This window comes from Poromitra crassiceps, assembly GCF_964638095.1.
Source record: "Poromitra crassiceps genome assembly, chromosome: 11".
Taxonomy (NCBI): Eukaryota; Metazoa; Chordata; class Actinopteri; order Beryciformes; family Melamphaidae; genus Poromitra; species Poromitra crassiceps.
In genome coordinates this window covers 41,609,142-41,681,230 of record NC_139643.1, presented here as the reverse complement: position 1 = coordinate 41,681,230, position 72,089 = coordinate 41,609,142, and the positions used below count along the sequence as shown (strand labels likewise).

Below are 72,089 nucleotides of genomic sequence, written 5' to 3'. Positions count from 1 at the left end.
CATGAGGCACGTTGCTTTCATACATGAGGAGCACCTCCTGCCTGTTGTTTGATGAGGGAGAGAAGTCTCCCCTCAGGAAACCTGGGTTACATCATAACCATCCGTTCATCTCTATGCAATCTAAATCCCATAGAGATAGGCACAGTGCTTATCTCTATACCGTCTATATCGCATAGAGATAAACACAGTGTTATTCTATAAGGTGTGGCCCACTGACTTAAATATGGATGCAGTCTGATTATTTAAACAATCTTTGAGCAACAGTTGTACCAAAACTTTGTCAGTTTGTGTTTGTGTATTGTTGTGGAGGAATCTTACACATTGGACCTTGATGGTATGCAAACACGTGGAAAAATGGCCATGGATTCTCTTACCATTCGCCTACATGAAACAATGTAAGATAAATCAAGGTCCAAATGATTGCAGTAGCTTTGAATTTAGAAACTGAGAATCATGCAGTCTTATTGAGATTGTTTTAGACTAGGGTTAGTCTCCCCCCTGATATCCACAGACATATGATCAGGGGATTATGAGAAGATATCCACAGACATATGATCAGGGGATTATGAGAGAGGAAACCACAGACTGCTGAACTTTTTTATCGACATTGAAAGAGTAAATTCATTTTAGTTGCACAGGCTTTGGCATCTGATTTTAAAGCGTAAAGAGTGAGACAGGTGGGATTTGAACCAGTGAACATACACTCCAGTCTCCTTCATCAGCTTATTTCTATCAGTGTTCAAACTACTGATGAGAAGCATCACTGCTAGCATCTTACAGAACATCACCCCTGTACGGAACCTCCACTGTCCTACCCTCTGTTGCCCTGATGGAGGAGGAGGGCACAGAGGATGGAAGGAAGAAGCAAAGAAAGAAAGAAAATGTGTTTACCAGGGTAATGCTGTAGAGGCAGACTATCCAAATGACAAAATCAAATCTCCCATCGATACTGTATGTGATCTGCTCTATGATTGTCTATGGTTTTTATCGTTTATTTTATTTTCACCTATTTCTATTAAAGTTTTGTGCTTATATTGTATGTCCTTTTCCCCTCTGAATCATCTTACTTAAAATTGCTGTGTAACAATCTAATTTCTCCATGGATGATGCTTATCTTATCCAAATTGTCTGATCTGGATCTGTCCATGTTGCATGCGATTGGCTATTTGTTACAAACCTATCCTCTTCCATGTGCTCATAGCTGGATAGGTAAATCCTGGGCTGACAGAGCCAGTTGATAACCAGCTATGTAGGACCAGTTATCTCTGGATTGCTAATGTTAAGTTTAGTGAAGTGGATTACTCAAAGATACCCTGATATATATATATATATACCCCCCCCCCCATTTTATCAAAATTGTATCCCCCATTAGTGCTCATTTTAATTTATTTATCCTGGTTGCTGCTCCACCCTCTGCCGATATGGGGAGAGCCGAAACTGGCTCCATGCTTCCTCCGAGACATGGGCAGTAGCCACCCTAGAGATACCCTGAATTTAGCTTGCTTTGTAATACATTGTTTCCATTTTGACTAAAACTGTTACCACAAATAGCAATTTTTTTAATCATTTTTTTATTGTGTTTTTCTGTGTGATACATAAACGCAGAACACACACACACAACACACAGAGATGTAACGGTATGAAAATTTCACATCACGATTATCGTGACCAAATTGATCACGGTTATCGTATTATCACGATATTCGTAAGAAATTGCTGTAAATGTTCAAAAAGTACTGAGAGACTCACTGAAATCATTTTACAACCTTTTATATTGAAAACTCAGACCCAAAAAGGATTGACACACTCACTGAAATCATTTCTCCAAGGCTGCACGTTTGCATCTGGGAGACTATTGCCAACTTTGGTTGATGATGGACAGTATTTACCATGTTTTTCTAAGAACTGTAATCACGCTACCACGGTTTTAATGCTAATGAAAATTTGAAATGGTACGGTTATCGTAAGGAATTTTATCAGGGTTATCATTAAAACCGGTTATCGTTACATTCCTATTAACACAGTACATACTCACATAAACACTCAAATCCCCCCTCCACCACAGGAGGCGGGGTAAATGTGTGAGTAGATTATCATGTGTCTGTTCAAGTTTCCTTTACGACCAAAACCTTTACCACAGACTGAGCAATTAAATTGTTTATCACCTGTGTGGATCATCATGTGTGTCTTCACGGATTGTTTATGACTAAAACTTTTACCACAGTCTGAGCATTTAAATTGTTTCTCACTTGTGTGGACTATCATGTGTGTTTTCAAGTGTCCTTTAAGACTAAAACTTTTATCACAGACTGAGCATTTAAATGGCTTATCTCCTGTGTGAACTATCAAGTGTCTCTTCATGTTTTCTTTCAGACCAAAACCTTTACCACAGATTGAGCAATTAAATTGTTTCTCTCCTGTGTGGGTTATCATGTGTCTCATCATGTCTGAATTATGACCAAAAACTTTACCACAGACTGAACAATTAAATGGTTCATAATCTATGTGGTTTATCATCATGTGTCTCTTCATGTCTGCTTTACGACCAAAACTTTGACCACAAATTGAGCAAATGAAGTCTTTCTTCCTAAGAACTTTGCTGTTTTTCAGTGAATCTAAACATGAGTGAGGTTCACCAGTTTCCATTCTATCATCATTATCACTGTTTTCAGTCACAGGTTCAGAAGAGTCTTTAGTCTTGCCATCACTATTTGGTTGTAAATGACGAGCTGGATATAAGTTCCTGGCTGGTTCTGATGTTCCACAGTCCTCTCCATCAGCTTCTGTTTTAATCTGTTCAGTTGAGCTGCTGGCGAGAGACTCTGCCTCTCTGTTCTCCTCAGTTTGGCTTTGATGAAGCTGTGAAGACTGAGGTTTCTCCTCATCATCTTTACTCTTCACAGGGACAGCAGTGATTGGGGACTCTGTCATATTGGTCTCCTGCTCCAGCCCTTGAAGATGCTCTGCCTTCTGACTGATGCAGAGTTCCTCCTGTTCCTCTTTAATGTGCGCGGGCTCTGGGTCCTCCTGGTCGAAACTGGAGCTCCACTCCTGCTGTTCAGCGTCAGTGGAACCTCTTTAATGACCAACAGCTGCTGGAGGCCAGGCTTTTCTGTAACCACACAGCAGTTAGGCGTTGCTTCACCACAGCATTCAGCTTCTGGACTTTATAAATTTTTATTTTCACACAATGACAGCAACTTCTCCTCTTCAACTATTTACTGACAAACTTTATCCGTCAAAGCGCCAATAGCTTAACAGCTAACGTTAGCTTCACAGCTAACGGTATGGTTTAGCTTCACAGCTAAACCATCTAAGTCCATAAAAGATGAGCTGCTTCTTCCTCCCAGAGTTAAACAGAGTCCAAGTTTATATTCGTGATAATATTATCCACACATACGAGTCTTCTGTTTGTAAACCAAACTTCTGAAAGGATATAACCGGGAAATAATACGCTAGTAGGCCTACGCTACTGCTACTGCTACTGCTACTGCTACTACTCCTTTCGAACGCTTTCTTCTTCTTCTTTAAGGTTTATTGGCGGTTGGCAAACAACGAATTGGTGCATTACCGCCACCAACTGGTATGGAGTGTGGATCAGAATCTAGTACTGTCTAGTAGGCTATTTACAAAATGAAAGAAGAAGAAAAAGAACATTGTGGGAGTTAAGAAACAGTGAGACAGCAGACGTAGGTTGGTCGAGGTAGTTTACTTCTCTCCACATAAAATGTTTTACATTCACCGCGGTTAGCAACCAGACATAACAAACTTAACCCGGAACCGGAAGTACGGTAACATTAACCCCCCGCTCTTAAAGGCACAAGCCTCCTTTGGTGAATGTCTCTCATAGTGTCTCGATGTGGGTCACCACAACATCATCATATCCATATCCTCTCAAACAAATTAATAGGAATCGATAACATTATCTCCTGAGTTATTTTGTAAAATATCCACCCAAAGTTTACTTTTACCTCTCTAAGGGCTTGAACCAGCTGCCTTCTTTCTGCCTCGTAGCCTATTACTTCTGACAGTGTTGTTCTGTTTCTTCTTGCCCACAATCACACCTGCCTGTTTGCCTATAATGAATAGTGAACTGTTTAATCCAGTGTGTCCAAACCTGAGTCGATCACTTTCAGTCACATTGACTCCTCAAACTATTTTAATACACTGTTGGAAATAAGATAATTTAAGTTTTCTAGTGATATCAAAATGATCTGTGTGCTCCAAATATTGAATAAAATACACCTTTTGTTACCAAACTATGTTTCTGACACAAAACACATTTAGACTGTCGGCTTTGGCATCTGATTTGAAAATGTAAAGAGTGAGATAATGGGTTTTGAACCAGTGAACAAGTACACACACCAAGCAGCTATTTATCTCACTGAGCTCAAGGCAGGGACTGTCCAGTCACCTTCATCAGCTTATTTCTATCAGTGTTCAAACTACTGATCATAAAGAAGGATCACTGCTGGCATCTTACAGCCAGCAGCTTATGATGTGAACATTTCTGAAGCCATGAGCTTGACGCAGGGACTGAACCAACAACCTTCTGCACCACATCCATATGTGTATCTGGATGAGCTACAGCCCACTTATGGACAATATTATGGACGAATAATCATCTCGGTATTTTTAGGCTCAACGGTGAGACAATACTGTATTACAGTATGTCTGTATTTTCTAAGAGTGGGCTAAATATTCAGTTGTAAGTCAAAGCCGCATATGAGTTAAGGGCTGGGCGATATGGACAATTTGCTTTTCATCATAAATTTAGACATCAGAAATGTGTCATGATATTAAAATATCTTCATATGATCACAATATGATTCCACTTAAAGATTATAAATGATAATTTTGAATTATTGCCCAGCCCTAGGTTTAGGTATGGTAAGTAAAACAACCGTTAGGTTTAGGCAAGGCAACAAAGCAACTTGGTTGGGGTCAGGATTCGAACCAGGTCACCGCACAGCGACCTCCAGACGGTCCTTCAGCATGAAATCGGTGTATTTTGACTCCCTGGGAGTGAGACCGGGTTGGGTATACAGCTAGATGTTTATTATGCAACTAATGGTTTTAAAATCCAACTGTTAACATGTATGTTACATTATGGTGCTATGATAAAACATTTGTTTGTATTATCAATTTACTTTGTCTAAATTCAGAATTTTATTATTTAGAAAAATGAATAGTCAGATAGTCACAAGAGACAATAGTCTGGAAACAAATGTTTTTCCATACTCTTTTCCCATTTCCATACTTTTCCAGACCTGGAAAATACTAATGTTACACCCACCATATAGGTCCCTAGCATAAGAATGACAATCAAGGATGTACTTTTAAACAGCAAATTATTTTATTACAAAAGTTCAGCTTGACAATCCCAGTAGGCCCACATTGACCTTTTTCCATAGAACCTCTCAGTTATTGTTAACAGGGCAGGGGTTATGTTCACTGCACACCAGTAGGCTACACACTGTAGGATAAATCAGTTTGTTCACTGCACACACCCATAGGCTACACACTGTAGGATAAATCAGTTTGTTCACTGCACACACCCATAGGGTAAAGAACTCTGGCACTCTGGGTGAAACAAAGTTTACACACGTGATTCAATTCACTGCAACCATTTATAAGCACGGCACACTTTAAGCCTGCCCTGACAGTCAAACTGGGATTACCAGGTGAAGTGGCAATGGTGGGGAAGAAGCAGATTAAATAAGCAAACAAACAAACAAACAAACAGAAAAAAAAGAAAACTAGTCCGCCCTGAGGGCAAAGCCCATTCTTCTTTGCCCGCTACCAGCACACTTGCCAGGGCGAACTAGACAAGAGAATAAACCCCAAAATAACAAACAAAATGTATCACGGCAAGAGCAGCGACTGGACCCGCTGATGCTCTGCAGGGAACAAAAATTAACAATCTTAAAACACTTTATTTCCAAAATATTAAAATACATAATGATTAAATGTTAAAACTACACAACTGCTTTAAAATACCTGGTACGTCGATGGTAACTGTCCTATCGACTACCCGCCGCCTTCAACCCAGCAGGGAAGCAGATGATCTACAATACATGATTAAACAATAAATGTCACACACATTCACAGCAAACAATCTAAAACGCTACACACAGAAAATAGCCATAGGCAGCGGCCTACCTCTTTGTTCCTGCTCTGTAGCCTTCCCTGCATGCCAGCATGGACTGAGGTGTGCACCTGCCTCAATCATCTGGCCTGAATCAGCTGTGCTCTAGTGTTCCTCCTCCTACAGGTAACCCTATATGAAGTAATTTGGGCACCTCCCCTTTTCTCGTTGGCACCACCCACCACACTAATATCTAATTCCATACTTGTGTAGGAACCCTGTTTATGCTAATTTAACAATTTGGTGATATCCTGACAGACTGCCCTGATGAGCACCTCTAGGTCTCAGTGGAAGTGTCAGTGTTGCTGCTCCCATCAGAAACACTTGGGAGAAAAGGTCAAAGTCCTGCTTGGAATGTTTTGAGTTAAATGGTCATTTGTGCAGCATGGAATCATAGATGTCTTGGTTTGCAAAAGACACTTGTGCCATTCAAATCTCAAAGGAACATACGTTTAGGAGGAAAACCTTCAATGCAAACAATATAGTTTCTAGTAAATAAAGAGTAAACACACACTCTCTGATCATTTGGTTTTATGACCTTGCCTTGGAGTAATCATTGCAGTAACAATGGAATTCAGTATTTTTAGGGTTCAGTGAAGAGGATTACTCCAAGATACCCTGACTTTGTTTAACTTGCTTGTAGTACATTGTTCCCATTTTGACTAAAACATCGACCACAAATAGCATTTTTTTTTAGAAGCAATTGTGTTTTTATGTGTGTGATACATAAACACAGGACAAAACACACACACACACAAATACACAGTACTCGCATAAACACTCAAATCCCCCTCCACCACAGCTATCTGTACACAATTAAGTGTGCGTGTGGGTTATCATGTGTCTGTTCAAGTTTCCTTTACGAAGAAAACCGTTACCACAGACTGAGCAATAAAATTGCTTCTCTCCTGTGTGGATTATCATGTGTTTCTTCATGTCTGCTTTTTGACCAAAAGCTTTACCACAGACTGAGCAATTAAATTCTTTCTCTCCTGTGTGGACTCTCAAGTGTCTCTTCATGCTTTCTTTAAGACCAAAACCTTTACCACAGAATGCACAATTAAATTGTTTCTCGCCTGTGTGGATTATCATGTGTGACTTCAAGTATTCTTTACGACCAAAACCTTTACCACAGATTGAGCAATTAAATGGTTTATCACCTGTGTGGATCATCATGTGTGTCTTCACGGATTGTTTATGACTAAAACTTTTACCACAGTCTGAGCATTTAAATTGTTTCTCACTTGTGTGGACTATCATGTGTGTTTTCAAGTGTCCTTTAAGACTAAAACTTTGATCACAGACTGAGCATTTAAATGGCTTATCTCCTGTGTGAACTATCAGGTGTCTCTTCATGTTTTCTTTCAGACCAAAACCTTTACCACAGATTGAGCAATTAAATTGTTTCTCTCCTGTGTGGGTTATCATGTGTCTCATCATGTCTGAATTATGACCAAAAACTTTACCACAGACTGAACAATTAAATGGTTCATAATCTATGTGGTTTATCATCATGTGTCTCTTCATGTCTGCTTTACGACCAAAACTTTGACCACAAATTGAGCAAATTAAGTCTTTCTTCCTAAGAACTTTGCTGTTTTTCAGTGAATCTAAACATGACTGAGGTTCACCAGTTTCCATTCTATCATCATTATCACTGTTTTCAGTCACAGGTTCAGAAGAGTCTTTAGTCTTGCCATCACTATTTGGTTGTAAATGACGAGCTGGATATAAGTTCCTGGCTGGTTCTGATGTTCCACAGTCCTCTCCATCAGCTTCTGTTTTAATCTGTATAGTTGAGCTGCTGGCGAGAGACTCTGCCTCTCTGTTCTCCTCAGTTTGGCTTTGATGAAGCTGTGAAGACTGAGGTTTCTCCTCATCATCTTTACTCTTCACAGGGACAGCAGTGATTGGGGACTCTGTCATATTGGTCTCCTGCTCCAGCCCTTGAAGATGCTCTGCCTTCTGACTGATGCAGAGTTCCTCCTGTTCCTCTTTAATGTGCGCGGGCTCTGGGTCCTCCTGCATGGTCGAAACTGGAGCTCCACTCGTGCTGTTCAGCGTTAGTGGAACCTCTTTAATGACCAACAGCTGCTGGAGGCCAGGCTTTTCTGTAACCACACAGCAGTTAGGCGTTGCTTCACCACAGCATTCAGCTTCTGGACTTTATATTTTTTTTATTTCCACACAGTGACAGCAACTTTTCCTCTTCAACTATTTACTGACAAACTTTATCCGTCAAAGCGCCAATAGCTTAACAGCTAACGTTAGCTTCACAGCTAACGGTATGGTTTAGCTTCACAGCTAAGCTAAACCATCTAAGTCCATAAAAGATGAGCTGCTTCTTCCTCCCAGAGTTAAACAGAGTCCAAGTTTATATTCGTGATATTATTATCCACACATACGAGTCTTCTGTTTGTAAACTAAACTTCTGAAAGGATATAACCGGGGAATAATACGCTAGTAGGCCTACGCTACTGCTACTGCTACTGCTACTGCTATTGCTACCAAAGAACTTTTATGGAAAGAAATGACAGCTCCATATTGCCCCATTGCAACATCAGCGCCCAGCAGCCTCCGCCATTTTTTATTTTTGGAAGCGTGACAGCGCCAAAAGAACCTCGCACAGGCTCGCAGTGGTCAGCTGCGGTAGCGCTGACCACACAAATCTTGATTGAAGTGGTGTAGTGCAGGGATGTAAAACAACAACCATATTGTGGAAACTAAGCAAAATTTTTCGTTTTCTTTGTTTAGTTTTTTCAAGATAAATACCTAATGAAAAGGACCCGAGGTTCAACTCCCGTTGAGTTACTGTTTAGAGAGGCTGATTATAGGGGGCAGCGCTACCGCAGTTGACCACTGCGAGGCGCATTCTGTTTCCAAAAATGGCCGGAGTGTCGTCTCTTTCCTTCCATGCTCTTTGCTACTACTCCTTTCGAACGCGTTCTTCTTCTTCTTTAAGGTTTATTGGCGGTTGACAAACAACGAATTGGTGCATTACCGCCACCAACTGGTATGGAGTGTGGATCAGAATCTAGTACTGTCTAGTAGGCTATTTACAAAATGAAAGAAGAAGAAAAAGAACATCAACATATCCATATCCTCTCAAACAAATTAATAGGAATCGATAACATTATCTCTTGAGTTATTTTGTAAAATATCCACCCAAAGTTTACTTTTACCTCTCTAAGGGCTTGAACCAGCTGCCTTCTTTCTGCCTCGTATTACTTCTGACAGTGTTGTTCTACTGTTTCTTCTTGCCCACAATCACACCTGCCTGTTTGCCTATAATGAATAGTGAACTGTTTAATCCAGTGTGTCCAAACCTGAGTCTATCACTTTCAGTCACATTGACTCCTCAAACTATTTTAATACACTGTTGGAAATAAGATAATTTAAGTTTTCTAGTGATATCAAAATGATCTGTGTGCTCCAAATATTGAATAAAATACACCTTTTATGTTACCAAACTACGTTTCTGACACAAAACACATTTAGACTGTCCGCTTTGGCATCTGATTTGAAAATGTAAAGAGTGAGATAATGGGTTTTGAACCAGTGAACAAGTACACACACCAAGCAGCTATTTATCTCACTGAGCTCAAGCCAGGGACTGCCCAGTCACCTTCATCAGCTTATTTCTATCAGTGTTCAAACTACTGATCATAAAGAAGGATCACTGCTGGCATCTTACAGCCAGCAGCTTATGATGTGAACATTTCTGAAGCCATGAGCTTGACGCAGGGACTGAACCAACAACCTTCTGCACCACATCCATATGTGTATCTGGATGAGCTACAGCCCACTTATGGACAATATTATGGACGAATAATCATATCTCGGTATTTTTAGGCTCAACGGTGACACAATACTGTATTACAGTATGTCTGTATTTTCTAAGAGTGGGCTAAATATTCAGTTGTAAGTCAAAGCCGCATATGAGTTAAGGGCTGGGCGATATGGACAATTTGCTTTTCATCATAAATTTAGACATCAGAAATGTGTCATGATATTAAAATATCTTCATATGATCACAATATGATTCCACTTAAAGATTATAAATGATAATATTGAATTATTGCCCAGCCCTAGGTTTAGGTATGGTAAGTAAAACAACGGTTAGGTTTAGGCAAGGCAACAAAGCAACTTGGTTGGGGTCAGGATTCGAACCAGGTCTCGAACGGGTCCGCCACTCCCACCTTCTCCCTAGTGCAACTTTGACCTACCTAAACCTCAGACTGTTAGGTCAAGACCACTGGGGGTCACCGCACAGCGACCTCCAGACGGTCCTTCAGCATGAAATTGGTGTATTTTGACTCCCTGGGAGTGAGACCGGGTTGGGAATACAGCTAGATGTTTATTATGCAACTAATTTTAATGGTTTTAAAATCCAAATGTTAACATGTATGTTACATTCTGGTGCTATGATAAAACATTTGTTTGTATTATCAATTTACTTTGTCTAAATTCAGAATTTTATTATTTAGAAAAATGAATAGTCAGATAGTCACAAGAGACAATAGTCTGGAAACAAATGTTTTTCCATACTCTTTTCCCATTTCCATACTTTTCCAGACCTGGAAAATACTAATATCTAACTCCATACTTGTGTAGGAACCCTGTTTATGCTAATTTAACAATTTGGTGATATCCTGACAGACTGCCCTGATGAGCACCTCTAGGTCTCAGTGGAAGTGTCAGTGTTGCTGCTCCCATCAGAAACACTTGGGAGAAAAGGTCAAAGTCCTGCTTGGAATGTTTTGAGTTAAATGGTCATTTGTGCAGCATGGAATCGTAGATGTCTTGGTTTGCAAAAGACACTTGTGCCATTCAAATCTCAAAGGAACATACGTTTAGGAGGAAAACCTTCAATGCAAACAATATAGTTTCTAGTACATAAAGAGTAAACACACACTCTCTGATCATTTGGTTTTATTACCTTGCCTTGGAGTAATCATTGCAGTAACAATGGAATTCAGTATTTTTAGGGTTCAGTGAAGAGGATTACTCCAAGATACCCTGACTTTGTTTAACTTCCTTGTAGTACATTGTTCCCATTTTGACTAAAACATCGACCACAAATAGCATTTTTTTTAGAAGCAATTGTGTTTTTATGTGTGTGATACATAAACACAGGACAAAACACACACACACACACACACACAAATACACAGTACTCACATAAACACTCAAATCCCCCTCCACCACAGCTATCTGTACACAATTAAATGTGCGTGTGGGTTATCATGTGTCTGTTCAAGTTTCCTTTACGAAAAAAACCGTTACCACAGACTGAGCAATAAAATTGCTTCTCTCCTGTGTGGATTATCATGTGTTTCTTCATGTCTCCTTTTTGACCAAAAGCTTTACCACAGACTGAGCAATTAAATTCTTTCTCTCCTGTGTGGACTATCAAGTGTCTCTTCATGTTTTCTTTAAGACCAAAACCTTTACCACAGAATGCACAATTAAATTGTTTCTCGCCTGTGTGGATTATCATGTGTGACTTCAAGTATTCTTTACGACCAAAACCTTTACCACAGATTGAGCAATTAAATGGTTTCTCACCTGTGTGGACTATCATGTGTCTCTTCAAGAGTCCTTTATGAACAAAACCTTTACCACAGACTGAGCAATTACATTGTTTCTGACCTGTGTGGATTATCATGTGTCTCTGCAGTCCCCTCTGATCAAATATTTTACCACAAATTGAGCAAATGAAGTGTTTCTTCCCAAGAACTTCACTGTTTTTCAATAAGTCTAAACCTGACTGAGGTTCACCAGTTTCCGTCCTATCATCATCATCATCGTCATTATCATCATCATTGTCTTCAGTCACAGGTTCAGAAGAGTCTGACGTCTGGCCAGCACTAGCTGGTTGTAAATGACTAGCTGGGTATAAGTTTCTGGCTGGTTCTGATGCTCCACCGTCCTCTCCATCAGCTTCTGTTTTCATCTGTGCATTTGAGCTGCTGGCTAGAGGCTCTGCCTCTCTGTTCTCAGTTTGGCTTTGATGAAGCTGTGAGGACTGAGGTTTCTCTTCCTCATTTTCACTCTTCACAGGAACAGCAGTGAATGGGAACTCTGTCATATGGGCCTCCTCCAGCCCTTGAAAAGGCCCTCTCTTCTGACTGATGCAGACTTCTTCCTGTTCCTCTTTCGTGTGTGGGGGCTCTGGGTCCTCCTGGTCCAGACTGGAGCTCCACTCCTGCTGCTCAGCGGCAACCTTTTCTTTAATGACCAACAGCTGCTGGAGTTCTAGAGGCAAGGTTTCTCTGTGTAACCGGACAGCGTCCAGCAGTTTTCGTTGTCTGTCGATCGCGGCTTTTGAACGATATGCTTCCTCCTCGTACTCTGCTATCGTTCTTTCAAACAGCCCAAATATCTCTTCAACAGCCGCAGTTAGGCGCTGCTTCACCGCCGCTCTCAGCTTCTGGACTTTAGACATTTTCATTTTCACACACTGACAGGAACTTTTCCTCCTGAACTATTTGTTGACAAACGTCATCCTTCAAAGCTCCAATAGCTTCACAGCTAACGTTAGCATCACAGCTGAATCATTCATCTAAAGTCCATAAAAGAGGAGCCTCTTCTTCCTCTCAGAGTTAAACAGAGTCCCGGTTTATATTCGTGATAATATTATCCGCACATACGAGTCTTCTGTTTGTAAACTAAACTTCTGAAAGGATATAACCGGGAAATAATACGCTAGTTAGGCCTACGCTACTGCTACTACTCCTTTCAAGGACGCGTTATTACGGAACCCACCGCGGTTTTGGGCAGGCCACGCCCTGCACCCGTCTACGCAGCAGTCAAATGGCAGGTGTCATGCCGAGAATTGCACCCCCACCATATTTTGGGGCTGTTTTAACTTAAAAACAGGGATGCAAATCTCGGCAGGTACAAACCGCCGAGATTTGCACCCCCCTCCATAAAGCCAGTAGAGATCCCCAGGTCATCTGTACCCGGATTTTAAGCACCAAAGTCGGCTTCCATGAGCCAGAAGAGAGCCCCAAGCATGGAAGTCACCTCCACGCGGATCTAATGCATTAAAGTCGGTCTCCATGAACCAGGACAGACCCCCTGGCTTGGAGATCACGTCTACCCAGACAATTATATCATTTTTAAACAGTTAAGTGTCCGTATAAATCATTACAATATGTTCCCGGAAGGTGGGGATGCAATTCTCGGCGGGGGTGCAAAATTCGGCATGACACATGTCTTGACCAGAGTTCCCTTTTGACAGCTCGAATCTCCCACACCAAACACTCTGCGCCCAGCCCAGTGATTAATAGGCTATATGAACGCTAATGTGGCTTCATTGGATCAATATACCGCTCGACCATGCAACCAATATTGTTAGTCTTATTTATTTTAGTAGCCTAATTATGCTACCCAACTTGTACCCAACAGTCGGATTTGTACAGTGATCCCAACACCTATTCGAACATGAGGGGAATTATCGCCATAAAGGGGGCCATTCCATATATATATATATATATATATATATATATATATATATATATATATATATATATATACACACACACACACACACACACACACACACACACACGGTATATCCTGTTGCGGTACTAGTCTATAAGAACGAATAATCTAAATGTGTTAGATTTGCCAAGAAGTTTGATGGAACAAAAATAGTTAAAACATTGTTAATTTGCGTTTTTCTTTTCAGGTACTCTTGTTAAACTTTGGCAGCACAGAGTTCTTCATCCAGGCTGCTGAGGCCGTTGTCAGCGCAGCCAGAGCTTGTCAAAATACACGTGTCATTGGCTCATTGGCTCACGGAGTATGGAAGCCCGGCGCTTGACTGCTGCGGGCACAGGGCGTGGTCTGCCCAAAACCACGGTGGGAATTTGCGGTAGGCAAACAACGAATTGGTGCATTACCGCCACCAACTGGTAGGGAGTGTGGATCAGAATCTAGTAAATGAAAGGGAAAAAACAACATCCTCATAACCATATCCTCTCAAACAAATTACTTGTTCTAAGATACTCAAATAGGAATCGATAACATTAGGCTCTCTCCTGAGTTATTTTGTCAAATGTCTTTTAAAAGTTTACTTTTACCTCTCTAAGGGCTTGAACCAGCTGCCTTCTTTCTGCCTCCTATTTCTGACAGTGTTGTATTACATGTTCTACTGTTTCTTCTTGCCCACAATCACATCTGCCTGTATTATGTTTGCCTATAATGAATAGTGAAATGTTTAATCCAGTGTGTCCAAACCTGTGACTTTTTCAGTCACATTTACTCCTCAAACTATTTTAATACACTGTTGGAAAGATAATTTAAGTTTTCTAGTGATATCAAAATGATCTGTGTGCTCCAAATATTGAATGAAATACACCTTTTATACCAAACTACATTTCTGACACAAGACACATTTAGACTGTTGGCTTTGGCATCTGATTTGAAAACGTAAAGAGTGAGACAGGTGGGTTTTGAACCAGTGAACAAGTGCACACCAAGCAGCTGTTCATCTCACTGAGCTCAAGCCAGGGACTGTCCAGTCACCTTCATCAGCTCATTTCTATTTCTAAGGACCAACGTACTCGTTTTATCCACCCAGACCCTGGTTCGCTACAATATGATTCCACTTAAAGATGCTAAATGATCATATTGAATTATTGCCCAGCCCTAGGTTTAGGTAGGCTAAGCTAAGGAAAACAACAGTTAGGTTTAGGCAAGGCAACAAAGCAACTTGGTTGGGGTTGGGGTTGGGATTCGAACCAGGTCTCGAACAGGTCCGCCACTCCCACCCCTTCTCCCTAGTGCAACTTTGACCTATCTAAACCTCAGACTGTTAGGTCAAGACCACTGGGGGTCACCGCACAGCGACCTCCAGACGGTCCTTCAGCATGACAAATTGGTGTATTTTGACTCCCTGGGAGTGAGACCGGGTTGGGAATACAGCTAGATGTTTATTATGCAACTAATTTAAATGGTTTTAAAATCCAACTGTTAACATGTATGATACATTCTGGTGCTATGATAAAACACTTGCTTGTATTATCAATTTACTTTGTCTAAATTCAGAATTTTATTATTTAGAAAAAATAATAGTCAGACAGTCACAATAGACAATCTGGAAACAAATATTTTTCCATAATCTTTTCCTATTTCCATACTTTTCCAGACCTGGAAAATACTAAAATCTAATTCCATACTTGTGTAGGAACCCTGTTTATGCTAATTTAACAATTTGGTGATATCCTGACAGACTGCCCTGATGAGCACCTCTAGGTCTCAGTGGAAGTGTCAGTGTTGCTGCTCCCATCAGAAACACTTGGGAGAAAAGGTCAAAGTCCTGCTTGGAATGTTTTGAGTTAAATGGTCATTTGTGCAGCATGGAATCATAGATGTCTTGGTTTGCAAAAGACACTTGTGCCATTCAAATCTCAAAGGAACATACCGTCGGTGTCGGGCCAGGACCTCGAATGTCACTTTTTTCACTTTCTTACTTTTTGTCATGAATCAATGCCATTGGTCACCCTTCACGTCTCTGTGTGGTTTTTAACAAATGCAACCAATGGAAAAGCATTAAAACGAGCTTGGGAGTAAATCTCGTAACGCCATTCGCCCTCAATCTGTCAGTCAAACCTCGAAATTCCCCCCCTACCTCCGTGTGTACCCCCCCACGCAGGACACTAAACCCGGAAAAGACACACGGCAGACGCGCTGTGTATTTCTCATATCGTTTTGACTCATCCTGGCTTCCTCTGACGTTAATATATCAATCAAATGTTTTCCAGTTATTCCTAGGCTGCAAACTTGTTTTAACATGCAAATCGGAGTGCTTTCTGACGAGAATAAAGTAACGTTTACGTTACGTTATGTCAGACTATTTCTCACCCCATGCGAAAGCCCCAAATCGGCCATGAGAGGCGAGGGGCAATCCTGCTGCTCCTACGCGCGCGCCCGCGGCCTGGAGCTTGGGGGCTCGTGCATGAGGATGCGGCTGCCTCCCGCTTGACTGGCCATGAGAAAGCACTTCCAAGTCGGACTGATAATATAAACAACATCATTTGAGCTTATCCAGGTCAGATATTTATAAAGTAATGACACATTCAGCGGGAAACTAACTATAATTAAGACATGTGCCAACTTTGACGACATTTGGTTCAGTAGTTTAAGAGCAAACAGGTTTTTTTTACTTCCTGAAAAGTTTCTGTTTTGGAGATACAAGGTCCTGGAACGACAGCAGCGATACGTTTAAGAGGAAAACCTTCAATGCAAACAATATAGTTTCTAGTACATAAAGAGTAAACACACACTCTCTGATCATTTGGTTTTATTACCTTGCCTTGGAGTAATCATTGCAGTAAACAATGGAATTCAGTATTTTCAAAGTGTTGTTTTCCAGTATGCATCTTATTTTTTTTATTATCTCGTTTAATATTGTTCGTTTAATTGTAGCATTGTTTTTGCAATGATTTTTCCCTGAAGATCCTTGCTTGAAGTACAGTGAGTGGCTCCTAGTAGAAGCCAAAATTCATGAAGTGCGCTTGATTCAAAATGTCAGGCACAGTGGAATCAATGAAGTAGACACAGATATGACTACTTTGCATGCACAGCATGGTCATTCAAGTGTATCTCAAATATGTCAAATGTTTGGAACATGAAGCAAGAAGTCCTGACATTCTTCTGCCTCGATGGAACCGACACCCAAAATGCATGCACACAGCCACACACACACTATAGAAGCAGAAATAGCCTATGCTTATTCTAGCTTTCTCATAAACCATTATTTTGTTGTCTGTTGAATATGATTTGCACACTTTTTCAGTAATATTGACACATAACTTTGGCTTAAAGATTGACACATTTCTGCTACAGGGAGAAGGAAGAAGTGACGCAGAGCAGGAACGTTTAACGGTTTCCCTCATGTCCTCTAAGCCAGTGGTTCTCAATGGGGGTCCGGGGACCCCCAGGGGTCCTTGAGGGGGTTCCAGGGGGTCCCCAGCCAAAAGAAGGGCAATTTATTTTCGCTATAATTCCATTCATAAGTAACACAATGATTATTTTGGTCATGGGTTTTATACACTTTCTGTAATAAAACATCTAAAAGCATCAATCTTATTATCATATGGGGGACCGTGGGACAAAATCCTATCAAAAGGGGGTCCGTGGTCTAATCTTTGTCAGTTTAGGGGTCCCTCGTGAAAAATTTTGAGAACCACTGCTCTAAGACATATGAACCAAGCAACATATTACATTCAGAAAGCTTTGCAGAATTATCAACACTACTGGGGAACTCATTGGAGCGTCCTGCATGCAGTTTATTGCAATCAAGTTTTCTCCAGTGACAGTTCAGGGGTAACGTCCCAGGATCTTGCATATTGCACATCCTGTTCTGCATTAATCTACAGAGCAGAATGATTTCCCCAAACTATTGTAGCACTAATATCAGCCTTCTCCTGTGGAGTGTGTTTACATGCAATGGATTGAATTTACTGTTCATATGCAAATATCCCTCCCTCTATGCACAAGTTGAAGGAATATTCTGCCTGGAAATTGAGATGATGCTCAGTATTCTGGCTAACAACTGTATTACCATATGTCTCCATGGTTTTTGTAACTGGAATATGACATTTGCATGAGCCCATTGAAAAAGAGAATACACTGCATATTCTGCATTACAATAGGATACGGTGCATAGCACATAAACACACTTGCTGTGGAATGAAGTTGACTAGAGTGCTGTGAGGCCTCTGGGAGAATCTTTCAAGTTGAGTGAATATTGCTCACAATCTGTAGGAAACTAAACGCTTTTTGACCGCAGATGTCCCCAGGCCAGGTTGGGTGATCATTTAGGTGTGTGTGTATGTGTGTGTGTGTGTGTGTGTGTGTGTGTGTGTGTGTGTGTGTGTGTGTGTGTGTGTGTGTGTGTGTGTGTGTGTGTGTGTGTGTGTGAGGTAGGGGAGGGACAGTATGCAGGTGTGTCTCCTTAATGTAATGTAATAATGTCTATCCTACCATTGTACATTTGAACTCTTCATAATACACGTGCGTCGCTGTCCAATGAAAACCACTTGTCTCCAAAATGACAACTTTTCAGTGACCAAGAAAAACAGTTTTTCTGCTTGATCAATGCATTTTCTACTTCATGCTGTGGATTGATTTTCTTTTGGTGTCATAAGCCCAGGAGGTTTTTCCTCAACTCTCAGTTAAGTGGTTCTCATTGGACAGCGATCTGTGCTTGCTTTGCCTGCTAGGTGAACATGTGGCTGGACTGCTGTGTGACGCGGATGAAGGTGGTTCTGCGGCTCAGCTCTTTGAGCTTGGCGGCGCCCACGTAGGTGCAGGTGGAGCGCAGGCCGCCCAACACGTCCCGCACCGTGTCCTCTACATCACCCCTATATGGAACCTCCACCGTCCTGCCCTCTGACGCCCTGACGGAGGAGGAAAGAAAGGAAGAAAGAACAAAATATTCTTTACCAGGGTAATGCTGTAAGCAGACTTTCCAAATGAGAAAATGTAATCTCCCATCTGTATGTGATCTGCTCTGACTGTCTATGGTTTTTCGTTCTTTTATTTTCACATTATGTCTATTAAAGTTTTGCACTTATATTGTATGTCCTTTTCCACGCTGAATCATCTTACTTTTGCTGTGTAACAATCTAATTTCTCCATGGGGATGTTCATATTATCTTATCCAAATTGTCTGATCTGGATCTGTCCATGTTGCATGTGATTGGCTATTTGTTAGAAACCCCGCCTCTTTCATGTGCATGCGCTCATAGCTGGATAGGTAAATCCTGGGTTGACAGAGCCAGTTGATAACCAGCTATGTAGGACCAGTTATCTCTGGATTGCTAATGTTAGATTTAGTGTAGTCTCAATGGCAGACCCATGAGAGTTCTTACGCTGATACACTACGTTACTGCATGCTGCCGAGCTCTCTCTGGGTCTGGGACGCTTCCCCCCAGCTGGCTGGTTATGGGAGGGAACCGTTCACTTGGCCAGTGATTGGCCAGTGGAGGATTCAGTCTTCCCCAATCAGTAACGACTTTGTGATCAGACGACATGGGAGGCGCAGCCCATTTTTTTAACCGCTCTCTCATTGGTGCTACGACCTGTCACTCATTCAATTTGAACCCGCCTCCAAAAACCAGCAGTGGCTGTAAAGTGGCACAAGACTTAGCCCACCCAAAAATAGTCTCAGCCCACCCAAAAAAATAGAGGCAATTTTTTTTTTCCTTTTTTTCAAAATCCATGGTGGTCATTAGTAGCAGTTTCTGACTACACTCAATGCGCTGTGTGCGTGTTTCCCCCCCCCCCCTCTATGTTCTTAGGGTGGGCTGAGACAACAATTTAGGGGGCTTCAGCCCACCCGAAAAGTTTCTAGAACCGCGGCTGCGCAGGCGCTCCCTCCTCCATCTATCTGCCTAATCCCACATCACTTCACACAGGTCACACACACAGTACAGCAGCGAAGTGGTCCTCCACAGTCCACACAATCGTTCTCCCCACTCATGATCAATGAAACTGTGAGGTGAGCATTGAGCAGTCAGAGTCGTTAATAGTTACTTAATTAGCGCATATTGATATGCAAATTAGCACGTAACGTTGTTTCGTAGGCTAAACAAAAGAACTTGTCGCTGTGCATGCCAGACAAACAAATGGACTGGAGGAAGGTAGGTAGGCTACCATGGCACCAGTCAGCCATGTCATGCTAGCTCGCAGTAAAGCTGGTGTAAATGGATGCGATGTTTTTTGAGAAACATATGGGCATAAGTGACAAACATATTTTCAAACGGTCCCTTGTTATCTGAATGAAATTAAGCCCTTCAGAATCGCAAGTGGCTGCTTTACACAGCCTGTCTGATGTGATGATGATGATAGCTTAACATGCGTGCATGGCATGCTATTCCCTTTTCTTTCTTTCTTTCCCTTCCACATAGATTTTGACCCCCACAAATACTGCCACATATTAATTTCAACTAGTTGACTGCAAACTCCTGCTTTAGTGCTTACAGTATATTATTATCTTGTCGGAATATTATTCCAGCCAATAAATTAGGAAGTTCCCTTTTGATTTAATTTTACTTTTGTTTTGCCTACAAAGCAAAATGTTACTTTACTTGAAACTCCCCTGAAGTGATTTTAACATTATTTATGCAAGCATAATTCTACCATATAGTAACCTGTATGCAGAATATATATAGTATATATAGGGAAACAATTATTTTTTCATCGCTGTAAAACCACAGAACGGTAAAGAAGATATTGATGTGTGTAGTTCTTCATAGATCTAGTCTCTTCATTTTGATCTCAAAGTGCGCCAGTTTGATCCATTTTTACTTGAAACTGTACAAAATTTTCTTCCGGGGGGGCTTTGGGTGGGCTGAGCCCACCCAAAGCTCTGATGCTAAAACCGCCCCTGGTTTCCCCCGATTCCCCTGATCTGTCAGGTGTTGGACAGGGTGAGGGAACAGCGCCTTCGGCTCATTTTAGTGGCCCCCTTTTGGCCCAAGCAGATATGGTTTGCGGACCTGATCTCCTTGGCGCAAGGTCCGCCCTGGGCGCTGCCGGTACGGGCGGATCTTCTATCCCAGGCGGAAGGGGAGGTGTTCCACCCCTCCCCAAGCAGGTGGGAGCTAGCAGTCTGGCTCCTGAACGGGACCATTTGCTAGCCCAGGGCTTGCCCGATAATGTGGTGTGCACTATTCAGAGTGCTAGGGCTGCTTCGACCCGCTCTCAGTACACGTACAAGTGGCGGGTCTTTTCGCGTTGGTGCACGGATAAGGGCGTGGATCCAGTGAACTGCAGTGTGCGACCAGTTCTCTGTTTCCTTCAAAGCCTGCTTGACGCGGTGCCGCGTCTATGTGCCGACAGGCCGCAGTGCCGACAGGTCGCAATGCCGATAGCCCACAAGCAGAACCAGCTGAGCGAGGCGGCGTGCAGCGTGTCGGTGGAGCTAACCTCTCCCAGCCCCCACGCCAAACCTAACCTCCCCCCATGCCTAAACCTAACCTCCCCCAGACCCTAACCCAAAACCTAACCTCTCCCAGCCCCCACACCAAACCTAACCTCCCCCCATGCCATGCCTAAACCTAACCTCCCCCAGACCCTAACCCAAAACCTAACCTCTCCCACCCCCACGCCTAAACCTAAGGTCGGCATTGCGGGTGGTCGGCATAGCGGGTGGTCGGCATAGCGGGTGGACCCCGCTTGACGCGGGCCAGTCCCCGCAGTCGCTTAAGGTGTACGTAGCCGCGATTTCTGCTTGCCACATGGGAATTGAAGGGAACCCCGTGGGGGCATGCCCTTTGGTCTCACGCTTTATGAAGGGAGCGCGTAGGCTGCGCCCGCCGTCGCGGTGCGTCTTTCCCAAATGGGCCTTGGTTACGGTGCTGGACGGGCTCACGGGTCATCCGTTTGAGCCCTTGGACTCCGCCGATATGAAATTTCTGTCTTTGAAGACCGCGCTGCTGCTGGCCTTGTCGTCAGGAAAGAGGGTTGGTGACCTGATTGCCCTCTCGGTGCAGCAGGCCTGTATGGTTTTTGGGGATGATGGGCACAGGGTTACGTTGCGACCTAACCCGGCTTATCAACCTAATAATATTAATGCCAGCTTTAGGTCTATGCTCATAGACTTGTCAGCATTCTGTCCCCCGCCGTTCAGTTCGGGCGAGGAGAGGCGCTTGCACATGCTGTGCCCCGTAAGGGCGCTCTCGGCCTATGTGGCCAGGACGCGTTCATTACGCACTACAAACCAGTTGTTGGTCTGCTTTGGGCAGAAGGCCCAGGGTTGGCCGCTTTCCAAGGATCGCTTATCACACTGGATAGTGGAGGCGATTGTTTTGGTATACTCTGCCATGGGTAAGGTACCCCCGGAGGGTATCAAGGCGCATTCTACGCGAGGCGTTGCGACATCTTCCGCGTTGTTGCGTGGTGTATCGGGGGAGGACATGTGCGCTGCGGCCTCATGGTCCTCTCATCACACGTTTGTTAGATACTACAGCCTCGACGTGTCCGGTTCGCGTTTCGCGCATGCGGTAGTGTCAGTGGCAAGAAGGTAGTATCGTTGACGCTCCAAATGTCATACGGTCGGGCATGAGCGTTCGCCATGTGGCCGTGGTTCACCGATGCCTCTCGGGTCGCTCTGAGGATTGCTCCCGGCAGCAAGGGCGGTTGAATTTGGCACTAGAGTGAGAGCTCGAGTTCGAAATGAAGTAAAAAGTTAGGGTTGTGCTACAACCCGGGTTTTACGAGTGAGAACGAGAGCTTTCACTACCCAGCCTTGCTGCGTCGATGCGTCGTTGGTTGCATCGATTCTCAGCGGGCTGGAAGAAGGAGTGGCTATCCCTGGGCTGAGCGGGCGTGACGTCGTCACGTGGGTGAGGTGGGTGGCCGCCTCAGCCCCAGGGGGCACCATGCCACCTACTGGTGGGTGGTCGGTTTTATAAATAAAGGTCATTTTTTTAGCAAAAATAACAGTCTTCCAGTGGGCTGCGTAGTGTGTACGCAGCGAATATGGCACTAGAGTGAGAGCTCTCGTTCTCACTCGTAAAACCCGGGTTGTAGCACAACCCTAACGTTTAGTGCAATCTGGGAACCCATCGGTAAAAAAAATATCTCTAACGATGCAAGTTGAAAGTCTGTCTCGAGAGATTAGGTTTAGTGAAGCGGATTACTCAAGATACCCTGACTTTGTTTAAATACATTGTTTAAGTACATTGTTTCCATTTTGACTAAAACATTTACCACAAATAGCATTTTTTTAGATCAATTATTTTATTGTGTTTTTCTGTGTAATACATAAACACAGGACGAAACACACACACAAATACACAGTACTCACAAAAACACTAAAATCCCCTTTCACCACAGCTATCTGTACACAATTAAATATGTGTGTGGATTATCATGTGTCTGTTCAAGTTTGTTTTACGACCAAAACTTTTACCACAGACCGGGCAATTAAATTGTTTCTCTCCTGTGTGGATTATCATGTGTCTCTTCATGCTTTCATTAAGACCAAAACTTTTACCACAGACTGAGCAATTAAATTGTTTCTCTCCTGTGTGGATTATCATGTGTCTCTTCATGTCTCCTTTTACACAAAAACCTTTATCACAGACAGAGCATTTAAATGGCTTCTCTCCTGTGTGGATTATCATGTGTCTGTTCAAGTTTGTTTTACGACCAAAACTTTTACCACAGACCGGGCAATTAAATTGTTTCTCTCCTGTGTGGATTATCATGTGTGTCTTCATGTCTCCTTTTTGACCAAAAACTTTACCACAGGTTGAACATTTAAATGGCTTCTCTCCTGTGTGGACTATCAAGTGTCTCTTCATGCTTTCATTAAGACCAAAACCTTTACCACAGACTGAGCAATTAAATTGTTTCTCTCCTGTGTGGATTATCATGTGTCTCTTCATGTCTCCTTTTACACAAAAACCTTTATCACAGACAGAGCATTTGAATGGCTTCTCTCCTGTGTGGATTCTCAAGTCTAAAGCTGACTGAAGTTCACCAGTTTCCATCCTATCATCATGATCATTGTCCTCGTCTTCAGTCACAGGTTCAGAGGAGTCTGAAGTCCGGTCAGCACTAGTTGGTTGGAAATGACTACCTGGATCTAAATCCCTGGCTGGTTCTCCACAGTCCTCTCCATCAGCGTCCGTTTTCATCTGTTCAGTTGAGCTGCTGGCTAGAGGCTCTGCCTCTCTGTCCTCAATTTGGCTTTGATGAAGCTGTGAAGACTGAGGTTTCTCATCATCTTCTTCATTTTTCACAGGGACAGTGAATGGGAACTCTGTCATAATGGCCTCCTCCAGCCATTGAAGCTGCTCTCCCTCCTGACTGATGCATTGTTCATCCTGTTCCTCTTTAATGTCTGGGGGCTCTGGGTCCTCCTGAAGCTGCTCTCCCTCCTGACTGATGCATTGTTCATTCTGTTCCTCTTTAATGTCTGGGGGCTCTGGGTCCTCCTGAAGCTGCTCTCCCTCCTGACTGATGCATTGTTCATTCTGTTCCTCTTTAATGTCTGGGGGCTCTGGGTCCTCCTGAAGCTGCTCTCCCTCCTGACTGATGCATTGTTCATCCTGTTCCTCTTTAATGTCTGGGGGCTCTGGGTCCTCCTGAAGCTGCTCTCCCTCCTGACTGATGCATTGTTCATTCTGTTCCTCTTTAATGTCTGGGGGCTCTGGGTCCTCCTGAAGCTGCTCTCCCTCCTGACTGATGCATTGTTCATCCTGTTCCTCTTTAATATGTGGGGGCTCTGGGTCCTCCTGGTCCAGACTGGAGCTCCACTCCTGCTGCTCAGCAGCGGGAACTTCTTCTTTAATGACCAACAGCTGCTGGAGGTCTGGAGGCAAGGCTTCTCTGTGTAACCACACAGCGTCCAACAGTTTTCGTTGTCGGTCGATCTCGGCTTTTGAACGAGTAGCTTCCTCCTCGTACTCTGCTATCGTTCTTTCAAACAGCCCAAATATCTCTTCAACAGCCGCAGTTAGGCGCTGCTTCACCACAGCTCTCAGCTTCTGGACTGTATACATTTTCATTTTCACAAACTGTGACAGGAACTTGAACTATTTACTGACAAACGTTATCAGTAAAAGCGCCAATAGCTTCACAGCTAGCGTTAGCTTCACAGCTAAACCATTCATCTGAGTCAGATGAACTTCTTCTTCCTCTCAGAGTTAAATAGTTTATACTCGTGATAATATCATCCGCACACCAGAGTCCTCTGTTTGTGAATTAAACTTCTGAAAGGATATGACCGGGAAATAATACGCTAGTTGTAGTAGCTACACTACTGGCTGCTACTCCTTCGAACGTTTCTCCTTCGTCCTTCTTCTTTTCTTCTCCAAGATTTATTGGCGGCTGGCAAACAACGAATTGGTGCATTACCGAGTGTGGATCAGAATCTAGTAGTACTGTACACTAACTGTCTAGTAGCAGACTATTTACAAAATGAAAGAAGTGTGGTCTTTAACTGAATTTCAATCATGGAAGACTAACCTCTACAGCATAGTTTAGAGCACCCCATGCGTCATTCAGGGTGTGTAACTCCTTAGTGACATCACTGATGACATCACAATTGCTTGAGCGACATCACTGATGACATCACAATTGCTCGAGTGACATCACTGGTGACATCACAATTGCTCGAGTGACATCACTAGTGACATCACAACTGCCCCTTCCCATTTCCCAATATCCAATCAGCTAAGGACATCTGTTTCTCCTGATCTGCTGAGCCAATCACCTAAGCGGTGGTGGTGGTATATAGAGCCCTTGCTACTACGTCATTACTCACATTTGTGCCATCATCCTCAGCTGCTGTTCATTATCACTGGAGCAGTTGTCTCGCCCCACCACCTCCCCTGATCACCACCAACGTCATGGCTCCTGTAGAAATCCCTATGGGGGGATTATCTATCCTATACGTCATTGACGCCCCCCCTCTCTCATCTCAAGAGGAGCGTCATCATATCATGGAGCCATACGCCACACTTAAACTGGTTATTTGTTCAATAAAGCTTGTTAAAACTTCCTACGAGTCTCTCATGATTGAAAAATAATAACATCCTCATATCCATATCATCTCAAACAAATTACTTGTTCTAAGATACTCAAATAGGAATTGATAACATGAGTTATTTTGTAAACTATCTATTAACTCACAGTTTACTTTTACCTAAGGTCCTGAATCAGACCAGTGGCTGCTTTCTTCTTTCTGCCTCGTATTGATTCTGACAGTGTAGTAGCCTATTACATGATGTTCTACTGTTTCTTCTTGCCCACAATCACACCTGCCTGTTTGCCTATAATGAATAGTGAACTGTTTAAACCAGTGTGTCCAAACCTGAGTCTATCACTTTCAGTCACATTGACTCCTCAAACTATTTTAATACACTGTTGGAAATAAGATAATTGAAGTTTTCTAGTGATATCAAAATTATCTGTGTGCTCCAAATATTGAATGAAATACACCCCTTATGTTACCAAGCAAAGTTTCTGAGCGAAAAAAGGGCCTCCAAGTTTAATGTCAATTCTGAGACGTATTCAAATAAGCTCATGTTTTAGAATGTAATAGCTAATAATGTGAGAACCAAACTCTGTCAGTGGTTATAAAGCCCACTGCTGATATCAGCTGCTCACCTATACTCGGCAACTCCCCCCACATATTTCTTCATGGCGGTGTCGGAGCTCATGCCGTAGAAGAGCTTGACCTTCTTGCCGTCCTTCTCGATGACCTCCCCGGAGCACTGGTCATGTCCCGCCAGCATCCCTCCCATCATCACAAAGTCAGCCCCCGCGCCTGAGGAGGGAGGTCAGGGGGGGCAGAGAGGAGTGCTTAGATTTGCTTTGTTAGAAATAGTCGGCTGCTTTGGTTCTACAATTTACAATGTTGACCGAACTACAACGCTACAGTGAAGCAATGACCAATTGGGTTGCACGCTTACCAAAGGCCTTAGCCACATCACCTGGGCAACTGCAGCCACCATCCTGAACAGAGGCAAGGAATCCATATCAAATGGGCTGACAAAGGCATATTCTTTAGAGCTCATTCAACCAGCCTTAGGAGATAAGCCTGAGGATGCCCTCTACAGGCTGAACTTCACTACTACTACTACTACTACTGACTTCTGCACTGACTTCAGTGACTGGCTGCTGGTATATAAAGTATAGAAGGACTTACAGAGATGATGTGCCCTTTGAGTCCGTGGGCTGAGTCTGCACACTCAATAACAGCGCTGAGCTGTGGGTAGCCCACCCCTGTCTTGATACGTGTCGTACACACAGAGCCTGCAACACATGATCGTACAGAGCAGCCATCAAAGAAGGCCACCTTCAAGCATCTGTCTCCATCTATATTTCATCTCTACAGCCACAGGAACATATTCTTTTTCAGGTCCGGTGCTCTCAAGTCAGGTCAAAAATAATCCATAGAGCACGTCACATTTCATGCAATGATGCAACTCAAAAGGCCTTGCAAACACACACACACGCACGCACGCACGCACGCACGCACGCACGCACGCACACACACACACACACACACACACACCCACACACACACACACACACACACACAGATCTTCTTTTTTAGTTAAAATTTGCTAAGTGGTGTCTGTGTATGATGTCACTTGAACAATTGTGATGTCATCATCAGTGATGTCACTCGAGCAACTGTGACGTATGAGCTGATGGCGCACAGTTGCACGAAAAGTATCTAGTTGCAGTTCTTCTGAGTTTGGCCAGGAGTCTGTTCCATAGTCAGGGCTTTATAAATAAATAAATACAAAATATCTCACATTTCCACACTATTGCAAGCAGAGGATGCGGTCATGTGTAACTTTACTGTAGGTTACCACGGTGCTGCTGCATCGGTAAAAGTGGTACTTTTGTTATTTCTTTCTTCTTTGCTGTCTAGACGTCTGTGTGTGTGTGTGTGTGTGTGTGTGTGTGTGTGTGTGTGTGTGTGTGTGTGTGTGTGTGTGTGTGTGTGTGTGTGTGTGTGTGTGTGTGTGTGTGTGAGAGGTAGGGGAGGGACAGTATGCAGGTGTGTCTCCTTAATGTGTTAACACCACTATCCTACCATTGTACATTTGAACTCTTCATAATACACGTGCGTCGCTGTCCAATGAAAACCACTTGTCTCCAAAATGACAACTTTTCAGTGACCAAGAAAAACAGTTTTTCTGCTTCATCAATGCATTTTTTACTTCATGCTGTGGATTGATTTTCTTTTGGTGTCATAAGCCCAGGAGGTTTTTCTCAACTCTCAGTTAAGTGGTTCTCATTGGACAGCGATCTGTGCTTGCTTTGCCTGCTAGGTGAACATGTGGCTGGACTGCTGTGTGACGCGGATGAAGGTGGTTCTGCGGCTCAGCTCTTTGAGCTTGGCGGCGCCCACGTAGGTGCAGGTGGAGCGCAGGCCGTGTGTGTGTGTGTGTGTGTGTGTGTGTGTGTGTGTGTGTGTGTGTGTGTGTGTGATCTCAGTTTCTGTGGTTGTATGTGAGTCTCTGAGTGTCTGAGTGGTTTTATATTGACTTAAAGGGACCAGACCAGGTATATTAGCAAACTCCTCGCACACACTCAAGACGGTCACACCCACCTGGCCCGATGCCCACTTTGATGATGTCGGCACCAGAGAGGATGAGCTCCTCCACCATCTCCCCTGTCACCACGTTGCCAGCCTGCAAGGCAGAGAGCACGACCTGGATGCAGGACATCGCATACATCCACAAATACAAGCCGAGATGCTGAAGTGTCTCTCTCTCTCTTACCATGATGGTGTGTTTGGGGAACTTTTCTCTGACCGTCTTCACAAACTCCACAAAGTACTCTGAATAGCCGTTGGCCACATCCAGACAGATGTACTTGAGGGCAGGGATGGCTTCCAAGATGGCGCACAGCTTCTCCAGGTCGACCTTGCTGCTGCCTGAGCTGGCAGCTATATGCTGCAGGAAAAAGTCACAAGACTTTGCTTAAAGAGGAAACAAACGACAAATTCAGTGATACATTGGCGTTTAATGCCACAAAGAATGACTGACCCTTTCTGAAAATGTGATCCTATCCCTTTAATGCCCAAAGAGTGCATCCCTGGTGGTGTCCTTGTAGTAGGCCTACTTTGGGAATTCCTATTTTTGCTACCAATCCACAGAGAAATCAATATCGGTCAAGGACAGCAGGTGTCAGCGACGCGTTCTTACCTCTAAGTCTAAGCACTCTGAATGACTAGCAGTGTGGGCGTTCTTACCTCTAAGCACTCTGAATGACTAGCAGTGTGGGCGTTCTTACCTCTAAGCACTCTGGATGACAAGCAGTGTGGGCGTTCTTACCTCTAAGCACTCTGGATGACTAGCAGCAAAGTTTTTCCACTCGTCTAAAGAGTAGTGTTTATGAATGGCTGTGAAGAGGGTGTGCTATGGAGAGAGAGAGAAAGTCAGAGAGAGAGAGAGTGGAAAAAGGGAGAGTATGAGGAGGACTTAACAGTCCTTATTTACATTGTCACTGGAGGAAAAACTTGTGAGTTTGAGATATTGTGGGTCCATCAAAACGTCAGAATGAGGGACTTAATTTCATAAACATAAAGAAAAGGCATTCTCATTTTGGCGATTTACCTTTGCCCCCCCATGCCTCTTCATGCTTCCCTCTCTCCAGTTTAGTTTCAAACATTCCCACTGAGCCATAAAACATCAACACTTGGAACAGCTCGTCGCTTCCTCTTGGCCTCTTTGGTGTATGTTTAGCATCAAGAAACTCAGTCAGGCTCAAGCAAATCAGTCAATAACTTTTCATATAAGGATCAAATACACTATATCTCTCAAGTCAATTTGTAGTGTGTTTGAACTTCAAGCAAATGCCTAATAAGCGCTTCTAGGACAAAGTCGTTGATTCATATTTGTCCCAAGGCGACATTTCAGCACAGGCAGCCAGGATTTAATCACACATGCTGTTGTATATCCTCCACCCTTTCCGTTCTGTCAACTCACTTTGCTGAGGACCTGGGCCATCTCAAAGGTTCCTGTGGTGTCCATGTTGGCGGCGATGATGGGGATGCCAGTGTAGGTCTGTTTGGAGTTGCGGAATGTGAAGGTCCTCTGAAGGTCCACCTGAGGGACGGAGACATGGCGCATTCTGATTTCAACAACAGCAGATATGCAGGAATAACTAGTTAAGAAGACACACCCAGACACTGCACATGTGTGTTCATAGTTCAAAAGGCTGATATATATATAATCCTACTGTGTAGGTTCATGTGAGATAGTTTTAGACATGTTCACATATTTTTGCTGAACCACTGAAGGAGCCAGTCAGTGAGTATCACATTCACTCTGCAAGATGGCCGCCCAGTGAGTTTCTTTGTCACATTCTCTTTAATCACAACAGAAAAGAGCTTTTGAGGATCTCCCAATGAATGGATTTACTGATGCATTTCGCCCCCACAATAAAAGCAATGCACACAAAAATAGGCTACAACCTTCAGAGTGTATGTGCATATAGTTAGCACTGTTGGGTACAAGTTGAAAACTTGTTAAATGCACAAATAGTACTTTTGGGTGTTGTTGTGTGATGACTTGACTGTGATGTAATCAATAATATTATTGTAGCTGGGATATTGTAGCTTTTTATTTTATTTTATACATAACCAAATCACATTTCCATGCCCTGATATGATATGATATGATATGATAGCTGTGTAGCGTACTACACCTCTGTATGCTGGCTAACTATATGCTGGCATATCCAGGGAGTCCAATCAGACTCTAGCTGCTAAACTGAGATTGATGAGCACAAGGCCAAACAGGACTGTTTATCTTGTTTCATCATAATTGAAGGAAACACACAAATGGACACATAATGATACAAGTTAACTGCTTTGATTGTTTGTTTGACTGATGAATTGTTTCCTTTCCTAAGTTGACTGGAAGCCAAGATGACTCAGAGTAAGAAACGTGAGCAGCAGCGGCTCATGTTCTGTAGAGTCTGAGGCTGTCACGACGGGGATGCACTGAATCATTTAGATGCAGAAGCTAGCCAGCCAGTGCTGTGGCCTGTAATGTGATAGGCTGCATGAAACGATCAGTGCTCATTGTGACACACTCAAGTCCCTTTCCACCCCCAGGTATTTAACTGTACTCACCAGGCAACATGCAGATAAGCCTCTCATTCACTCTGTACTCATGCCCGTAGCTACCATTGAGGACACAGAGGTCATGACCTCGTTTTTTTTTTTTTCTTTTCTTTCTTTTTCCTTTTAAGAAAAGGCCCCCAGATCTATTCATCTGTCATTGATGTTTTAAAGCCCTCATAAATAACATGATATATGACATAGTTGATCAGAAATGCAACAACTTGCTTCCTCTCTGTGTGCTATATAGAAGGAAGAGACATAACTCACCACAACGTTCAAATTTTGCATTGGGGCTAGATTGGGGCTAGACTTTGCGGACAGTTCTATTGAAGTGAATGGGTAAGTAACTCCCCTGTAAGCGATGTTTGTGTAGATGGGCCATTGTATTTAATTGAGCAGTATTCTGCCATATGTGACCTGTATGCAGAATATGTATTATGTGGGGAGACATTTATTTTTTGTATCATTGTAAAGCAACAGCACAGTAAAGAGGATATGAATCTAATATTATGTCTGTAGTTCTTTATAGATCTAGCCTCTTAATTTTGCTCTCAAAGTGCACCAGATTGAAGCATTTTACTTTAAAATTGACAAAAAAAAATAACCGGGGGGCACAGCCCCCCCTGGATCCCCCACGCCGCACTAAAATTACCTCTGTATTTCTCAAACCCTGGCTACGGCCATGTCTGTACTCGCTATGATTTGACTCACAAATAGCGACATCCTGAAAAATCATACAACAGTTTCATAGTGCTGGGTGCCTTTGCTGAGTAGAGCAGCAGAGTTTATTATGCAAGACTGCTTTGGGTGTGGAAATCAGATAATAACGCAAAGTGTCCCATAACCCACACAGTGAAATAAATTGTGTTTATCCACAGAGAAAATGAGGCTGTAACTCATAAGGCAGGGAGAAAGAGGTATGGAGGAGGGGGGGGGGGGGGGGGACGTATGGATGAGAAGAAGCGAGGGATGAGTGTCCAGGCGTGCGTATCCATTTCCTGCTGCGGCAAATCAATACAGAGCTCTCAGTACAGCGCGCTGACTCAGCACAATGTTCCTGTGCTGTGCTGTCACCAGGAACATCATGGCTGGGTATGAGATATGAATCTGGAGGCCTCAGTTATAAGAATGATCTTAGACTTTATGCTTTCCATTGCATGATCATTGAAAAGAAGTGTAAAAGAATATTAGGGTGAGGAACATCTAGAATCTGTCACTTTGGCATCCATATTAATTTGACAGCAATCACACCATTCACTTGATTTGGTCAAAGGAACATCATTTACTTGTGTGAGATTTTACAAATCAGACGCCCAGAAATGACCATTTTGTTTAGCTCGATCCTTCACTGCCAGCAAATTTATCAAATCTACATGAATGAAACCACTAATGAATGCTGCTGAATTCAACAGGTAGATTACAGTTTGTGTGTGCCATGCATTCAGAATACAGCTGCAACCAGATGTGCAAATACTGTAGGCCTACAAATACTCTCAACCTGTAGATTTATTTACATAGCCTACATATTTGATATGTAGATATAGCCTATAACAATCAGTGCTGTTTCTGTTGCTGACTCTACTGATGCAGTGGAGGCTCATATCAGACGTGAGTGGAGTTTGGTATCGTTCAGTTTGCAGACAGATGTTCAGTGGGTGGTGGTGGTGGTGGTGGTGGTGGTGGTGGTGGTGGTGGGGGGGGCAGATCAAGTAGTCTCTCATTATTGGTGCAGTCCATATTCCATGATGTGATATACCCCCCCCCCCCCTTCTCTAAACGACCTTGCAGATGTGAGCATAGCATGTTAGCATTGGCAGGTGGATAGCCACTTCTGCTAAATGCAGCAATAATTCAAACAAGAGCAAGTGAGGATGTCAACACATGAACGCAGGCGGCGTGCGTGGGCCATTCGATTTGGCCGTCTCATGTAGACACGTGAAATGCTTTCAGTCATTTTGAGCGATTGCTTTTGGCTGCCTGGAGCATCTGATCGGCATGGCTTGCATTTTTGGGACAATTCCATTGGATTTGAAGTTGCAACTAAAATAATCTATCGCCGAAATGGAGGATCTGGCGGAATGTCAAAAACCTGATGTGATAATCAACAAATAGGGTAAAAATGTTGATTTGTTGTGGTGCCCTTTAAATATCCTTGTTTCAGACACTTCCTATTTACACCCCGCCCCCCTCCTCCACCAAAACACACCTGAGGCACTGCTACATAACATAACAGCTGAACCTGCACTCACCACTAATCAACAAGCTGAGAGATATTGCATGTAATCCTGTGAGGTGTGTGATACAATGTCGTGTCAGCTGGCGGAGATGGTGCATGCCTGAGTATGTGTGCAAGTCTCTGTGTTATCTTTCTGTCCCTGTGTATGTTCTGCTTTATCTGCTGCAGGCCAGTTATGTATCCCTGATATTCGGGCGGCGTATGGAATGTGCTCGGCTTGACTGTAACTCACACACACGGTCCTATTTTTAAACAGCTTTGCTGAGAAGCCTCCTGCGTCTCATGTTCACCTCACAGCACCCAACTCTCCCACCCCACCTACAGTATAGTGCCATCTCGTATCATTATGACTTGGGTCGGTACCAGGCCCTGTCCACACTAATAACATGTCACTAAAGTTCAGAACAAAAGCATGACAAGGAGAGGATCGCCTTGTCCCCGACAGTCGGGGTGCTGAAAGAGTGAGTGCGAGAAAGCGTCATGGTGGCACGTTTTAATTGACTTTAAATGAGAGTGATTGACCAGATCTGCCCCCCTCTTCTTTCTGTTTGAAGGCATTCTCATCGTTTGACTAGCGCTTCAGCTACAGGCTCCAAGCTACGGCAGTGCTAACCTTGTTCCCCCTAACCTTTAAGAAGGTCACTCCTATGGTACAGGCTCATTCAGTTTCCCTATAGCCTAGGACATGCACTCAGGCCTAACAGGCAAACAAGACAAAGACACTCAACAAGTGACACTGTGGACAGGTATCCAAACAGAGAATTACACTGAGCTTGCTCTATCCAGTTTCACTGAGACATCCTTGAGATGGAGATAATCTCTCCTCTCTCCTCTCCTCTAGGTCAGTCATTCACAAAGGGGGGTCCGTGGACCCCCGGGGGTCCTCGAGGGGGTTCCAGTGTGTCCCCAGCAAAAAGGGGAATCATTTCTCTTCACTATAATTCCACCCATATGTAACACAATGACAGACTGTATGACTATTTTGGTCATGGGTTTCATACACTTTCTGTAATAAAACATCTAAAAGGAAAAATCTTATCAGATGGGGGTCCGTGGTCTAATTTGTGTCAGTTTAGGGGTCCTTGACATGAAAACTTTTGAGAACCAGGCTATAACCCTCTATATAAATAGTTAGCGTTCACTCACAGTAGGGACGTAGACATACTTCCTTCCTATAGCGAACAGTAAACAGATCACACTCCTGTTGAGAAGCATCCTGGGCTGATTGTTGGGTTAGTAACTGTGACTGGGATTACATCACCAGAGTACCTGCAATAAAGTGCACCTACCTCAGAGCGACTCTTGAGGCTGCTCCTCTTGGGTCTGAAGAGGACATCTTTAAAGTCCAGCTTGATGTCTGCGTCCACACGAGGCATCTTGGGTCTCCAGAAGGCTGCTGACCAGGAGGATGAGGATGAGGATGAGGATGAGTAGGCAGAGGAGAGTCTCTTGAAGAAGGCTGCAGCAGTGATGCTCGCTGGTCCCAAGCCCCAACCACCAAACCCGAACCTCCAGGCGGCCAGCGTATTTATAGCAAATGGGGGCCCAGCCCAGCCCCAGCCCCCATGGCTTTATTTGGGCCTGGACTCCATCTCTCTGCCTCTCCCTCTTCCTCTCTCTCTGTCAACCCTTCTCTCTCTCTCCCTCCGCTGCTTTAGCGTTCCCTCTCTCTCCCCCTCTTCTCCTCCCTCTCCTTCAGCAGAGTGGCAGGAGCAGCAGTGACCAAGCCGGCAGGCACGCCTGGCTGTCCTGGCAGCTGACGCACGTACACACACACACACACACACACACACACACACACACACACACACACACACACACACACACACACACACACACACACACACACACACACAAGCACTGCAGTGGGTTGTGTGCTGCAGTGCTAAAGAGCACACCTGCTGTCCTGCTGTGGCATTGCTCCCCAAGCTATCGGTGGCCAGATGAGGGAGAGGGAGAAAGAGAGAGGGGGGGGGGGGGGGGGGGAGATGGAGAGGAGAGAAAGAATGACAGAAAGAGCGAGAGAGTGACAGCACGAGAGAGAGGGAGAGAGAGAGCTAAAGTGGCAAACACACTCAAATGAGAAAAGTTATAAATTAGTCATGTTGGACAGTGTGCAGTTAGGAACATAATTCAATTCAATTCAATTCAATTTTATTTGTTCAATAGGGGACAGTGTACAGTAATGAACATTTTAGCAAAATGTAAATGCACGACAATTGCAGTCACAAGACTGATTTTCATTGTTAGTCCCCCTGCCAGAAGGTACAGGCCTTGTGTCGTGATAGGGAAAAAGTAACATAGTGCAAATATACAGGATTAAAATAACATCTTATCTCTAAAGACAAGTGCAGCAAGAGAAAGAGAGCTAGCTAATACACAAGTATACAATCAGAATAACTATACTCTGTGTGTGTATAATGCTTTGTTGTTGTTGTTGTTGTTGTTGTTGTTGTTGTTGTTGTTGTTGTTGTTGTTGTTTTTAATTGTTCAATAGCAAAGAAAAATAAATAATATATTTTAGTCTGTTCTTGTCATGAAGTTTACATTTTAGACCTAAGCATAGACTGTAAAAAGAAATGTTAAATACTATATAGACTATAATAATATTATAATGTATATTCACAACACATTTTTTAAATTGACCTATTAATGCAATCTGACAACGATGATGACAACAACAACAACAACAACAACAACAACAACAACAACAACAACAACAACAACAATAAGCTAGCACATTTTAAAAATATATTTTAATATTCAGTCTTTGGCAAGTACAGTACAAACTACAAAAAAATCTGTAAAGATAAGATAACTAACTAACTATAGCATCTGCCATACGAGTCAATGTAAACTAATTATAAAAACCATGACAACACAAGTAAAACAAATTAGGTCATGATTCATGACTTGTTTTAAGTGATTGATTAATCGATGTCATTCAAATTGAATGCCCTCATAAAGACAAATGCTCACAGGATAGAACAAAATGCACAGGCACCATTCTGCTAGCCTGGGTAAACCCATCCCCCACGTGACCTGCTCTCAGACCTGTTCTCAGTCACTATGTGACTGGGAACTGAGAGAGCAGGTCACGTGGTGGCTGGGTTTACCTAGGCTACCATTCTGCAACTGAAACTGTTGTCTTCAATATGATGCAGCAGAAACGGAATACATGTTAGTACAGGGTCAGGCCAGTAGATGTCAGCATAGTTAAAGAAATACCTGCTAAACTGTTGAATTTGGAGACAAGAAAGTGAACCACATGGTCAAAACTCTATCAAACTGTTTCCTGGCAACAAGGTGTTCCTTTGTGATTAGCAATAATGCTGAAGCAACTCCAAGGCAGCGTTGCTGATCAAAAGGAAAAGGAGTCAGTTATTCTTATAATAACGAAGATTGTTCTACTTTGCCATGAGGATGTGATTCGGTCACAGTGTGGCAAGTCCACAACAAAGTCATAAAGTGAATAGAGCTGCTCTGTCAGTCAGTTCCCGTTCGAACTCTAAATTGATCCAACTGAATCTGTATAGTGGCTGGACTGAATTCAAATACAATTGAATTGACTTAAGTGGAAGTGAATGGACTGATTTGAATTGAAAGTGAATTGACTGGATAAACAGATCAATAGACTCCAGTCATGATTGGCACAGGGCCTATCTCTGATGCCATAACCTTTATTAGCATACAACTGATCAGATAAGGAGGATAGTCAAGTCCAATGATCGCGTCACAGCCCCTCGCTCTTTCACCCCTACATGTAGTGCTACTTGGTATACGTTACACTAGCCTGCATTGATAAGAAGGCGCTGAATAAGGCCGGACCATATAGCTCTCAAGACAACTTGGCTATAATGCAAAGTGCTCCATGAACCCTGTGTCAGCAGCCACGGCTGCAGCTGGGGCCTCAGGTGTAAGCTATAAGACTGTGTGTGTGTGTGTGTGTGTGTGTGTGTGTGTGTGTGTGTGTGTGTGTGTGTGTGGTGTGTGTGTGTGTGTGTGTGTGTGTGTGTGTGTGTGTGTGTGTGTGTGTGTGTGCACGTGTGCACGTGTGCGCGTGCGCGTGTGTGTGCGCACGCGCACGTGTGTGTGCGCGCACACATGTATCTATAAACCAAGTGCTAAGTAGGTGAAAGGGCAAGCAGCCGCCACTGGATTTGCAGAGAGGTTTTACCGCTTGTATGACATGGGTCATTTTCGTTGAATACAATTATGTCTGATATTTGAGTTATAGTGAGACGCTGTACCTGTAGGCATTGAAAAAGTTCTATCTATTCGTCACAGTATTTATTTGATGACAGTTTAACCCACCCAGCAATTGTGCAAGTTTGTATAGGCACTGGGCAGAAGTGCCTTGACTCACTTTGACACTTTTGGGCATCGTCAGTACCAGGAAATGAACCAGCAACACAATCACACAAATCAATGTGAAGATGGACAAAAACTCTGTGTTGAACACCATAAAGATGCCATTGTTTCTATGTTAGTTGACTTGTCTAGACTCTCAACATTAACAAGTTACAAGTTGCTTTAGTTTGGCAAAATCACAATGATAATACATCTTTGGACTTTTGTGTTATCCTTTTTGAAATACCACAATGTTGCAGTTATTGAAATATATTATGCAACATTCCATTCACGTGTTAAAAGGTTGTCTAACCAACACAATGTTACAGTTATTGAAATATATGCAACTAGCAATTAATGTCTTAAAAAGTGTTCCAACCGACACAATGTTGCAGTTATGTAAGCCTGCACTAAACACAACGCCCCATATAATGAGGACGTAAAGACAACAGCATTCAAATTCTCTTCATGGAGAACATTGTGTACCCAGGCTCTTTTCCCATGCCGCTCTATACAGTAAGAGAACATAGAAGCAGACACACACTGAACTGTCTCGCCCAGTGCTGACTGTCTGATGACATCATCAGGAGGCGGGGCGTCTCTGTTTGCCCAGAGAAAACATGTCTTGAACACACTTGAGAGCAACTGTGCTGCCACCCATGGCAGTGTCTGACTGTGCCACCCATGGCAGTGTCTGACTGTGCTACCCATGGCAGTGTCTGACTGTGCCACCCATGGCAGTGTCTGACTGTGCCACCCATGGCAGTGTCTGACTGTGCCACCCATGGCAGTGTCTGACTGTGCCACCCATGGCAGTGTCTGACTGTGCCACCCATGGCAGTGTCTGTGTCATTTGGCAAAACAGATGTGAGGACCACATGGCTGATGGGTGGGTGACACCAGTGAGAATCTTTGATGTTGCGTTCCTGGCATGAGTTGAGTTGATAGGAACTTAAGTATTCTATTTGCTTACCCTATCTGAGCGGTTCAGGTAATGAGGACGAAGAAGAAGCATTTTCATGAGGGACTTCCTTTCAGTTGTGAGTGTAATTCTTAAGAATGAGCGTAGAGCCGAACTAGACTTTGCTTCCAGGAGCTGAGAAAAACACGAAGATGATGTGCGCCACTTCCTCTTTCTGCAGGCCAGCCAGCTCTGCTTTCTGCATGGACTCCAATTAGACATAAACAAATATATATATATAAAAAGAACAATAAGCGCTCACAAACAGCTCAGAAATAGGGCAAAGTCCATTTTGGGTTAACAAGAAAGCACAACAACTCCTCAAAGGCATGATTTGACATGAGCAGGAATGTAAAATACGGTACTTGTTTACTTCTACATGCTCTCCCCTGCTGGAAGTGTAATACCCTTGTTGACCCCTGTATATAATCGACATGGCAGTATAGATTGTTGTTGATTAACTAACTCCTTCAAAACTAAACTAAAAATTAGACTCCACATGCAAGACCTCATTCTAAAGTCTATTGTCTTAAGTCGTAAACAAGATGTCACGTCTTGTGGAGGCAAAGTGGGTCATAGCAGTTGGCCTATCATCACCATAGTTCAGTGGTTCTCAAATGGGGGGTCCGGGGACCCCCAGGGGGTCCTTGAGGGGGTTCCAGGGGGTCCCCCCAGCCAAAAGGGGGGTCATTTATTTCCGCTATAATTCCATTCATAAGTAACACAATGACTAGTTTGGTCATGGGTTTTATACACTTTCTGTAATGAAACATCTAAAAGCCTCAATCTTATTATCATATGGGGGTCCGTGGTCTAATCTTTGTCAGTTTGTGAAAAGATGTGAGAGCCACTGCCATAGTTCATATCAAACCTTTCTGTTTGAATTTCTCAAAGTGGAATTCCAAAGGCTCCAAAGCCTATGATGAGCTCTGCTTCTCTGTTATTACCGGGCTCTGGCATGTTGCGTACACACACCTAATCAGTCTCTATAGAAACAGGCCAAGTCAGTGATAAAGTGAGCAGATGTTGTGGTCGTGAGAGGAGCATAGAAACTCTCAGCATGGGGACTGTGAGGTAATCCAATAATACTGATGGCAGCAGTTCCTGTAAGGCCTGTGAAAAACATCTCCGCCTGGCTGTGACAGTGACTCTGTGGGAAGCCTCTTGCAATAAACAGAGAGGCGGAAAGCAGAGTGAGCTGCTAGATAGCTAGTCTATGGATTTAGGATGATCATGACAGTAGGTTGGAATTTAATAGACACAAATACATGTATAAGGAGATTTCTACAAAGTTATGTGCCTGGAAGTGGTGTAGTGGTCTCATTGTATTAGGGCTGTTGAAACGAATTTTGATATTCGAATATTATTCGAATTTAATAATTATGAACGAAATTCGATTATTATTATTTTTTAAAAACGAATATTTAATTTTTTAATTTTTTTTTTTTTTTTTTTTTTTTTTTTTTTTTTAGAACACTAGAACAGTGACAAGTTCTGACAACATACTTGAAGAAAAGAGTGTTAACTGAAGTTGACTGTTGAAGCTGCTATACTGATGTAAACCTACCTGTAGCTCTTAAAATGTATGTTCATTCATTGTTAACTGAAGTTGACTGTTGAAGCTGCTATACTGAATGTAAACATGTAGCTCTTAAGTGCAATACGTGACTGATTTTTTTTTGTTCATGGCTCATTGTTGTTTTGGCAAAGTTTACTTATTTGTTTATTGATAAGGAGCTCAAACAAAGGCTGTGTCTTTTTTTATTATCAATTATTTTATCCAAAAAAACATTTTTTTTTTTTTTTTTTTTTTTTATTCAATTAAAAATTAATTAAAATATTCGAATATAATTCGAATATTAAAATGTATAAAGCACTGAAATTCGAATTTGATTATAGAGGGAGATTGACAGCCCTACATTGTATATAGGCTGTCAATAATATTCTAATTTATATCCCACATGCAGATGATTCCACATGACTCCAGTGTAAGATGACATTTAGGTTCTGTGATTCTTTCACACACATTCCTGCAATCTTTCTATATTTGACCCTCTATATGAAAATACCATACGTTTATCCGCTTTCTTAACCAATTAATGTCCACAGTAGATTTTTTTTTTGCATTTCTAAAATAAAATCTACTTTGTCTACCCATTAAGGCATGATACATATTGTGAAATCAAAATTTGAGATAGTCATGTGTATAGTAGCCACATATCTTGGCGGTTTTCACAGCACATTTTATGTTTCTACCTCTAACAGAAAAACATCCGCGGGGCTTTTCCTTAACATACCAAATATAGTGATTAGTCATTTTTTCTGACATGAACTATTAGTTGTGCCGTTTGTCTTCTTCTTCTTCGTGTGACATTGCGTCGGGGCAACAGAGCGGAGCGCATGACATGAGTCAGTTGGCCTTGTTCTTGCTTTGTGGCCACAGTGCATGTGAATGTGTGTCAGTGGCTTTGTGCCTGATGGGGGCTGGATGCAGACAGTGCATCACAAAAGACATGGGGAACGCCTGCTATTGATCTACTACACAGACAGACACACAGTCATGATTCACTACTATATATATATATATATATATATATATATATATATATATATATATATATGAAAGCACAGAAATTCCTCAAAGGCATGATTTGACATGAGCAGGAATAATAGACTTGTTTACTTCTAGCGCTGTTTTCCTACCTGCCCTTGTTGACCCCTGTAATAATCGACATGGCAGTATGGATTGTTTAACTCCTCCAGAACCTAATACAATAACATGTTGATGTTGTATGATAGATAAAAGTCCTTGTTAGGGTCTCGTGCTGAGGAGGTGTTTGTTCAGTGTCTTCTTGAAGGCACGTACACTGCTTGATGCGATGTCTCCGACAACCGCAGGGGGAGAAGGCTGTTCCATGTTGCTATGGCAGAGTGGAGAAAGCTCATGTCCAGGCATTTGGTGTTTGCCCTGGGCAGTGACAGGGCATGGTTGGGTGGGCGCCTCCGGGTGGTTCGACCTGGGATATGAGTGGGCGGTAGCAGCATCGCTCTTAGGTCTGCTGGGCAGTTGGTAGTGTGCATTTTGAAAAGAACAGTTGTTGCAGCAACTGTTCTGTGATGGCTCAACTTGGTGATGGCATAATATCCTTTTGGGCACAACATTTAATACCTCTCAAATGGCGATTAAGACTTTTGAAGGGCCTTAATTTTCTCTAAATTGCTTGATAAATTTACTTATAATACTTTTCAAGACCCCGTGGCGTGGATACCCTGTATCAATTTGTTATTTGCAGGTAAAAACAGACATCTAGGCTGTTCTGCTTGCTACCTTGCCGGCGCCACCCTGACCTGAAATTTCCCCCAGTAGAGGTGATGTTTGGTAGGCTGCAGGGCTGACTAGCAATCACAGCACCGGTCCCCATACATCTCTCCTTCTCTGCTGCTGTCAAGTGTCCTTGGAGTTCATTTGCTGGCACGGACGCCCGACAGGCATTAAGAGATAAGGTGAGAGAGGGGGCGGAGAGCGACAACTATTCTCATCCAGAAAGAGTACCGGTAGTCAGGGAGCGAGAAGTGAAGTGCACCGAGGGGTTGGGAGAGACGGAGAGGGAGAATGAAGAGCTGTTGACAATACTAACCTTCATTAGTCTGTGTGCCGCCGCCGCCCCCATCAACGTTCCAATCACAGTGCAGCAGAGCGTGTCATCTCTCATCAATACTGTACGAAAAGCCTCTTTGTACCACACTGTGCTCTACACCCAACCCTTCTGCACCGTGACAATGACAAATGCGTCACGTTGACCTCTCCGTGCACCATTCACCTTTGACCTCTCCGTGCACGATGCACCTGGGTCACAACAAGAAAAAGTCATTAGCAGGGAAAGCGAAGGCTAAAAGCATGCCAGGTATTTAGGTGTTATTACAAGGTCAAAAAACAAACATTCCCTTTCTCACCTGTCTCTTATCTCATCTTTCCTACTGAAAAACAGACAGGAGCAACAGAGCAGGAGTGCACCCAGTGATCATCATTCATTCAAAGACCAAAACGACAAACCTCTATCCATTTGTGAGTTCTGAAACGGTTTAGTCAGAAACGGCTTAGTCAAAGTCAAAGCTAATTGAACAGAAACAGGTCCTCAGGGACGTTTTGTTTAAAAAACAACTTTATTAATACTTTTTTCTCTCTTGTTCAAAGCATAATATATAAAAAGGATTTCATCCTAAAGAGTTATTTCTCTATTTTACAGAGCATAGTGGCTTTTGCTTCAGAAAACAGAAACAAATGGCTACTGGTTCGAGGTGAAAAAATAAAAGTCCTTCCCCTGCAGTGACAAAGAAAGAAAGTTATTCCTCTTCTTACCAGAACAACAACAACAACAACGACAACAACAGTCTGTGCAAAGAATACAGAATCAATAAACAAGGAGCTGGTGCTATATTAAGGCCAAACCCCCTATGGACAATTGGAAAAAACTTCCTTGGTAAAGTGACGATGTAGATTTTTTTTTCTTCTTCTATTCTTCCAAATAAAATAGAAACTGAAAGAAAATGAAAAAAACCTTTTCAAAAAGCAAGCTAGTATTGCACCGACAGATCTCCTAGTACCCTTTAGAAATAACCAGAAGGAACTCGCTATTGAGCCCAGAGAACACATTAACTGAGGTTTTCTTTTTAGAGGAAACATCTACTGCTGGGCAATTGCATACATTTTCCTTGTAAAAAAATAAGATAATAAGTCAATATTTCAGTAGATAACCTCTTGGTTACATGTCTGGTAGGAAAATATGAGCTTTGCGTGCTCTCCGATTTCCGGGTTTCTGTTGGTATGGAGATAAGAACCGAGTCGAGGCGCAGTGGTCTGTGAAACCGGCCTTGTTGTTTTGGAGAGTGGCAGTTAATCTTCAAGAGCCGTTTCGAGGTAAGGAGGGTGGAGGGAGTGTCCGCCGGACATTTCTCTTCCACCGTCACAGTTCTGGTGGGCTTACAGAACTTCCTGGGACTTTTTGGGGACACTCGCGTCACCCCCCTTCCCCACCATCCACCCAGATCTACACATGAATGGGACAACGGTGGCCTTATCGCCTCTTGTGTGATCAGTATGCAGTGCTATACCCAGAGCAGAGCTCCGTAGCCTCGAGAGACCTCCTCATTGGCATGGAAAACATGGAACACAAAACAAACAAGCAGAAATAAAATAATAATTCATTAATTTCACTCCATTATATCATAAAACCGAGTCCTCAAATCATAGACAAGCTTTAAAATGGCAGGAAACTAAATAAAAAAACAAAACCATTATGTACAATGTTTAGCTATTCTCCTAAAACACAGAATCTGATGAGCCAAGAGAAAAGCAACCAAAACACAAATCAAAGCACAAAATCAAAAACAAACGAAATAGTGTTTCTGCAGTGTATCAGGTCAACTGATGCAATAACTTAATTAAGAAATACAATAAGAGGCTAATGTAAAATAACATGGCAGGGAATTTCATGATTTAAAAAAAAAAAAACAGAAAACGGACATTGTGACACCGCGGGCCTTAAATGGTAATCCATCAAATAAATCAAATACTAACTGCCAACCAGACGAGCTGAAAGTCCCGACGAGATGAAGGGAAATGACCAATGAAATGCAACGTTAGGAGTGATTTCAGGCGTGTGCTCAGGAGTTTCGTGAGGTTTGGTAGTTCATGAAGTCCAGGCACAAAACGCAGACGGAGAAGGCAGCGTTCTCTTCTTTTTCCTCTAAGCAACATAGACCTGGTTGGTTGAGTTTAAAGTGGTTCATATACTGGAGTTGGGTGGAGGGGGGGGACGGGGGTTCGGGGATCGTCTTTATGTGCGGTAGATCTTGTGCTCGTACTCAGTGGTGGAGCAGCTGTGCGGAGCGGCCATGCCTCTGTGGATGGGCGGGGGGCTGCTGCTGCTGCGGTGGTGGTGGTGGTGGTTGTCGTCGGTGAGCGTCAAGTTGAGCAGGCTGGTGCAGGTGGGCAGGTAGACGTGCTGCACGTGCTCCACCTCCGACCGGCACACAGGACACGACTGAGGAGAGGAGAGAGATGGAGGGGATATTTCAATGACGGTGATCGCTGAAAACATTTGTGCGCTTTGTTTTGTTTTTAATGAGCTGCTATGCAAGCTTAGAGGGTCATTAGGGGTTAGTAACACACACTTGCTGTGGTGGGCCAGAAAGGGCTGATGAGGTCCATTATATTTTACGCCAACTTGGGAGTTGGTAGTAAACTAACTCTTAATTGGTGCTTTAGCCATCTATTAATACCATAAACCCACTACTTTGACAATATGACCAACGAGCAGAGTCTCTTGTGGAACGATTCATGTTATCACCAACACTGAGAAAACATGACCTCACATCTACAGTATGAAGAAGACATTCTTAAAACTTTTCATGGCCATAAAAATGACCACAACAACACAAAGCTTGAATACATTATTACAGTCTTAATGAAAGGCTGGTTTACAAAGTACAAATTGCCATACCGATTCCTTCAGCTCCACAGATAGCTGCACAGCTACTCTACTCCATAGATCCACAGATAGCTGCACAGCTACTCTACTCTACAGATCCACAGCTAGCTGCACAGCTACTCTACTCTACACATCCACAGCTAGCTGCACAGCTACTCTACTCTACAGATCCACAGCTAGCTGCACAGCTACTCTACTCTACAGATCCACAGATAGCTGCACAGCTACTCTACTCTACACATCCACAGCTAGCTGCACAGCTACTCTACTCTACAGATCCACAGCTAGCTGCACAGCTACTCTACTCTACAGATCCACAGCTAGCTGCACAGCTACTCTACTCTACAGATCCACAGCTAGCTGCACAGCTACTCTACTCCACAGAGCCACAGCTAGCTGCACAGCTACTCTACTCCACAGATCCCTGCACAGGCCCCAGTGCCCCACATGACAATCCATGTGTAGCCGGCACATTGCATAAAAGCCTGACGCGGCGACGCCTGGGGGGGGGGGGGGGGGGAGCAGAGAGGACTGGCTGGATTTGGAACCATTCTCATATTTCAGATAGAATACAGAAACCTGCTGCTCTCTCTTCATCTCTTCAAATGGGCCAGGCAGGCAGGGGAGCGCCGACTGACATTTAGACAATTAATTAAACATCACATCAGTAAGGACATCTGACACACATCAGTGTTAGGATTGAAGGCCAGTGAGACACATGTCTTATGGGGAGGAGAGGGCAAGCTGATGATATACACAGTAAAATATCATTACTGTAAGGGGAGTGGCTTGAAGAGGCAGGCGGAGACTTGAGGCAGTCTATCATTCACTTATACAAAAGAAAAGTACTACTCCACTTCTCTGCATTTGTTGGCTAGCTTAGCGAGTTGAGATAAGGTCCAGGTTCATTCCACATTCATGGTGAAAGCAGTGGATCCTTCCCCCTCTCTGTTTCACTTCCTTATCACTCATACACATGTACTTAAGTTAAGTTATTTAACTCTGTGTTTCACTTCCTCATCACTCATACACATGTACTTAAGTTAAGTTACTTAACTCTGTTTCACTTCCTACATGTCACTAATGTAGCCGTCAGGGTGGGAAGGAATTTGGTCATTTTAGGGGCAGGGCCATCTGGCCTACTTCGGCATCGCAATTCTTTTTAGGGCACAAGGCCACATGCCAGAGCACCAGAGGTCATTGCTCTATTGACATCATGAAGAGCGATTTCTTAACTGTGTTAAAATAAGACAATGACACATCCTGTGCATAGGGCAGGCTACATTCAACTGAGACCACTGATGCTTTTAAAGCAACTGACAGTAGCAGGCTGCTAGCAGACCAGGTCTGAGGAAGGGCAAGGTGCTGCCCGAAACGTTACCACCGCTGCTGAAATAAAACACTCAAATTTGGAGCCCTGCAGTGTGAGAACTTCTTGTCCTTTCCAGTTTTTCCATCTACCTCTAGCTCTGCACCTGCAACCTACTCAGGTTTGGATGTGCGTCGTCTACCTTTTCTCATAGCTTCACCGGGAGGACCTAGCACGTCGTGGGAGGGTCGTGCTATTTCCCACCAGCTCCAACAAAGCAAGACTTTGTTTGCTTTTCCCCATGACCGCCCTCTTGTCTCGCCTTGTTTACCGTTACAAAGCAGTGCTTATACAAGGTTGACACCTCACCTGGAGCTGACTAGCGCAGGTCTGGCAGCACACCATATGTCCACAGGGGCAGAAGGCGGCGTTGATCTCCTCCTCGCAGCACAGCATGCACAGCAGCGCCTCCCGCAGCTTCTGCAGCCTCTCCTGCAGCGCGCGGCTCTGCTGGCAGCTGCCGCAGTCCGGCCCCTCGTCCTGCTGGTTGTCCCGGCTGGGCGAGCGCGAGGGGGGCGTGCGTTCCCCCCCGCCGCCGCCGCCGCCCGAGCGGGCCACCAGGTCCACGATGCCCGCGTTGAAGAGGGCGCGCCGGGCGTGGTCGTACACCTCCTTGGAGGTGCGTCGGATGTCGAAGACGTACTTCTTGCCCAGGTTGATGTTCTCGTTGAGGAAGAGCGAGGCCAGGTGGCCCTTGAAGTCGCGGCTGTACTGCATCATCACCGCGTTGGTTACCGTGTCACACCTGGGGGGGAGGGAAGGAGACGGGATGAGATGTGATTACTCATCACCATAATCACAGCTACACTAAGACATGTCATTTATAACAGAGATGTCACAATTTGGCTATCAATGGGATCATAATACATAATGTATTTTACCGTTACATTTTCTCATCTCTGCTTCCATTACAAAATCCTTCACTAAACATTGAGGAGGGTGAGGAGGGTGCCTGCAAAACAAATAAAAAATACCTGCGGACTCTGAGCTAAATCCCATCCTTGAAACAAAGGAGAGGGTCGTCTTTTGTACCGTTGTGACTATTGTGACTGACTGAGAACAATTTCATAGCTCAGCCATTTGAATTGTCCCTGCTCACTGGAAATTGCCGACATGGACATATTTCTCTTGGGTAAGGAAAAACACAGCATCCCCTTTTTCCCCCCAAGATCGCCCTGTTCAATCTATGCTTTCATCCATATTGCTTCAGGCCAAGGACACGGGACTGTTGTGTACAGTATGTGGTTATGCGTCTCGCTTTGCATGCTGTTTGTGCCCTGGAGGGGTAAAGAAAAGGACCTGAAGCACACTGGGTAAATGTGTACGAGTGTGGGTTTGGGAGAATGCATATTCAGCAAGCACTCCGTGCCAAACAGAGCAGAACCGGTCTAGAGAGAGAACACATTTTAGGTCAGCTTTTTGCCCCCCTCTCACTCTAAATCGACTGGTTTTTAGTGAAGTCAACAATCCATTGCTCGGGGCTTTATCACGACACGCTACAGTGGCCAGAACCTGCTCTTCGAAAGCAGCACAGATTGGTGAATGACTGACAAACCGCTAGGTGTCCACAACATTAGCATGACAAACTGGAGCTCGGATTTTCTCTGATTAGAAAAAAGAAGAAGAAAAAAAAAAGATTTCAATGAGTTTTGCAATGGTGTCAGCAGCACTGACTTTGATTGTGTATGCTCGACAACAGATTTCCAACTGGGACAGTCCAAAGCCATCGACAGGATAGATTCTGCAAAAATCTATAGGTTCAGATCGCGAGGGAGTTAACTGCTCTGGGTTTACGTATGACAGCGTCTGGCTGTGGCCTCCCCTCACCTGTAGAAGGCGTGCGTCTCTGTGATGGCCCGGTACAGTCCGCTGGCTGCCCGGTTGCTGATCAGCTTGAACAGCAGCACCACGCTGTCGCTGGTGTCCTTGGTGACAGTCAGGTACACGCTCTTCCCTGACTGCGTGGCAATCTGGATGATGGGATAGCTGATTCTAAGAGACGACCCAAAAACAAAAGAGAGAGAGAAGGAAGCGGTTAGAAACAGTTGTATCCTGTCAAAATCACTTCCTCAGAGGGTAAAGGTCCTTACACACCGAGCACGTTTTTTTCGTGCGATTAATTCGCACATCAATAATATTTTCCGAACCTATATCAGTCAATGCAACCGTGCATACCGACGGCGAAGTTTCGCTGAGCGTTATTGCGGTGTTTATTTTTTCGAACCACGTTCGATTTTTCAGAAATTCGCTTCCGACGTGTACACATCTGTGGCTGTGATTGACAGGTGGGTCAAAACTCGCATCGCAATTTCGTGCCGTATATTCGCATCGCTCTTGATGTGTAAGGACCCACAGACATGCAGACAGTTCCCACAAACAAAAGCTTCTGAACTTGTCACTTGCTGATATGCACACAATCTTAATTTGCCTCTGCTGCATGTTCAAGATTTTTGAATTTTGCTAATTAACCACAATATTCAAGTGTACAGCATATTACAAATACATAATTGATCTACCATCAATTTTGAAGATACATAGGTCTATTAGTAGATGTATAGGTTGTGTATATATATACCTGTTGACTAAGCTGAAGTCCTCCTTGCAGACGGCGATGCCTTCAGGCCCGACCCCTATGGCCAGCCGCTGGCCGTCTGCGTCGCGCGCCCAGTGCCACTCCACACCGTAGTGCTCCAGAGAGGAGATGAGCTGCAGCGCCTGGTACTCCACCGAGCCCGGGCTCAAACCCTCCAGCGCCTTGTGTCTGGAGATCACGCTGCAGGAGGAACAGGGCCAAGGGGAGAGAGACACAGACAATCAGTTTATTCAGCTCTCTCTCTCTCTCTCAATCAATCTGGAAATGGCATTGTATGACATGACATGAGCCTTATGATGAATACATGAAATAAGGTTAATCACGCAGGTTCTTATATCGAGGAGCACCCACTGAGACGGACGTTAGTATATAAAGCAGGCTGAGTGCAACAACAACACGGAACATTTTGGAGTGTGCTGTAATTGTCAAGCTTGAGTAGAAAGCCCCGATATTAAATCACTACTTCTGACAACTCTACTTAGAAGCTCAGGCAGCAGACTTGGAGATTGCCTTTTGTCAGTGTAGGCTGCTGAATTGTACAGACCCTGACTTGGGAAGTGGTGCATTATGGGATTTCTATAGCAGAGTAGGGACATTGTTATTTGCAATCCATGGACAAGGACGAGAAAGTGTTGAGAGAAATGGCTGTTGGACCCACATCTGTGCAGCTACACACAGCGTCTATGTAGGTGCAGCAATGAACAACAGTGCCCGCTGGCCCCATACAACACACGGAGGGCCTACTTTATCAATATAGCAGGTTTGACAGAAGGGGAGGGTGGAAGTAATATATAATTTAACAGCCACAGGCAGCATGTGAGGGATAGAGGTGTCCCAGTGCCTCTTGCGCCACAAACAAATCCAGAAAGCCACTCTGAAGGCAGCAGCAAGGAAATAGGAGACACTGCAGTAATTCTGGGATAAATTCCCCGACAATGGTGGACGGGAGTGGGACAGTCAATTCTGTGGAGACCGTTTGTCAGAGATGGGAGGGAGAGAGGGGGAATCTGTTATTTGTGCTGGTTTTTGTCGACTCTTCTCTTCGGTGCCTCTGCCTCCAACATTTCGGCATAAATCATCTCCTCATCCACTAACCTGACAATAACTCAATAAATACATAAATAAGCCAGGCAAACAAATACTTATTTGTACCCACTTACTGTCAAGTATTTTTCCCATACACATATACAGACAGTAGAAGCTAAGTGAAACAAATGTCCGTGTGACCACTTCAATATGACTGAATGATGTTGTGCTTTTTTGACGCGCCAGCAGCAACAATTAAGCTGTAATTAAAACTCATTAGTGCCTCTGGCTCTCGTTCAATGATGAGAATTTGATAGATCACAGACATGATCCATCAGGACCGACCAGCAGTACCCCATATTTTCAAACCAACAAAAGCAAACACTGGGTATTAGCAATAGCATGGGAATATAATATATAGATTAGCTTGATTGAGCTGGGTTGATCAATATTGTGCGTATCAAGTGTGTAATGAAATGGCAGAGTGTAGCGGGGGTAAACAGAGCTGATGGCTGTGGCCTCGCGACCCGGGACAGATACCGGAGTGGTTTGGCTTGGCTGTCGTCCCAAAGCTACTGCTGCCCCCTCTTCTCCCACCTCTCTCTCCATTCCACTCTTCCCCTCTCTCCTCTCATACCAAGGTTTTCCAAAAATTTGTTTGTTATATATTATTATATATATTGCGTTTATTTGGACCTCGGTGCTTTCCGGAACCGTGGACTGGCTGGCTGCGCCCAGAGGAGGGAGGGGAGAGCCGCATCGAACATTAAACTAAGAATGTTCCCACGGATTTTAAAATTTTGCTCACCCAACGGGCCAAACACGTTTTGTTTCGAGCGAGAAAAAGACTCAAGATGAACAGCGGGAGGTTTTCTTTCCGTCAGAGGAACTCGGCGAGCATATGCTATCTGCTGTCCTGTCCTGTCAGCTGCTCTGTTTGGCTGAGGAGAGAGGTGTGTGTGTGCGTGTGTGCGTGTGCGTGCGTGCCGAGAGAGAGTCACTTTCGTTTTGTACAAAAACATGTACAAAAATAAAAAATAAATAAAGAAGTACTACCCAGTATAAAATGTATTTTCTGGTCTCTAGATTTTATTAAAATTCACTCGTTTGGATACCAGCTACTATTATACACCATTGATGGCAGATTGCCATGAACTATTTACTTTTTTTTCTTTCTTTATCAGTCTCCATGGAGTGGACTCTTACCTCTTAGAGGTAACGATGGTGCAGAGCTTCAGAAAAGCTGACGCAAATAAAGGTTAACGAGTTTCTCAGACGGTCAAATGGTCAGAACATTTATGTAAGCATTTTAAAGCAACTGCAAGACTAATGATATGGGACGTACGTACGATAGTAGATACGCAGGAGGGGAGGTTATGGTGAGATAATCAAGCCTACATCAGTCCAAGTGCTTAAGATCCTCTTAATCTCCCGACACACAATTAAATATTAACATATGTATGCTGTCATTATTGTAGTAACTCCGATCTCATCTGTGTGGATTATTATAGTTTTATAATGATCCAATTACATTTCCCTATCTGCCTGCACAGTGTGAGACGTTATCGAGGACCGATCGCTATCGCGCAATCACATTAGAAGAAACAGCATAACTGTATTCCGTCAGGGTGGCTGTGTGGTTTAAAACCAGCTAATAAAACATGTCAAGGTTATCACCTACAGGTGGGATGTGGTCCAAATCTGCCAAAAGCTCACACTGGCCTAGAGGTTGAAAAAAAAAAAATAATAATAATAATAATAATAATAATAATAATATTAGCATTAGCAAGGTATTGAAACCTTAATTGCTCCAGCAGTGCTGCACAGCAGGGGATCCCATTCTGCCATCTCCAAATAAACTCATGGGTAGGAAATGACGTGTGTGCGTGTGTGTGTGTGTGTGTGTGTGTGTGTTTGTCTTGGAGGGCTATGCGAAAGGACAAATTCCAGTTACCTTGTAGAAACTCAAATAATGCCCAAATAACGCAATACTATTAGTAACGGTCTCAAGTCCGTGTGAGGTTTTCACTACAGTTAGATTTAAGAGAGCATGATGATCCCAGGCCTGCACGTGGGGGAGGCAAAACAATGAAAAAATGAATGAATTGGCTAGAAAACACACACATTTTGCTCCCCTTGAAACTAATGTTTGTCCCTTGGGAGTTGCCGTTACCTGTTGATGGTGGCAGCGCTGGGCTCCTCCCCACACAGCTCCGAGTAGCAGTACTGGGCTGTGTTTTGGTTGTAGTCGCCGAACTCGGCCTGGGCCAGCAGCGAGCTCAGCTCCTCCGCCTGCTCCGAGCCCATGCGCAGGTGACCACTGTGGAGGTCCTCCTTCACGTGCATGAAGAAGATGTGTCTGGACAGGAAGGGGGAGATGGAACAACGGTCAAATGGGAGATCAACATAAGTGCCGTGGTTATCTAGAGAAAGGCTTTGGTGAACAGAATTTGGATGAATGAACAAAACCAGCCAACATGTGTCTTCTCATCTAATCCAAGTGTGCTTTCTACCATTGTGTGCCATCTACTCAAGCACGTTCCTATTTGAGATATTTACAATCTGCAAATGACTTTTCCCATGTGTGACGATGGGTGAGGTGCCAGAAAGTGGGCAGTACACCCAGGCTGGAGCAGGTGGCTGTCATAAGGCTAGGATTTCACCACAGACAGCAGGTGTGTGCGTGTGTGTGCGCGCGCGTGTAAAAAGTAGCAACAACAAAAAAAGCACCATTTGTTCAATGGTCACCATGGCGCTCACTTCCTCTTCCACACACCGAAACACACTCGCTTCTTGTTTTAAGTGGGAATTCAAAAGCAGAAGGAGAGAGAGAGAGAGAGAAGTTAGGAGTGGATGGCAGTTTTCCCAAGCGTAGTGGGTTGACTTTTACCCTGCTGACTGACTGAACTCTTGGCAACCCGTTATCATTCAGAAGCTACACGCGTGTATGTACGAGCACATGGGTGCGTGAGTGTGTACGTGTATGCGTTCGAGGCTGGATTTGTAACAGACAGCAGTGGGTCGTGTGTATCGTATGTGGGAACAGTAGCAGTGTGCATCTATGGGGCAACAGATCCCGCCCCTATACGACTACTTAATGGTGACCCCCGCTGTGTGCTGTCAAGTGATAAGGCCCACAGAGTGGCAACATGGAGGGGGTCTGTGTGTGATAACATGGAGGGGGTCTGTGTGTGATAACATGGAGCGGGGGTGTGTGTGATAACATGGAGCGGGGGTGTGTGTGTGATATTGGCTCTTTTAGGCTGAGTGACAATGACAGACGTCTGTCTGTGTGGATCATTGTCAAACATGCTGCTGTTCAATAACCTCATAAGCAATGCATTACGCTCATGTAAAGTCACTGCTAATCTTGTTCTACCTGCCAAGGGGGACTTTTCATTTTAATCAAACCACACTTCCTTGTTCAAAATGCTTGTTTTGGTGCCCAAGCTGAGGTGGGAATTACGCTCGTTGAATGTGTGGTGACGGTTGAGAAAACAGTTCTAGATCAACAATAAAAACCAAAACCAAAACAAATGTCATTGTTGGGCCTGAGCGGTTAGCTTAGGGACATCGGGCTCTGCCAACGAAAACAACACAATTGTCTCAAAGAAAGAAGTCGTGGCAGGTCCTTCCCATTGTTGTCAGCAGAGGATCTGAAGAACATTTCAACTTCGTGCTAACAGCAGGAGACAAGACGGTCAAAAGGAGGAACATCCTGATTCAATGCTAACATCATGAAGCACGTTGAACCGGGGTAACCTAAACCTGCCGTTGCTTGGGGAGGTCTTCTCAGATCTAAATAGATATGGGCAAACAAGGCACTGAACAACACAGAGTACAGACTGCAACTATGATTCTAGTACACTCCCCTATGTGGGCTGTAAGGTGAGATGAAGAACGAGGTTTGCAGGACATTAAACAATGAGTAAGGAGGCCAGTGGCTTCTCTCTTTGTGCACAGTAACTATCAGAAGAGTGTCAGCCTGCCTCCCATCACCTGCTACTGTAACACTGTAGCAACCTGCCTCCTCCCATCACCTGCTACTGTAGCAGCCTGCCTCCTCCCATCACCTGCTACTGTAACACTGTACCAACCTGCCTCCTCCCATCACCTGCTACTGTCACACTGTAGCAGCCTGCCTCCCATCACCTGCTACTGTAACACTGTACCAGCCTGCCTCCCATCACCTGCTACTGTAACACTGTAGCAGCCTGCCTCCTCCCATCACCTGCTACTGTAACACTGTAGCAGCCTGCCTCCCATCACCTGCTACTGTAACACTGTACCAGCCTGCCTCCTCCCATCACCTGCTACTGTAACACTGTACCAGCCTGCCTCCTCCCATCACCTGCTACTGTAACACTGTACCAGCCTGCCTCCCATCACCTGCTACTGTAACACTGTACCAACCTGCCTCCTCCCATCACCTGCTACTGTAACACTGTAGCAGCCTGCCTCCTCCCATCACCTGCTACTGTGACACTACCAGCCTGCCTCCTCCCATCACCTGCTACTGTAACACTGTACCAGCCTGTCTCCCATCACCTGCTACTGTAACATTGTACCAGCCTGTCTCCCATCACCTGCTACTGTAACACTGTACCAGCCTGCCTCCCATCACCTGCTACTGTAACACTATACCAGCCTGCCTCCTCCCATCACCTGCTACTGTGACACTACCAGCCTGCCTCCTCCCATCACCTGCTACTGTAACACTGTACCAGCCTGTCTCCCATCACCTGCTACTGTAACACTGTACCAGCCTGTCTCCCATCACCTGCTACTGTAACACTGTACCAGCCTGCCTCCCATCACCTGCTACTGTAACACTGTACCAGCCTGCCTCCTCCCATCACCTGCTACTGTAACACTGTACCAGCCTGCCTCCCATCACCTGCTACTGTAACACTGTAGCAGCCTGCCTCCTCCCATCACCTGCTACTGTAACACTGTACCAGCCTGCCTCCCATCACCTGCTACTGTAACAATGTAGCAGCCTGCCTCCTCCCATCACCTGCTACTGTAACACTGTACCAGCCTGCCTCCTCCCATCACCTGCTACTGTAACACTGTACCAGCCTGTCTCCCATCACCTGCTACTGTAACACTGTACCAGCCTGCCTCCCATCACCTGCTACTGTAACACTGTACCAGCCTGTCTCCCATCACCTGCTACTGTAACACTGTACCAGCCTGCCTCCCATCACCTGCTACTGTAACACTGTACCAGCCTGCCTCCTCCCATAACCTGCTACTGTGACACTGTACCAGCCTGCCTCCTCCCATCACCTGCTACTGTAACACTGTACCTGCCTGCCTCCCATCACCTGCTACTGTAACACTGTACCAGCCTGCCTCCTCCCGTCACCTGCTACTGTAACACTGTACCAGCCTGCCTCCCATCACCTGCTACTGTAACACTGTACCAGCCTGCCTCCCATCACCTGCTACTGTAACACTGTACCAGCCTGCCTCCCATCACCTGCTACTGTAACACTGTACCAGCCTGCCTCCCATCACCTGCTACTGTAACACTGTACCAGAAAACCTGTTGGGCAGCTCTAGTCTCCACTGGACAATGCTGTTAGTGTTTGGTTAAGCCCGTTGTTTACCAGGCTTCTTCACTTCTCCTATTTCTTTCAGCTCCTGCCTTTGCTATCAGAGTCTCTTTGTGAAGATTTGTTTTTCACCTCCTTTGCTCCAGAGCTTCATAGCCCAGTTTCTGTCATGCTGTGTCCTCTCTCTCCCATACGCTCCTTCACTCCCTACAGGCATGTACGGTACATGCTGTGCTCAGATGAGTCAGTCAGCTGCAGACATGCAGAGGCGCAACTCCAACAGCCAGCAGCACAGCTGTCTTCTCCATACATACAGTGACCTAAAGTAACCCCACCATCCCTCACTATATAGTCCTGATAGGCATGGGCCTCACGTATAGTTATACCAGTAAAAATGTGACTTTTAGCATCCAGTACGCTAGTAGTAGGGAGCCAGCGAGCAATTAAATTGTAAACAGGAATATGGGCTTTGGATCTCGCTTTGGCCCACTACACCCAGACAGACGAGCCAGATTCGTGTCTATTATTTGTGCCGAAAAAACAAACAAAAAAATCTCAAAATCCCTTGGGCTAGCTCTCTTTGAAGGCAGATGTGAAGAGAGAGAGTTTTTTTATTTGCGCAAACCAGGTCATACTGTGACTGAAGGGTATGTCTTTGTATAGAATCGACATCTTCCTGTGGTGTCTTGTGGGTATGACGGGGGCACGGGAACACGCTGGGGGGGTTGTTGCATTTCCTCCAGTCATCGTACAGGAGTGGAAACCAGGCTCTTGAGGGAGCAGCGCACACGCACACACGAGGTGGAGGAGCACACACACACACACACCAGGTGGCACAACACACACACAATCACACACACGTGGTGTGTACAGTAACCGCCGCGATATGCAACAACACCGACACACCTCGTCCAAGAGAAACAGGCAGTGCACTTCATAAGAGCAGCAGCAGCAGCTAAAGCAGCCGCGCGCACTGAAAACAAAGAAAGCCTACACCACCCCCCGATCAAGCCAGACCATAACAACAGAAGCCCCGTCGCTGGCTAGCCTCCGTCACAACAAACAGCGCTTTGATATGGTGTCAAACATCCCATTCGCCCCTACACACACACACAAACGCCGCGCTCTATTGTGTCAGGCCCAGCGGTCGACATGTGACGCAGCGCTGCTAGTTAGCTACCTGCCTGACACAACACAATAGGCCCAACCTGTCTGGGAGGTTACTACAGGGCGCCGGCTAGGGGTAACTATAGGGCACGCCGCAAAAGGTTACTCTAGTTCATGACAGGTGTGGGGGATTTAATGAGGTTAATGTAGGTCACTGTGCCATTGAGCAAGGCATGTCAATAATCCCTTCAAAGCTTCTGCAAAGCACATCTTGCAGCCTGTCGTGTGGTTGGGGTGTTGTGACAGGCAAACTCGACACGTGGTCGCCGTTTATGTGCGGCAAAATAATGAGCTTAACATTAGTGCCACGTCACTAAGCCGTCGGGACACAATGTGGACAGTGAATGTTGCCGTCAGTCGGTGGTCTTGCCGAGCGCGACCTTTGACCCGGTGCGCGACCTGCTCCACGCTGCTCAACAACACGGTGTGTGAATGGACGTGTGTGTTCAGCTGGAGCGCAGCCTAAAGGCCAAATTAATCATAATTTGGGAGAATGGACTTCTAGTTCTAACGAGCCTTTCAATAGAATAGGCCACGATTGTGCGCAGAGGTTACGAGCGGTCACAGGCCAGCACCGGGGAAAACATGCAGTTCACAGGCCTACTGACAGCTCCTTCTGCCTCCACGCCCCCCCAAGGCTATCTGCTCTCTGACATGGCCCACTTGAACATGACTAAAATTGGCTTTACACAGCTGTTGCACTATCGAAAGCTTCACTTCTCCTCAACACCAGCTGCAGAGTGAGCAAACACTGAGCTGGCGTTGAAAGCTTATCACGGGAACTCTCCTGCTGGATGATAACTGCTACTGAGCAAAGAGGAGAAAGTAGTCAACAACTGCACACACGGCCTCGGGGTTATTCTTTCAGCTGTTTACTTCTTTAAAAAGGCAGAGTCGTGAGTCTTTCCAGTTAAGACAGCTAACGCAGGATTAGGATCTCCAGGTGGCGTGACGCCTCCGTCTGCACCTGTCAAGGTCTATCCTAAAGCCTGCTGAGAGAATACAGAGAGCATGGGAGAAGCACAGCAGTGTACACAGCCAGCAACAACAGTCACCACGTGGCCCTTTGAGACCGGTCGGTTGAGATGGTCTCGCACGGACCATCTGATTGGTTGAGATGGTCTCGCACGGACGATGAATCTCAGAAATCGTGTGCCCCAAATCTGTTTGTGTTCGCATTTTGGAAATGTTTCTTGAGCGAGTGAAGCTCCTGAAAGGCTGTGACAAGCCTTAGGAAGGCTCCCAGGAAAGTGATGGGAAGAGACTGGATTGTTATTCTTTTCCAAACCCCATCAGGTTTACAAAAGGTGACAAGACGAGCCGGGACAACAACGGAGAAACCACGCACAGCCAACTGGACATAATGCCATCTTGAGACTAGACATGAAGACAGCCATCGTCCACTACATGACAGTTGTTCTATGCTACAATTTCCAACATGTGAAGAAGAAGAGAGGGCAGATGTGGGGAGAAGGCTTTGCAGATGCGTGATGTAGGGAGCATGAGCCGGTGTGACGGTCAGCTTCTCCAGACAGTGACTTGGCCGGACAGATTCACAGAACCTGGACCTAAATCTGCTGGCTGCGAGGGGAAGATGCCAGGGTCCATCAGGGTCACACTCCAGGAGGTGTTATCCAGCGGGACAGACCTCCTCCCTTATCTGGATGAATCAACCAGTTTGCTTCTTCACCATGTCGAGTAGCAACACACTACCAGCCAGCCATACACACAATTTAAGCACCGGCAAACTGTACTTAAAACACTCCCTCCATCGTCGGTGCCCCCGTAACTGACACACCAGATAGACACAGTGAACACTACGAGTCTGTCCTGGGACCATAGCGTCCTGGCCTAGTTTATTGTATTATACTCTATCGCCTCATCATTGCTTTCTCCTTCATAGAGATAACCCACAATCAAAGTCTTAAGAGGCTTAGTCATTCTAGTCATAATAGCCCTGCCTCTGTGGATGCCTCCAGAGCGCAGGGAGAAATTAGCGCACTACAAATAGGTGCTTGTTGTGGTGGTGGGGCGGGGGGTATAGGAGAGTTCCTCTGGTGTGTTTTGATTGCATGGCTGGAATAATTCAATTAAAGCAGGCCTGAACCCAGAGAGAGCAAGTCTGGAAATGGGTCACTGGCAGCACAGCTGAGTTAGAAGGGGGGTGAGAGGGTGAGGGGCTGGGGGGTAGACAAGTTGAGTTGATTTCACCTGACCCGGGTACCTTTTTTTTCCTCAAGTATCCAGTGGCTTATTACAAAGTCGACAAAGCTCTTCTCCTCGTTGGTCCTCCTATCTATAAAACCATTGTTTCATCATTGGAGTGTTTTCCGCCTTAACAGAGAGGGTATTACCCAGGTAGGTTGCAGAATGTCAGCCAGTTCTCCACAAGAACAAAAAGTCCCTACCAGCTGAAACCCAACACCTCTGGCCTAGCGACTGCGCCTCATCCAGCCAATCACCAGCGGAGTTTCAGACCTCATCGGTTGGGCTTTCAACAATGCGGTTTGTAAGTTAGTCAAATAACACTGCCAGGAGCTGTGTTCGAAAGGGGTTACTGGCAGTCAATGAACTCTAGTAAACTCTGCGCTCACTCTCTGATCCGCAAGCCTGGGTGGGTTGAATGGAAAGTTGGACTCTAAATACTCTTTCCAACCACACAAAGAGTGTTAATCACACAATTATGCAGAAAAGCAGCAATACAATCCCAAAACACTAAATAAAAACAAACCTTTAGCTCTGTGCCGATTTAAAAAATGACAGAGCAATTATAAATAATGAAACAAAGAAGCTGTTTGTATGCTAAACGGCCTGGGTTAGAGGCTGGTGCACAGTACTGGATGGTAAAACTGTGATTAGAGCCAAATACCAACCCTGTGTTTAGACACTAAACCAAAATAACAAATTACAGCTATCATTGTTGGGCGGGGGCTAATGTTATTACAGTACAAACAGGCTAGGTTACTTACAGATGGTAAGACAAACCGGGGGGGAAGGAAAAATCTGAGGGAAAACAACTTTTAATTGCCAACTGCAAAGTTTCCTGATTATGCGATAGTAGTGTTTTTGTATACTGAAGACCCACAGGCATATGGATGCGATATTCAGTTTGATCGTCTCCTGCAGCCTGCGACAATACGCTGTAAATGCTAACAGTTATGTGACCTGAATAAATAACCTGTGGCTCGTGGGGTACTCAAGTTTGTTTTTGCGTGACATTCAGTTTGGAGAGGCAATATGTGAACTCTGCCACAGTATCTCAAGGTGATAAATTCCCCAAACCACGCAGAATATAAGGCGGGGTGAAGTTAAGTCATATTTCTTCATGCGGGGTTAATTTCCAACTCCATTTTTGCTCGAGATGTGCAAGGATTCCTCTGATTAAAACTCATTAGGCTTTTGGCTGGCTTTAGAGAAAGGCGTAGCCCCAGAGGGGGTAAACGGGTTAGGACTCAGGACCTCTAATAAAGCCCGTGTTAATAGCCATGTCGTTCGTGGCTGCCCCACATTAGCCTGATCAGAATGCTAAACGCAAAGCTAATGAAGGGGAAAGATTCACAGATTAAAAGAAAAACAACACATGGGCATTAGGCAAGAACAGCCCCGGGGCAATAGGTGTTTAATGATGCAGAGAACATACTGCGGGGCCTTTGGGTCAATGACTCCAGCAGCAGCAGCACATCACTTGGCATGTCATGTCATGGAAAAACACATGAATATAAATCAGAAGTTCTTTGAGCAACGATGTTGTTGAGAGCTGCATTGCTCTTCTATTGGCATGAAATAAGAAAACGCTGAAGGAAGCCAAAGAATCTGGTCTTCTGGAAGCCTCTTTCAGTTAGTGTACACTACACAGCTCAACCCACTGGAACAGGGGGTTTCAAAGTCTGAGACTGTGGGCCTCCCCCAAGACAAAGCCTGGAAAAAGGGGCCTCCCTCACTCAATTCCTGGATGCCTATAGGATGATGATGATGTTGTTTGATCCCAGCAATTGAGCCAGGATAGCCTGATATTGCAGTTTGACATACTTAGTTCAGACTAAGAAATGCCATCAGAAAGAGACTTTTCTATGTACTTGGTGTAGTCTGAGACCAGGGTTGTCAAAAGTATCGATAGTATCGATAAAAATCAATACAAAAAATTGAAACGGATACAATAATTTGCAACAGGTATCGATATCGATAAGTATCAATACAAAAAATTTGAAACGGACACAATACTCATTTGCAACAGTATCAATATCAGCAGTACTTTCTCTTAATGACCAAACGTACTACTGATTTTTCCCTCCCTGTCATTGGTGGGTATCTGTTGCTTCAACATGCTCAGTGTTCTGATAGGCTGAGGACTACAGCAGGGGTAATCTGCTGTGTAAGTGCAAAGTTTTTAATTAGTTTTATCTAGATTATGTGTACCTAGATTATGGAGAAGCGTGCACCTCCATCCATCTGTCTTTGTTTATTTTTTATGCCTCTTGATGTGTTGTCACCCCCCCGCGTGGTATCGAAAATGGTATCGAGTATTGATATTTTCTTGGGTATCGAAGTAGAAATTGTAGTATCGTGACATCCCTATCTGAGTCTACACCAAATAGTCTGTTTCTGATGGCATTTCTTAGTTTCTGACTCTGGGACGGTGGGAAAAACTGACAAATCCCCCCCCCCCCCCCAAACTACTGTATCTCTTTAACCAAATCACACACATTTAGGCTATTCTATGTGATCTCCTTTTAATAACTAATCTAATATTTTTTTCCACTTCCATTCACTGAGCCTCCCCTGAAACTGCATGGAGGCCCGCCTCCCACTTTGAGAACCTCTGCAGTGGAAGGTTTGAAGGCCGCTTTGGTCTTTGATCAAAATAGCACTTCAGGTGTCCAAAATAGAAAATGGAGAGTTGAGAGGAAACCACCCCAATATCCAAGTTTATGCATTAGAAAAGACCACATATATATGTGGTCTTTTCTAATGCATAAACTTGGATATTGGGGTGGCTTCCTCTCAACTCTCCATTTATATATATATATATACATACATACATACATACACAGTATATATATATGCGCAATATATATTTTTTAAGCAAAAAGGGAAATGCCAAAAAGGGGCCAGGAAACACTTGGAATCTCAAAGCATTAGATGAAAGAAAAACACTGTTTTTGATGCAGGGGACTAAGCTGCCAACTTATCAGGCTGAATCGAGCTGTATTGATCGCAGGAGGTTACATCCTCCTCCCCGGCAGCAGCGTTTCCTGCGAGCAGCCACTGCTCATTTTGGGATTGACGCCTATTCTATAATTACGCAGAAAACATGGACGCCCGCCTGGACCGTAAACAGACACATTTTCCGGCTCTTGATCAACTCGCCGGGCTGCCAAACAAGGTGCCAGCCAGCCAGCAGCCTCCACAGAGGAGAGAAACACATGAGCACAAAGCATGCAAATAAGTCAGCTGTGTGTGCGCACACTCCACGGAGCTGGCCAGAGGCAGCACAATACACACAGCAGGTTATATAAGCAGCTCGCTGAGCTCTGAGCGCGCTCAGTCCACACTGTGGGTTATGTAATAAAGCCTATAAGAAGGGTGCAGAGGCAGGGGGGGGTGAGTGGAGCTACAGTGCCAAGGAGCCCCTTTCGCCGCCTGCCCCATGTGTGTGTGTGTGTGTGTGTGTGTGTGTGTGTGTGTGTGTGTGTGTGTCAATAGCCCGCTGAGAAAATTTCACACCGACTTGCATACGTTGTTACGTACTTTGCAGGCTGTGTGCTTACAGAGCGGGCGTGTGCATGCTTCATTACGTCGTTACGTAATGAGGAAGTGACGGCACGGTGGCTCAGTGGTTACTAGCACTGTTGTCTCACAGCAAGAAGGTCCCGGGTTCAAATCCCGGGTCTGTCCCAGGTCCTTTCTGTGTGGAGTTTGCATGTTCTCCCCCGTGTTCGTGTGGGTTTCCTCCGGCTGCTCCGGTTTCCTCCCATCATCAAAAGACATGTATGTTAGGGTTAAGACTCCTGTCAGTGCCCCCTCACTGGCAAAAGAACTGGAGTCGGTCCCCGGGCGCTGCACTGTGGCTGCCCCACTGCTCCTAGTTCTAGGAAGGTTCTGAGTAGAGGATGGGTCAAATGCAGAGGATGAATTTCCCCCAAGGGGATAAATTAACTAAATAACTTAACTACATACTTTGCAGGCTGTATGCTTACAGAGCGGGCGTGTGCACGGCTCATTACGTCGTTACGTACTTTGCAGGGTGTGCGCTTACAGAGCGTCGTTACGTACTCATTACGTCGTTACAGTACGTACTTTGCAGGCTGTGCGGCTACAGAGCGGGCGTGTGCGTGCTTCATTCCTTCAGCGACTGTCTGACATCCCCCTTCAGACGCTCACTTGCCAAGAACAGTCTGTTCCTTATGGGTCTGCGAGAGAACTTTTTCAAGGGCCAGATAAGCTGCGTGTGTCTTAGACAACAGTGACAGCGCTTGTATGAGACGAGCCGATACATTCTAAAGAGAGAAAACACACAGCCATGGCAGATATGGAAAAGCCATGAGCCTCCTGGAGTTCACCCTAGACATTTTAAGGAAGATGTTGCCCTTGCGGTGAAATTATTTTGGCATAACATGTGTGACAGGAAGTGTGGAGAAGAAGGCTGTCTGCGTTGTGTGCTTCAGAGTTAAGTGTGCCTGCCAGGGAGCATGTTTGTAGTGAGTAGTGCATGGCGCGTAGAGGCCGCGGTAGCGTAAGTAGGGCAAGGGTGACAGCACAAAGGGTTAGGGAAAGGGGAGCCTGCCGGGTTGCCGTAGTGCCAGGCCAGCCACGTCATTCTGAGCCTGCCGGCTTGCCGTAGTGCCTGCCAGCCACATCATTCTGAAACAAAGACTTTTTTTCTACCCACCAGTGGCACGCAGGCGTCCGGTCAGCACTGAGTCACAAAAACGTGTCCGTAAGCAGAACCAGAGCAGATTCCTATCATGGCAACTCATCCTGCATCTGTCTTGATGTGGCCAGTTCACCCTTACATGACTAACACAAAACAAGAAGGAAAAGAAAGCTGGAAGCTCAGATTAGAGCTACCCGTGTACTTTCAAGGCGGGTGGAAAACAATAAAATAAACTATTTTTTACTGCCTGTGATGAGAAAAAGATATGCAATTCATTAGTTTCACCCTTGAAGAGGCAATATAAAACTTTCACTGCGCTATATGTTGGTTCCAAAAATTCCACTAACATTTGGCCCTCCTCTCTCACATGGATGCCAGTGGTAGCTCCTCCCCCCGCCCCCCACAGCACTTAAACGATATTACATCTGAGCAGATGGATGGATGGGTGCCACACCTAAATTAAACTGGTGAGTTGACAGCACGGTGGCTTGTGTCATGTGAGACCTTTTATTAGCAACAACCCCCCCACATCGAGGTGCCTGTCATCTCACACCTTTATCTCACCTTTGTTACAACCCCTTGACCCCCCCCACCCCCCACCCGATGGCGGCCATCTGTCTGTGACCCCTGCTAATCTGGTGGAGGTCACAGCGCCGGCAGCCAAGTGTCCTCTCTGCACTAAAGCCCTGTCACCCTGTCGCATTTCTCCACTTTCCTTGGCAAAGACGGCCAAGAGGGAGAGGCCAAGGGTGGCGAGGAGGAGAGGGGGTGAAGAGATGGATGAGAGAGAAAGTGTGAGGGAGGAATGACAACACCTTAAAACCAATAACGGTAAAAAAAAAGATGGTGAGAGCAAAAAAAAAAAGTTGAAATCTCTAAACACTTCGGCTGTGATTTTTTTTCAAAGGTCAAAGGTCATGCCAATAAAGCACATTGGATGAAGGAAGAAGCGAGCGAGTGAGCGAGAAACAGCTGAAGGTTAGCGAGTGGGAAAACGGGAAGGCAACTGAGAGCGAGCCGGAACTCCAGACAGACAGATCCGAGGCCAAGGCAGATCCATCTCAGTTTAATGAACAGCTCTAAGTGGCATGCTGTGTGAGAGAGAGAGGGGGCGAGAGAGCAGTGTCGAGCGGAGCTCAAGAAGACACCCGACAGATATCCCCTCAAAGCGGGCCCTCACACTGCGGTATCAAAACCCACGCCGCAGCATCACCTGGCGTGGAGACAACCATCCGATGACATGAGACCGGGCGGGTGCTGCGTGTGAAGCAGTTTCTTTATCCGACAGCTTTTTCTGAGGGCTGCAAACGCACCGAGTCGCTATTAATAACTTCAAACGACAAGGGGCTGGGGAATACCGAGTCAGGATCCAGACGTTAAGTCAAGGCAGCTCGTTACCTCGTTCTGACTGTTTTATTTTAAGAATCCGGTGAAGAAGAGACGGATGCAATTTGCTATATCAAGTCTTTCTTTATCATTGGCTATTGTCTAAAAGACGATTATGAAGGAAAAGAAAACTAGCATATTTTTTAAATCACATTGCGATTGAATAAAGAGCCTTTTTTTTTTATAGCTGTGAAAATACTATACTGTGTAGAAAGTCCACATGAGATTCAAATGCCCACACAATGAAGCCATCAAAAACACTGCAGAAAACTTAACTCCATAATAACAATGACTCAGAATAGGGATAGAATGATAACAAAAAACAGCGAGCAAAAAAAAACACTCGGCTACCTCATCGCACAATTTCCCAAACAGCATCTGCATAAAAAGTCAAGCTGTGGGACATGCTTTTTGTTCAGAGAAAAACGCTAACAATAGAAACAAAAAAGCACAACAAAAGTTATTTTGACCACCAGGCTGGAGTTGAATGGGCAGCGGGGGAGGTCGAGGCTGTCTCTGGCTACAGAGGGGACAGAGAGGGACCCTGGGGGCAGCAGCATACAGGCCCTCCAGCCGCCGGATCGCATTTCCTGCCTAGCGCTCCACCAAAATGACCTATAGTAACCCCGGCTGGGTTTGAGGAAGAGGTTACTACAGGGCGTTCCACTGTACTGGAAACAAAACGCTTATATTATGCACTAGCGGCCATTGCCAATGAATGACAATGTTTGAATGATGAGCACGATCTAGATTTAATTTCCCTCTTGAGCTTCTTCCACAGAAAGGTATCAAGACGATGTGTGTTGGTAGATTACTTGGTATAGTGTCTGTCAGGGGAACTGAAAGGAGAACTTCACCGAAAAACAATGCCGATTTATTTTGCACATGATCTCACATCTAAAAACTGTATTTTTTTTCCATTCGTTCATTTAGTTTGACCGATATTGAGAGTTGATTTGAGTTCAAGTTGATGCCAGTGATGTCATTCATGCACAAATGACATCACTGGCATCAACTTTAGCTCAAATCAACTCTCAATATCAAACTAAACGAATGACTGCAAAACTGTTTACAGTTGAGATGAGTGTCATGTGAACGATCATAGTGAACATACAGTAGTCATGCGACAGATCCGTGCGCATATCTATTTGTGTACCAGGAACATACCTCGTCTGTTCCTGCAGAATGAGATGAGGCTCCACAAAGAACTTGACTCGCAGCCTCAGCCGACACGGCGTCACGTTATCCATCTGCTGGCAGATGCGATTCCTCAGATTGAGCCACAGGTTCTCCCCTTTGTTGCCTGAGAACTGCAGTCCAAAGTAGTCCACTTCAATGATGCCCAACTTTCTACAAACCTGGAGAGAGAACGAAAGAAGTCAGGCAGGTCAGGGAAGCAAGGTTTTGACAAAGCAAACCAAAGAGGATCCCACAACCAAGTAGACATCTTTTGCATACTGATAAGTTCTAGTGGACCCGCGGGAGTTAGACCCCCCCCCCCCCCCTGGGTCTGGAACACAGTGGTCTCCAAAGCCTCCAAGGGACACACTCAAATTCATCATAAATAAATCACTGATGATATCACTTATGTATAGAATTGGGCAACAGCAGGGAGTGAGGTCATCAGTGATGATGTCACATCACATCATTAAATAATCAGGGCAATCATCATTAGGTAATTAGGGCAATTAATTTGCCATAATTAAAAAATCCAGCTCCATTAGGTCACCCGCAGGGGTGCTCTTTACACTTCCTGAAAGATTCACGCATAAAATGGCATAGCTGCCTGTGGCCGGACACAAGTCTGCTCATACACAGACACTTTCTTATTATAGGATAGTGAAAGCTTTATCTAAGACACATACAGTACTTATGCATGGCAGTGAGGTGGCATAATGGGTGGTGGTGGTGGTGGTGGTGGTGGGTCACCGCTCAAGCAGAGAACCTGGGTTCAACACCCTGTGTAAAGCAAGCATCTGCAAGGCTGAAATGTCCTTGAGCAAGATACTGAATCTATAGCATCTCCTCGGGCTCTGACCTGCCTGTGGATGATGGGGGCAGCCAACAACACTATTCCCGTATGGGCCAATCAATAAAGTATCACATTATTATTTTGAAGCGGAGGCAAGGAGAGTGTGTTTGTCACTTTGTTCAAAAATGATTTTTCAACCCCACTGCTACAACCACGCCAATACACATCAGTATTCTGTGGGTAAAAGCTCAAGATAGGCTGGGAATAAAACCGGCGCTTCTCCCGGGGTAAAGGGGCTCATCAAAGGCGCATCCCACGCCCCCCTCCGCGGCTATAGGGTTATTATATAACTAGACAACGTCCACAGGGACAGGAGGCCGGGTCAGCAGGGATAAAACCCCAAAGTTGTGTAGTATTTGTGTATAGATGATGACATTAGTGGAAAAACACCCCGGTAATGTTGAAAAGTTTTCGTATACTGTGGGCATGCCAAAACAAAATGGATTGTAATCAACTTAGTTCAATCTCATGTTGCAGTTTATTGAGTTGAGCAAGAACAGTTGAGTGACTACTCGCAAAGGCAGACGAATGAACTGAAGTAACCTTGACAAAGCCATCTGCGGCTCTGCCTCCTACAATGCATAGATAGGAAGAAAGCACCGCCGCCAAATCATTCTGGCAGTTTTTTTTCATCAATTTTAATTTGATTGCCAAAAGCAAAGTTCTCTCCATTCATGTCGACTTCGATGTAACATTTTTCACAGGTTTCTAATGTTTACAATGTGTCCCCCGCGATAGAACATTGTGTTTCCTGAGCCTCTGTGAACAAAGTATCGACAGTTTGTTTCTTGTTGTTAGGCTACAATGTAGTAGCCGCTACATGTTTTCAGATAAAGTCCAAAACGAATATTGCAAACGACGGGCAGTGAATGTAACTCAATTAATTATTCTGACCTCATCCAACAAAACCTGGGTTCAATTACCACTCAATCTTTTCAGGTAACGCTATCAGGAGGGTGTCCGCGCTTTGCGAGACAATCCCATTAAGTTTAGCTGTGGACATGTCAAAAGTTCCGCATGATAATGACTAAGCACCGCTGTCCCGTCTGGGCATGACAATGCGTTTGAAGAAGGCACCAAATCAACAAAACGTGATGTGTATTCCACCTCAGCACATCACATCCTACCTTATTCAGACAGTCTTCACCATTCGCCTTCGCGTCAACTTCCACTTCCATCACCACCGAATCCGGACGGGTAACGTGGCAAAGCATTTTGGCTGTGTATTCTTTTACTCTTTGGTGTACCACACTTTAAAAATAATAAAACAACTCTCTCGCTAACCTTCTTTAAAAAACCCTACATTCAGCCTTCTTCACTTTCTCATCCCTCTCACTCCGTGTGGCGAAGCAGCCAGCCACCAGCTGTAGGCTATATCAATGAAATGCTGTGCAGGGCACCGCCTACTTAGGGGTAGCCAATCACTGACAGTTTAACATAGTCGTCGCAAAATCTGAACCAATCACGAGTCGTGTTCCATGCAGACCCAAGCTCCAGCTCAGCTCCCGTGTATGGACGTGTGAGGGGTTCACGGCGCCCTCATCTGGCCCGCCTGTTGCATGGACCCGAATGGGCCTCTCCTCCTCAACAACTCACCTGCCCGAATGAATCAGACTAACATTTCAACCAACTTCAGCAGGCGTTGGGTGAGTTTAATGGCGTGTATACGGTGTGTGAATTATGTATGAGTATCCAGGTCAGAAATAGCTGTGTAACACTAACAGGAGAGGATTGCGACATGGCACTCTCTGTCCAGAGCATGAATGTTTAATGCTGGGGCACTGGCAGTTCCATTGTTGTGTTGCCACCAACTCGACTCCACTTTTCCACACCTACTTCTGCTATAGTAGTCAATGCACCGACCTTAATGTAGGCTACCATGTTGCTTTTTCTCAAGTTCAATAACATTATCACATCATGGCAGGCAGCTGTATTCAAGATAGGCAAGTGAATGTATCGTCTTCAATTTTGACAGGATACCCTTCTCGCGGGGGCCATTTTGTGTCGAAAAGGCAGGGTAAACACAGGTGGAAGCAAAACACTATGAGGGTTTCAAACGTCCATGATTGGAATTTGGAAACCCTCATTAGTGTTTTGCTTGCACCTGTGTTTACCCTGCCTTTTCGACACAAAATGGTCCCGTGAAAAGGGTCTATTGCAATTAATTCACAATGAGATTGCTGTGTGATGTGTTTAGGCTAGTGACCTGCACGCATTCATCAAAGCCTCTGACTTGAGTCTAATCTTTTCAATTCTTAAAATACAGTCTGGCTGCTGCTTGGCGCCTCTCTTGCTTGCCTGAATGATCACAGGTAAAATGTTTCCTTCTCTGATAGAGTGCTTTTTAATAATTCAGTATGTTACTCAGCCCTATTTCTTCCAGAATATCTAGCCTTTTTATATTTGATATATTATTTAGCACCTTCCTCTAGGCTTCTTGTTATGTAATTTTGACTAAAAAGGAGGCTTTATGAAGTCCAAGTTATGTTGATTTCAAAAGTAAAAACTGTATCCTTCCTTGGCTCAGAAGACAGCAAAAAGAAAATGCAGGCGGACACACACACACACACACACACACACACACACACACACACACACACACACACACACACACACACACACACACACACACACACACACACACACACACACACACACACACACACACACACGTGTGAGGCATGGTGTTGAGCCAGCCTCTGTGTTTGTCTGCCAGGGGACGTTAGAGGAGATACTCCACACTGTGCAGTTCTCCAGGCACTGCTCTCCTGACGTATGCAGCAGTGATTCACACAGGGCCCCGCGGCTCCTGAAAACACATGCTTAGTTATTCTCTTTGAGCATGGACATGGTGAAGAGATTTTATTTTACATACTGTGTGTATGTGGAGATGCAGCATGTTCAGCGTCTTTGTCTGTGTGCTTTTCTGTCCTCCTAAATGTCTTCACAGCTGCTTAACATAGAACCATAACACAAAACACCCACAATGCTCATAGGGACCAAACACTGTTCACTGACTTAGATTTCAATTAACAAATTTTACAGATAGGCCTTGTTTTTGTCTCGCCCACTATAGGACGAATCAGCGTGACGTCACTTGCCACCCAGAAATGCGGAACCCCGCGGCAGTTAATAGTATGAGTTGTGCCAAACAAACGTTAATATCTCAAAAACTATACATCACATCGCTTATATTTTTGACATTCTGAGTGAGAGCAGAAGTAGCTCAAGCGTTTCATGTATAATATATGCATGTCGTGTTAAAGTTGTGTGAACTGTCGCAGTTCTTAAAATGTAAACAGAGTTAGGCGGGTAGAGTCAGACACTCACGCCTCGCGCCACTTGGGCTCCATAGGGTTCCATTGCCGTTGCCACCCAGTGACACGGTTTGTTTACCAAAATGCTGCTCGGCTGATCCCTCATATACAGTCACTGTTATTTCCCCTTGACGTGACGTCACCTGAAAACAAGCTATGGGATTTTGGCTGGATGCCTGAAATATGGTCTGTGCCGTGGCTAGCAAAAGTTTATGAAACTTCAACGCTGTGTTCAGCAAGATAATCTTCACAAATTAACACCACTTTTATGATTTCTGAACCATTCTCTGGAAATTGTGATTGTTGCGATCGCATTTTATGCTTCAGAAATCATGAAAATGATCCTCATTTGTGAAGATTATCTTGCTGAACACAAAGATCTCCGTATCATAAACTTTTGTTAACCACAACAACCACATACCTTATTTCAGGCATCTAACCAAGATCCCATTTAAAAACAAGAGCAACATTTACTTCGGGACGAGGGAACCCATTACAATGCTAACTTCTGGGATGGCCTACAAAAATAATACGCCATCCCTGCAGCAATCTATATGTATACAATTAAATGTAATGGATTTAAAAAGATAGGCTACTCTCATATATGGCTGTTTTGTTAATGATGTGGAATCGTGACCTCCCTTCTGTCCCACGCACACACACACACACACACACACACACACACACACACACACACACACACACACACACACACACACACACACACACACACACACACAGTAGTGTGTGTGTCTATATGTGTGTGTGGGTGGGGTGTGATCAGGTCAGCCAGTCTGGAGTGGGCAGTGGCTGGTGTCCTTTAGCCCTGAGGTGATGTAAGAAGGTGTCCTGTGAGTGAACACAGGGAGCTGAGGCAGAGCAGGCAGCCGTACTTTAACCATACAAGGGAAAGCAGGGGAGATAGGGAGTGACCTAATGCTCACTGTCTCTGTGGAGCACCAGTGAGAGTGAGACACACACAAGCACACACACACACACACACACACACACACACACACACACACACACACACACACACACGCGCGCGCATGCACACACACACACATGCACACACGTCCTCCACGCTCCACACAAAGCTTCTGCAGGCACACCACACCTGGAGTGGTGTATGTCTGTCTTTCCTCTGACTGTGACTCAGCTCCCTCTCTCTCTCTCTCCCCCCCCCCTCCCCTCTCTCTCTCTCTCAGCCCCCCACTCCCCCGCACACAACACAACCTGTGCCACACTGGGAAGCATCTGCAGCTGCTCCACAATCAAGTTTGCGGCCGCTATAAAGGGAAGGTAAGAAGAACCTGTGGTCTTATCACCATTTATGTACATCCACTCCCTCACCAAGGTACCTACAGTAGGAACACGGTGTTCCTAATAAAGTGCTCCATACCAGAGTGATTCAAAGAGAGAGTGGCGCCAACATAGGTCCAAAATGCTTGATAGTCATGTGACTCGCATAGCTATAGTGTGTGCGGGGGAATAGTTCCAGGAAGTATGTTTGAATGCATAAAATAATCCTGATAATATGCAATTTTGATTCTTTAAACATCTTAGCCTTTCAAAGTACCGTAAATTCCGGACTATAAGCCGCACCTTTTTTCCCTTTTTTTGGGCTTTTTTGGCCCCTGCGGCTTATATAACGGTGCGGCTTATCTATGGATTTAAAAAAAAAAAAAAAAAAAATCTCTCTTTTTTAGCACTCTTTCTAACTATAAAGCCACTTCTGTTTTAATTTCCTCTCTTGCCCTCTTTTCACCACACTGTATGACACTGTATGACACTGTGTGCACTGTAAATAACAACACAGGTGGTGTTGTGTTATGTTGTTTTGTTGAAATGTTAATAAATGGGAGCATTACATATGGTAATTAAACATTAAAACACAATAAAAAAAAAAAAAAAAAAAAAAAAAATACCATTAAAACACCCGCGGCTTATAGTCCG

At 44.6% G+C, this 72,089-nt stretch overlaps 2 protein-coding genes across 2 annotated transcripts; both read right to left on the bottom strand.

Annotated features, from left to right (window-relative positions):
- Nucleotides 1-18,380: 18,380 nt before the first annotated feature.
- gmpr (guanosine monophosphate reductase) lies at nt 18,381-34,382 on the bottom strand (the record flags this gene model as incomplete). The annotated part of the gene is made up of 9 exons (XM_083646807.1): nt 18,381-18,561; nt 26,288-26,447; nt 26,593-26,635; nt 26,829-26,935; nt 28,248-28,329; nt 28,420-28,593; nt 28,975-29,058; nt 29,629-29,748; nt 34,296-34,382. 9 exons carry the CDS (start codon nt 34,380-34,382, stop codon nt 18,381-18,383), a joined length of 1,038 nt encoding a protein of 345 aa, XP_083502933.1.
- Nucleotides 34,383-42,468: 8,086 nt separating this feature from the next.
- Nucleotides 42,469-68,135, bottom strand: mylipa (myosin regulatory light chain interacting protein a). The gene is made up of 7 exons (XM_083646132.1): nt 67,944-68,135; nt 65,952-66,142; nt 51,970-52,155; nt 48,753-48,950; nt 48,005-48,169; nt 46,487-46,922; nt 42,469-44,361 (listed from the first exon to the last, which is right to left on the bottom strand). Exons 1-7 carry the CDS (start codon nt 68,028-68,030, stop codon nt 44,155-44,157), a joined length of 1,470 nt encoding a protein of 489 aa, XP_083502258.1. The 5' UTR covers nt 68,031-68,135; the 3' UTR covers nt 42,469-44,154.
- Between the last annotated feature and the right edge of the window lie 3,954 nt (nt 68,136-72,089).

What these genes read in the sequence shown, in the direction of transcription:
- mylipa (XM_083646132.1), bottom strand. Translation starts at nt 68,030, where the DNA reads ATGCTTTGCCACGTTACCCGTCCGGATTCGGTGGTGATGGAAGTGGAA. An exon ending in ATTCTGCAGGAACAGACGAG is followed by an intron (nt 52,156 to 65,951) that starts GTATGTTCCTGG and finishes CTTCCTGTCCAG; the next exon opens with ACACATCTTCTTCATGCACG. An exon ending in GACTTCAGCTTAGTCAACAG is followed by an intron (nt 48,170 to 48,752) that starts GTATATATATAC and finishes GTCGTCTCTTAG; the next exon opens with AATCAGCTATCCCATCATCC.